This window comes from Helianthus annuus, chromosome 13, assembly GCF_002127325.2.
Source record: "Helianthus annuus cultivar XRQ/B chromosome 13, HanXRQr2.0-SUNRISE, whole genome shotgun sequence".
In the NCBI taxonomy this organism is placed as follows: Eukaryota; Viridiplantae; Streptophyta; class Magnoliopsida; order Asterales; family Asteraceae; genus Helianthus; species Helianthus annuus.
Genome location: NC_035445.2, coordinates 80,489,173 through 80,560,731, shown reverse-complemented (window position 1 = coordinate 80,560,731; position 71,559 = coordinate 80,489,173). Strand labels below are relative to the sequence as shown.

General features: G+C 38.6%; 5 protein-coding genes across 8 annotated transcripts; 4 read left to right on the top strand and 1 right to left on the bottom strand.

Annotated features, from left to right (window-relative positions):
• Positions 1 to 16,311: 16,311 nt before the first annotated feature.
• Positions 16,312 to 20,836, top strand: LOC110898339 (synaptotagmin-3). Of its 2 annotated transcripts, none has more exons than XM_035982005.1 (11): positions 16,312 to 16,710; positions 17,034 to 17,156; positions 17,262 to 17,312; positions 17,405 to 17,528; positions 17,935 to 18,155; positions 18,237 to 18,311; positions 18,834 to 18,910; positions 19,008 to 19,260; positions 19,806 to 20,174; positions 20,261 to 20,395; positions 20,475 to 20,836. In XM_035982005.1, the coding sequence occupies exons 1-11, from the start codon at positions 16,600 to 16,602 to the stop codon at positions 20,601 to 20,603; spliced, it is 1,668 nt and encodes a 555-aa protein (XP_035837898.1). In that variant the 5' UTR covers positions 16,312 to 16,599; the 3' UTR covers positions 20,604 to 20,836. The 2 variants fall into 2 exon arrangements, with proteins under 2 accessions (XP_035837898.1, XP_022000804.1); XM_022145112.2 differs by having other exon boundaries at positions 17,058 to 17,156; positions 20,475 to 20,760.
• A 2,618-nt stretch (positions 20,837 to 23,454) lies between these two features.
• On the top strand, positions 23,455 to 26,843 carry LOC110898338 (pentatricopeptide repeat-containing protein At2g37230-like). Of its 2 annotated transcripts, none has more exons than XM_022145110.2 (2): positions 23,455 to 25,849; positions 26,648 to 26,843. In XM_022145110.2, the coding sequence occupies exon 1, from the start codon at positions 23,567 to 23,569 to the stop codon at positions 25,841 to 25,843; it is 2,277 nt and encodes a 758-aa protein (XP_022000802.1). In that variant the 5' UTR covers positions 23,455 to 23,566; the 3' UTR covers positions 25,844 to 25,849; positions 26,648 to 26,843. The 2 variants fall into 2 exon arrangements, with proteins under 2 accessions (XP_022000802.1, XP_022000803.1); XM_022145111.2 differs by lacking the exon at positions 26,648 to 26,843 and adding an exon at positions 26,371 to 26,599.
• Positions 26,844 to 32,098: 5,255 nt separating this feature from the next.
• Positions 32,099 to 34,466, top strand: LOC110898337 (29 kDa ribonucleoprotein A, chloroplastic). Of its 2 annotated transcripts, none has more exons than XM_022145108.2 (5): positions 32,099 to 32,602; positions 33,433 to 33,534; positions 33,636 to 33,950; positions 34,036 to 34,109; positions 34,202 to 34,466. In XM_022145108.2, exons 1-4 carry the CDS (start codon positions 32,237 to 32,239, stop codon positions 34,096 to 34,098), a joined length of 846 nt encoding a protein of 281 aa, XP_022000800.1. In that variant the 5' UTR covers positions 32,099 to 32,236; the 3' UTR covers positions 34,099 to 34,109; positions 34,202 to 34,466. The 2 variants fall into 2 exon arrangements, with proteins under 2 accessions (XP_022000800.1, XP_022000801.1); XM_022145109.2 differs by having other exon boundaries at positions 32,169 to 32,602; positions 34,036 to 34,114.
• A 132-nt stretch (positions 34,467 to 34,598) lies between these two features.
• On the top strand, positions 34,599 to 37,585 carry LOC110901126 (protein CNGC15b). Its single transcript, XM_022147975.2, has 5 exons — positions 34,599 to 35,171; positions 35,267 to 36,229; positions 36,310 to 36,421; positions 36,488 to 36,724; positions 36,812 to 37,585. Exons 1-5 carry the CDS (start codon positions 35,146 to 35,148, stop codon positions 37,472 to 37,474), a joined length of 2,001 nt encoding a protein of 666 aa, XP_022003667.1. The 5' UTR covers positions 34,599 to 35,145; the 3' UTR covers positions 37,475 to 37,585.
• Positions 37,586 to 42,078: 4,493 nt separating this feature from the next.
• LOC110901125 lies at positions 42,079 to 43,469 on the bottom strand. The gene is made up of 2 exons (XM_022147974.2): positions 42,789 to 43,469; positions 42,079 to 42,678 (listed from the first exon to the last, which is right to left on the bottom strand). The coding sequence occupies exons 1-2, from the start codon at positions 43,467 to 43,469 to the stop codon at positions 42,079 to 42,081; spliced, it is 1,281 nt and encodes a 426-aa protein (XP_022003666.1).
• Between the last annotated feature and the right edge of the window lie 28,090 nt (positions 43,470 to 71,559).

Sequence of the window (71,559 nt, the reverse complement as noted above, 5' to 3'; positions counted from 1 at the left end):
AGTTTGTTCATGAATATATCAAAAGATAGATATATACACAACTGCAAAATGGTGTAAGAGTGTAAGCATATTGTTTAACATGGTAGGACGACTACCCTGGTTGGTTAGGTAAAAAAAGGGTCAAAATGGGTTATGGTCAAAACAGGAGGGCTGCCCGGGCCGGGTTGTGTTATAACATGACATTTTTGACAGATCTCTAAGATTTGATTGTAATAATTAAATTATTTGATTAATGAATGCTTTTTAATATAGTATCATAAAAAACACTTTTTAGTTTATATGACCCTTTTGATCTGTTACACATAAACATAGCCCAAACTGACTTGTTTATAAGAACACATGACAAAAATGGCACCCATACTATACTTTCATATTTGGATAACTATTTTTAAATAAATTTTAAAACATGTAGATAAATGATATCTTAGTTTCAGTAAACATTTTTTTTTTGCATATATGGCATCTTCAGATGACTTTCTACCCATTTGACCCGTATCGTTTTTAGCAGAATTATGTTTTCTTAACCCCTTTTGAGATAAAAACATAACCTAAATCAACCCATTAAGAAATAAACAGGCTGTAATTGTCAAATCAGCATTTGAATAACTGCAAACCTTTCCAGAGCAAAGCACCAAACACCTAATCCTTTCTTCAAGGTCCGACTGATCGTTTTGGTCCTTAGTGAGTCGTTTAAATTTGGTCCCTTATTTAACAAAGCCAAGTGACCTTGAAGTCTTAAACATCATCAAACTCAGATAAATTCGACTTGCAGTCTTTTTGACGAAGCAAATTTTTAGACATTACGATAAGCAGCTTACGAAATTCCCTATGCAGCTCAAAAACAACAATTAAATGTAAGCTACATTAATCTTGGTAAGGTACCTTCTTTTGACCACAACTTATATTTCCTCAAGAAGTCAGTGTAATCTAGCGATTCAAAATACTTCTGTGTTGATGCCAGTGCGAGTGGTGGACTCGCAGAAGCAATTGAAAAATGAAGGCCACATCTTTGACCCACTTGAAATACAAAAGCAATCTGTGATGCCGCTAGTACGTGCTCCTAGTGTAAATACTGAACGCATTTTAGCAAAATCAGTTGACTTTATAAATAATCGCCTATATTAATAAGCCGATCTAAATTGTGTGCGCTATTAAATAAGCTTTGAGAGACTTTTGGCCCATTTGAACCATTTGAGTTTTCTTTTTAATCTTTAGCTAAATCTTTCTATTTGACCTGTTAGAGAAAAGATGTAACCCGATTATCCATTCAATAAAAAGTGAATCAAAATTAGAGAAAGTAAAGGCTGCATATTAAACCCAATTGCCCATAAATACCAGCAATCAATGCAGCTCCAGCTGCAAACGAACTGTAGGCAGAAGCCCGTGCATCTGCATGAACATACTCCAAATCAGCACCACCTCCTGATGAACCCTTTCGACTTCTAGGCATCTTAGAGTAATCCAACTGCCAACTATTGATCACCATTAACACATTAGATTGTTTGACGAACAACATGAAAAAGTATAAAACAATTTGTTTACGTTGAGAAAGAAAACCAAAGATTATAGGCGAATAAGTTACTTTACATAGATGTTTTCAAATCATCTTTTGGGTTGCCTAAACTCTGCAGATATAACTTCCTTCCTATTTCAATTTCAATTGACCCACTAAAACAGAAGCAACGACCACATACATAACAAAGCAATTCAAACTGACATGAAGGCTGCTTAGAGACAGAGAAACTGTAGAACATGAGGCCCAAATGTAAACGCAGCCGGCTCATAACTGCTATCTAAACCAAAGCACTCGGGTTCAAACCCTTCCATGCATTTTTTTGTTACAGATTTGATTTTAGGTAACTTTCATTCACACCCACTAATTTGTTTTAAGTAGTCCAAAAAACTAATAAAAATTTAATCTGATGAAAATTACCATGATCTTTGGTAATTACTTTATATCTATAAATGAATTCACTACTAACACATGCTAGATAGCCTAACAGCATCAATGCTACATCACTCAAAAAATTAAACAGAGAACTAAAATTAAGCTAAATATGTAGAGTCTATTAAGAAAAAGTTAGAGTTGACAAAGAATTTGTTCACCCCCAAATTTTTACACAACGAACCTCAAATGCATACACTCAAAAGTCAAAGTAAGAAACAAATTTACCAAGACTGAAGCATAACAAAGTAGTTTTAGATTCCCCGTATTACCTGTTACAATGCACAAACTTGGAAGCTTGGTACATGCTCGTGTAAACTACACTGCATTAGTATGTCGGACTTGCCTGAACATAATAAATCTTACTAAATGTCACATGTAAGGAAAAAACAATAATACAGTTTGCAAAGAAAATTAGGGAAGACCAAATGGTACCGGGTACCGGTACCAAATTTACCTAACCGCGTACATTTTCGATACCGACATTTGACGTTTTTGGTACCGCTTTTTATCCTCAATACCGGTACCGAACCGTACCGGGTATATTCGATACCGGTACCCATTTTAGGGGATTTTCGGTACCGGTTGGTTCCAAGCTCATCCTTAAAGAAAATGCAGTCGAACAATGCAAAAAAGAAAAAAGTATATATATACTGACCTCAAGAATCAATATATAAACTTCCTCGGCAAGTACTTTTTGCAAAGTCTTTGTTTAAGCGTTCAGTTTTTAGTATCTTTATAGCCACTTCTTAAGTATGATATATACCTTTGTATCTGCATCAATTAATGAAATTCAGATTATTATGTTACTTTTTACAAACATACTCACTCCTAAACACTCTTATACTACTCATAAGTACACAATTATTAGAAATTAGAAAGCAAGTGCATCATACCAGATATGTGATTCCCAACGACCAGTACGCCGATAAAACGTCACACCGCGATACTGTGAGCTTCGAGACCTCAGTCCACGTCGACTTTTCTTCGCCTGCCGAAGCGGCGACACCAGCAGATTCTGCAACGCTTAAGCAGGCTCCGGAACCGCCATCTTGCGAAATAAGATTACAGGGGTGTGTGTATAGAATCACCCATATTTTATTATTATAACACCAACATAAAACGGTTAACGAACATGCCAGGATTTGCGAACTGACCAAGGGATTAATTGGAAATAATTGAAAAGTTGAAAGTCAGACTTGGCCCATCTCAACCTATACTCATGATGACCCGGTTCATAAAACAAATCTCAGTAAGTCCAATTGTAACATCCCAAAACCCGAATGTTTATAATTGCCATGTGTTCTTATATGACTTAGCATGAAATAAACGACTAGGTTATTTAACCTAGTTAAGTAACGCTCCAAAAACTCGAATTACTAAATTTGCTAATGAGACCCCATGTTTAATAATATAGAATGTAGTAACTAGGTTATTATACCTAGTCAAAAGTTTAGCAAAGCAAACAAGTGAACAAACTTGAGGGACCATATATGAACAAGGGGGAAAGTTATGTTTTATTAAATAAAATCACAACACACAACACACATACATCGTGTGTGTGTGCGTGGAATGCTCTGGAGAAGAACAAAGGGGTGCAAACCCTAGTTCTTAAAGAAGTCCAAATTGAAGGTTGAATCCAAGCTCAAAATCATGAATAAACACGAATTAATGCTCACCATCACAAGAGGATCAAAAGGTATGTCTCAAAAACTAAGATTGGTGATCTTGTACGAAATGGGTTAGGTCTTAATCCACGAATTGGGATGAAATTAAGCATGAACATATGTTAGAATTATCATTGGAATGTGAATTATGCAAGATTTGATGTTAATTGAGATTTGGAGATGAAACCCACTTGGGTTAGTAGAAATGGCGACATGGGTATGTCACCCATGTCCAATCTTTGTTTAATTCTTGATATGATATGTTGCATGTGACCAAATTGTTAGTTATATTGAATATGGTATGAGATTGAATTGTTATTGGTAGTTTGGATGATTGAAAACAAGAATTAGAAAGAAAAGAATGAAGGTTACTTGTACATCATGTTTAGAAACTTGTACGCACGCCAAGTGTTTGATGAAATGTCTAGGTGAAGTTAGGATGTGAGATTGTATGAAATGGCTTGACATATATGAATGAAACATGATAATGATGTAATTAGTAGTATACTAACTTGAGGAATGTGCCTTAGATGGAACTCATACAAGAATTCGGGTTGAATGTATGTGTTGGTCAAGACTATGCATTAGAAGCTTGTACATTGTGCTTGAACGGGCGATGCTCCCCATGTGTTTTTATTAATCACTTAATTTCAATCAAGAAGTGAATGTGTACTAAATATATAATATATGACCATGCTAGTAAAGGATGATGTTATGAATTACGTTAGGTTGTCTAACTGAACAATGTGGTTGACAATTTATGTTGTATGCGTGTTAGTGAAAGTCAATGTAGATAAGAGCTGGAAAATGTGTATTAATATGAATAAGCATGAGTACTAACATTATTATGGCATGACGACATGAAAGGATAGGAACCACACTAGCATGGACCAAGCATGAAAGGCTAACGGGTCGAAATGGGGCAAGGAAGCGGTTACGAACATGGATGCACGAGGTAAGTGATTTCCGTAATCACTTCGTAGTACAAGTAAGTAATAAAGTGTTGTAATGAATTAAATATGATGTTTGAGGTCAAATATGTGTTAAAGTCTTTCGTCGTAAATGATGGGTTTAAGGTTGACCAAAATGCCCATGATGGGTATTTTGGGGTAAACGAACTTAAAAGTGGTTTAGAAGCAAGTTATTCGATTAGAGTAATGTTTTGGACAGGTATGGAAGTGGGGATGATGGTTTGGTCAGTCGTAGACCAATTAATGCGCGAATACCCTTAACGGGTCAAATAGTTAGATAATAGTTAAGTCGAATGTATGTAAGTTAAGGATTTCCGTAATCCGGAGGTAAGATTTTATGTTCATATGATAGAATGTGAATTTACAAGCATGTAGGAAGAAACGGGAGGTCAAACGGGTAAACGGTTCAAAAGTTACGTGCGTTTTAGTGCGTACGGACGACGAAACGAACCTGCAGAAAACTGCAAAAACTAGAGGGCGTCGCCGACGGGTAGGGTACCCAAAGGTGGGATCCTAAAGAATATGTAGTAATATGGTACCCAAAGGTGGGATCCTAAAGAATATGTAGTAATATGGTACCCAAAGGTGGGATCCTAAAGAATATGTAGTAATAGGGTACCCAAAGGTGGGATCCTAAAGAATATGTAGTAATATGGTACCCAAAGGTGGGATCCTAAAGAATATGTAGTAATATGGTACCCAAAGGTGGGATCCTAAAGAATATGTAGTAATATGGTACCCAAAGGTGGGATCCTAAAGAATATGTAGTAATATGGTACCCAAAGGTGGGATCCTAAAGAATATGTAGTAATATGGTACCCAAAGGTGGGATCCTAAAGAATATGTAGTAATATGGTACCCAAAGGTGGGATCCTAAAGAATATGTAGTAATATGGTACCCAAAGGTGGGATCCTAAAGAATATGTAGTAATATGGTACCCTGTAGTAATATGGTACCCAAAGGTGGGATCCTAAATTAAGAATTTCCTTAAGTAGATACGTATGAAGGTATGTATGTATGTATGTATGTATGTGTGAATATAAGTGGTATGTATGAATGAATGTATGTATGTATGTATGTAGGTGTGTATGTAGGAGGTATGTGTATGTGTATATATATATCCAAGTGAGTATGTACGAAAGTGTATGCACGTATGTAGGAACGTACGTATGAATGTAGGTACGTGGGTTTGTAAGTAGTTATGTGTGAACGGATGCACATATGTAAGTATGTATGAAAGTATATACGCATGTATTCAATGAAATTGAGTATTGACGATAATAATAATGTGCCTTGTGAACGAAGTGTAACGCAGGTAAAATGAGAAAGTCTCACCACGGAATGTACGATCAGATGGAAAGCTGGGATGTAAAGAATTAACGGAACAAAAGTAAACGTGAATAAATCTTGTATGTTTATAATGCGTACTAATGTTATGAATTTAATGTGGTGAGCGCAGGTAGTACGAGTCATGAGGATCATCAAGGAACAGAGATCGAGGATCGAGTCACTAGTGAGATTGTACGGGAACGTTGACGTATATAATGTAGTAAACATAAGCTATGTTTTTACTTAGTAAATAAGTCGATTGATGGATTTATGTGAAAGAGTTATGTTAAAGTTAATTTTTAAATAAGTTAAGGTGTTTATAATGAAAGAAAGTTTATGGCTTGAACTTCCGCTGCGACTTTTAGTCAAATACGTATTAGGGTCTTACAAGTTGGTATCAGAGCCCTGGTTTGAGGGAATCAAGTACGAGAAGGTAGGTACTTGAACTCAAACCTATGTGCTCTTGTGATAAGGAACCTGTACAATCCATGACTCGATCAAGATCCAAAGGTAGAAATGGAATGAAAACGTGTATGTATGTATTCATATGAAGAAGCTAACGGTTTGCTATGTGCAAGGTAAGCTTAAAAGTTTGGAGAGGATGATCCGTGAATGCAGTCTAAGGTGGATGCTAAGGCAGGCAAGGATGCGAATGGACAGACGGACCCCAGGTACACAATGTTGACATGTATGGGTACCGTTGTTAAAAGAAAAAGGAAAAAGTCTCCTTGGGAGGGTAAGTACTAAACGGAAGACAACGATATTGTCTTGGTAAAATTGTAAAAATGTAGCACGAACTGAGACCCACTAATGCGGACATAAGGCGATGATTACCTGAAGGCACGGAATTAGTATGTGAATTGCGCACCTGGCCAGTACGCAAGAAGCATATGACGTTCGTGAGACCGTGGTAATTATCGCAGGTATATCTGTAGAATTGGGTAGCAGGTGGGCGTGCGGGTGAAGTGGGTAGTAAGGCTCTCGGGAAATTGAGAGTACTATGTAGGAATGAAATGCAGAAAATGATATGTTTGAATCTGTGAGACGGATTCAGCACATGTAATGAATGAAAGATGTGAATGGGTAATGTAAATGAAATGTTTGAATCCGCGAAAAGGATTCAAAGCACGAAAGGAAGAAAATGTATGAATAGTATGTTTGGAACCACTAGACGGATTCAAAACATGAAAGCAATGAAAGGCATGAATGTGACAATTGAGTTCGCGGGACGGATTTAAAATATAAAAAGGGATGAAATTAATCCACATCACAATGTGTCGACAGTTTGACCATGGTTGTGTCAAACGAGTCATACGGGTAAATGTAAAGTAATAAACAAAAGAATGATCGTAATGGGCATGCAAACCTAAATTTTAAAGCGAAAGAAAGAAGTTCGAACAAGTTATGTGTTAAATATGTTAGTAATGGACTCTTAGGAGTCATAATGAATGACGGGCTACGACCCGGACAATGATTTAAATACGAACAGGTAAGTTTTGTTAAGAATACCGAAATGATGTAATGAATGTCTATGCAAGTAAGCATGAATGGAAAGAAGTACGAAGAGTACCTCAATACATCTATGGTAAGTAAGAAATGACAGCCTGACCTGGAAAGGGTCAAACTGCAAAGGTTGATGAAATGAGGAACCAGAATAAAAAAAAATTGCATGTAAGGAATGAAATGCGGAATGTGTTAAAGTTTGTACGTAGGACGTTGAAAAAGGAAATATAGGTGAGTAATCACCTAGTATAATGAATGCTTGAATGAAATGTGCTAACCGCAAAAATTGTAGATTATAATGTTAGGAACTCTTGATGTGATGAAACCAAACGAATTGGTGGAAGGATGTGCACGGGCGAAAGCGCATTACGCGGATGAATGAAATCTAGCCTGGTATGACTAGTACTCGTGAAGAATGCGGATCGATCTGGGTTGCAGATCGTCGATGGATGATATGAGATGAGGTCAGTAAAAAGTTTAACTTATGTTAGATAAGTATGAATTGGTTAATTGGGTACGACCTACGAAATGAATGATGGAATGGGTATGAATGTTATGATATGGAAAGTTTAATTTTAACAATTGACATAAGAAGAATGTATGTCAATATGGAGTGAATTTCAAATGTTTGTAATGATCTTCGGGTGGTATTGAACTTAAATGATAGTAACTATGGAAATTCTGATAGAATATAAAAGACGGCAAATGTTATTAAGAAATGCTAATTTTGATGCTCGGCTTGTTGGCCATGTTCATTTGAACAAGACATTGTAGAAAAGATACGCATGGCATAAATAACAGCAGTAACCATGGAAATAATGTTTAGTCTTTGTGGATTAAGTATGGATAAATAAGTTAAGAAGGGTGAATCTAGCTGTAATAATAAGTTCTTGAATGATTATAGTATGCGTATGGTAATGTATCGACCCCTTTTATGAGCTTAGAGGTAATCGGGAGTAATGATAGTAATGGAATGTTTAACATGGCTCATAGTGATCAAAATGAAAGGTAGCATATGGTGTATGAGTAGTATGAAATAAATCGATTTATTTCGATTAGCAAATATATGAATGAAAGATGCTTAGATAGGAAGTTAGAAACAAACCACAGACTAAGGTTTATACAGTTAATAATTGTATACAATTGGAATAAACTCGATAAAAGAAACGTTAGTGATGATATGTGTTAAGAGCTAGTATTATGAAGTAAAAGACAAAGTAAAAGACACTAATAAGAGCTCTAGGGCAGAGTCTAACATAAGTATAATTATGAAAGCAATTTACGTAATATGAGGGCATAGGAACGATGTGTTCAATTACGTTCATGCATGAATAACACCTTGTCAAGATCCCGAAAGCGTTTAGGTGGTAGTAAGTATTGTGAATGAACAACCTGAAAGGGGTAAGAGTAAAATTGGTCTAGTTTGAATGAGAAAGGTTTCGGGGACGAAACCTTCTTTAAGGGGGGTAGACTTGTAACATCCCAAAACCCGAATGTTTATAATTGCCATGTGTTCTTATATGACTTAGCATGAAATAAACGACTAGGTTATTTAACCTAGTTAAGTAACGCTCCAAAAACTCGAATTACTAAATTTGCTAATGAGACCCCATGTTTAATAATATAGAATGTAGTAACTAGGTTATTATACCTAGTCAAAAGTTTAGCAAAGCAAACAAGTGAACAAACTTGAGGGACCATATATGAACAAGGGGGAAAGTTATGTTTTATTAAATAAAATCACAACACACAACACACATACATCGTGTGTGTGTGCGTGGAATGCTCTGGAGAAGAACAAAGGGGTGCAAACCCTAGTTCTTAAAGAAGTCCAAATTGAAGGTTGAATCCAAGCTCAAAATCATGAATAAACACGAATTAATGCTCACCATCACAAGAGGATCAAAAGGTATGTCTCAAAAACTAAGATTGGTGATCTTGTACGAAATGGGTTAGGTCTTAATCCACGAATTGGGATGAAATTAAGCATGAACATATGTTAGAATTATCATTGGAATGTGAATTATGCAAGATTTGATGTTAATTGAGATTTGGAGATGAAACCCACTTGGGTTAGTAGAAATGGCGACATGGGTATGTCACCCATGTCCAATCTTTGTTTAATTCTTGATATGATATGTTGCATGTGACCAAATTGTTAGTTATATTGAATATGGTATGAGATTGAATTGTTATTGGTAGTTTGGATGATTGAAAACAAGAATTAGAAAGAAAAGAATGAAGGTTACTTGTACATCATGTTTAGAAACTTGTACGCACGCCAAGTGTTTGATGAAATGTCTAGGTGAAGTTAGGATGTGAGATTGTATGAAATGGCTTGACATATATGAATGAAACATGATAATGATGTAATTAGTAGTATACTAACTTGAGGAATGTGCCTTAGATGGAACTCATACAAGAATTCGGGTTGAATGTATGTGTTGGTCAAGACTATGCATTAGAAGCTTGTACATTGTGCTTGAACGGGCGATGCTCCCCATGTGTTTTTATTAATCACTTAATTTCAATCAAGAAGTGAATGTGTACTAAATATATAATATATGACCATGCTAGTAAAGGATGATGTTATGAATTACGTTAGGTTGTCTAACTGAACAATGTGGTTGACAATTTATGTTGTATGCGTGTTAGTGAAAGTCAATGTAGATAAGAGCTGGAAAATGTGTATTAATATGAATAAGCATGAGTACTAACATTATTATGGCATGACGACATGAAAGGATAGGAACCACACTAGCATGGACCAAGCATGAAAGGCTAACGGGTCGAAATGGGGCAAGGAAGCGGTTACGAACATGGATGCACGAGGTAAGTGATTTCCGTAATCACTTCGTAGTACAAGTAAGTAATAAAGTGTTGTAATGAATTAAATATGATGTTTGAGGTCAAATATGTGTTAAAGTCTTTCGTCGTAAATGATGGGTTTAAGGTTGACCAAAATGCCCATGATGGGTATTTTGGGGTAAACGAACTTAAAAGTGGTTTAGAAGCAAGTTATTCGATTAGAGTAATGTTTTGGACAGGTATGGAAGTGGGGATGATGGTTTGGTCAGTCGTAGACCAATTAATGCGCGAATACCCTTAACGGGTCAAATAGTTAGATAATAGTTAAGTCGAATGTATGTAAGTTAAGGATTTCCGTAATCCGGAGGTAAGATTTTATGTTCATATGATAGAATGTGAATTTACAAGCATGTAGGAAGAAACGGGAGGTCAAACGGGTAAACGGTTCAAAAGTTACGTGCGTTTTAGTGCGTACGGACGACGAAACGAACCTGCAGAAAACTGCAAAAACTAGAGGGCGTCGCCGACGGGTAGGGTACCCAAAGGTGGGATCCTAAAGAATATGTAGTAATATGGTACCCAAAGGTGGGATCCTAAAGAATATGTAGTAATATGGTACCCAAAGGTGGGATCCTAAAGAATATGTAGTAATAGGGTACCCAAAGGTGGGATCCTAAAGAATATGTAGTAATATGGTACCCAAAGGTGGGATCCTAAAGAATATGTAGTAATATGGTACCCAAAGGTGGGATCCTAAAGAATATGTAGTAATATGGTACCCAAAGGTGGGATCCTAAAGAATATGTAGTAATATGGTACCCAAAGGTGGGATCCTAAAGAATATGTAGTAATATGGTACCCAAAGGTGGGATCCTAAAGAATATGTAGTAATATGGTACCCAAAGGTGGGATCCTAAAGAATATGTAGTAATATGGTACCCAAAGGTGGGATCCTAAAGAATATGTAGTAATATGGTACCCAAAGGTGGGATCCTAAATTAAGAATTTCCTTAAGTAGATACGTATGAAGGTATGTATGTATGTATGTATGTGTGAATATAAGTGGTATGTATGAATGAATGTATGTATGTATGTATGTAGGTGTGTATGTAGGAGGTATGTGTATGTGTATATATATATCCAAGTGAGTATGTACGAAAGTGTATGCACGTATGTAGGAACGTACGTATGAATGTAGGTACGTGGGTTTGTAAGTAGTTATGTGTGAACGGATGCACATATGTAAGTATGTATGAAAGTATATACGCATGTATTCAATGAAATTGAGTATTGACGATAATAATAATGTGCCTTGTGAACGAAGTGTAACGCAGGTAAAATGAGAAAGTCTCACCACGGAATGTACGATCAGATGGAAAGCTGGGATGTAAAGAATTAACGGAACAAAAGTAAACGTGAATAAATCTTGTATGTTTATAATGCGTACTAATGTTATGAATTTAATGTGGTGAGCGCAGGTAGTACGAGTCATGAGGATCATCAAGGAACAGAGATCGAGGATCGAGTCACTAGTGAGATTGTACGGGAACGTTGACGTATATAATGTAGTAAACATAAGCTATGTTTTTACTTAGTAAATAAGTCGATTGATGGATTTATGTGAAAGAGTTATGTTAAAGTTAATTTTTAAATAAGTTAAGGTGTTTATAATGAAAGAAAGTTTATGGCTTGAACTTCCGCTGCGACTTTTAGTCAAATACGTATTAGGGTCTTACACCAATAATCAAATCAATATAAAGCACTGCATAAGTGACATCTAATATAAAGTAACAATTGTTCACGTGAGGCAAAAGTGAACCCATTAATGTTGAGCAGAGAGCAATTAAAAGACCTATGGTTATCATATACATGTGAAAAAAAATATTATTCATAGGAAACAAACAAAACATTTGTAGACCTATAAATAAGACGTGAGAAAAATAATTAAATGAACTTATGTACTTACTCGGCCAATTGAATACCATAGCTAGCAAATGCAGAAGACGTAGGGGTGTCGGGATCCATTGCTTTATCAGGTACTAAACCAACAATAACCACCGACCAACTTGTACCTCTGAAGAACCATGATACTTGAGCTGAAAAAAGGAGAGTAAATTAGACCTCATAACCCAATATTTAAAGAATGCCCTAATATATTAAAAAAAAGTGTGAATTTACAGGTGGTGATGGAAGAACCCGGCTAACTTCACATGTAGGTGAAAGGTAAATTACACACAAAAAATCACTTTTAAGTACCACTTAATGAACATAAATCAAACAAAAAATATTATTAGTTTTGTGAATCTATCTCTTTGGCTAGAGAATTGGTTGTTTAAGCGGCAAAATGATTTATATGGAAACTCACTCAATTCTCAATCACAGTTATAAATCTTCTCCAATACGTTTCATTCAATTTTGAAACCACTGATATGATTTTCATATAGAAACTGCAATCAGTCATCAATTACTTGAAAATCTTCTACAAAACTATGAATATGTTTCCAATTTTATCGCGTATAAACAGTTTATTATGTTTAATTGGAGAATTCAAATGTGAATTGTGTATGCATACCTGATGATCTTTCGCAAAATCGGCGGAGAAAATACATATGAACCTGGAACCAATGAACAATGTGTTAACATACGGATCAAATATAATATATATAATACAACCAATAATTACTTGCACAAACATTGTATAAACAGATTCAAAATAAAATTACCGAACATAAAATATTCATTGTATTTCCCATTCTAAAAAAACCCTGCTTTGAATCAAAACTTTAATGCAATGGAACTCCGATTTCACAATTCTAAATTAGAGTCATAAAAAATATTTGTTTCAAATCAAAACATCCTAACCTTTAACATTGTACCGACATTCATCATAATCGTAGCAAGAACCACCACCACCACCGTCATCTCTATTATCATCAGCCATCACCACCAGTTACGGAGGAAACCCTAGCTGACCAGAATCCTTTGAGAGAAGAATCGACAACGTGAAATATATAATCAGATCTAGGGTTTTTGTATATGAGATGAAAGATGAAAACCCCAGCAATAGTTGATCGCCGTTATAGAAGTGAGAAATCCGGTGAGTTACTTTCTGGAATGTAGATGATTCTTAACATTTAGGGTTTTTTGATTTGAAATAGAAACCAATTCATAATTTTGGCAAGATTAATTGATTGGAAAGAGAAAAGCATTTAATATGTATTCAAAAGAAATTGCAAAGAAAGGAGAATGAAGGAAATGAAATTGGCGCACAAAATGAATTATCAGCCTTTAGAGCATGTCCACATCATCAAAATGATTGGCTAAGATTAAACCTTGTGGCCTAAGAGAATTCATTTAGTATAATAGATAGATATGTAGAGAGAATGAGTAGTTAAAAATTAAAATAGCGGTTATGAAGTGATAGTTTTTGGGTTTCTTATTGAGAACAGGGGCGGACCTAGGTTATAGCTTGGGTGGGCGGGCGCACCCCTTGAAAAGAAAATTTTAGTGTATTTTATAAGCAAAAATCCCGACCGCACCCCTTAAAATGTTGGTTAAAACCCACGTTCGACATCCAGTAAATACTTTCTGAGTCCGCCACTGATTGAGAAAGATATTGGTGTTTATAAAAATGAGTATTTTTCTGAAGTGATAGCTAACGAAACATGTATCTAGGTGTTTTTTAGGTTTTCTATGTAAATATTTGCCAGGGGCGGACCTACCCTTTTGCCAGGGTAGGCGGCCGCGCCCGTTGAAAAAAAAATTAGTGTATATTTTCGCAAAAAACCAGACCGCACCCCTTGAAAATATAGTTGAAGACCTCATCCGCACCCACAACAAATAATTTCTGGGTCCGCCACTGATATTTGCATCCATGATAAATATCCGCCACTTATATTTGCATCCATGATAAATATAATCACAATACGACTGTTATTCATATTTTCTATTAACATTTTTCTTAAATTTTAAAGTACTTTATATCCCTATATATTTTATTGATAAAAACGAACAAAAATATGAATAAATCAACAATTAAGATGGTAGACATCATTACATCAATTGATATACGAAGTTAATTCTTTTGAAGATCAGAAAATAAGAACTTGTGACTAAAGTTAAAAGGGTTAGAACTCACTGTGGCTGCAGTGCATTTAATTGGGCTTCAACTAAATCAGTTAAGCTTATTAAAATTGGGGCCCAAAAGAAAAAGCAAAATATATTTTGTTTTCATTTTTTTATAATATATAATAATTCATCCAATCATTTCGGAAATATTGAAGCTTCAAAATATATGTCACAGTTTTCATTTTTATAATATATAATTCATCCAATCATTTCGGAAATATTGAAGCTTCAAAATATATGTCACATTAACTCTATAGTTCATTAGATTTCGTCTAAAAAAACCGCTCATGTGTAACAATATCAGAATACCTACCACTATAAAATTGAATCTTATCCCATAGAGTAAAAAGGAACCTCTTGTTGTAGGTTTTCTCCTTCGGCCTTCTACAGTTCTACCAGCCATCACAAACGAGAGGTTTTTTTTTTTCTCCGGAGCAAATTTTTCAACTTTTTCTTCCTGAAACATACATAACATAAACATCATGGATTATTTACATATGTTATTGTCCGAAAATATATGATGTCACTCGAATGTCAGATACATATAACTTGATAAAAACAATCTTTATTGTCACACTTATCTTACCTATCAAAATCTGCCACCGACTAAGTGTATTAAATATTAAACTAAAGGAATAATTGTGTTGTTGAGATCTCCAAGTAATTAAGGTTTGAAAGTCGATGAAGAAACGTGTTGTGTTGAATGGTCATGAAGAAGAAGTCCTTCACAACTTTGTATTTTTTATTTCCCAAGCTTTAGACACGCCAATATCTATAAATATTTATACAAACCATCCTTATAGTTTTCTATTATTTCACTTACATTCTTTACTTTTGTCTTCTCAATAACCTAAAATTGTGAACCCATGATTTTCTTCAACCATTTTGTTAACACCATGGGAGGATCTAAGTCGGGTTCCGAGGGGACTTTCACCTTTTGTTTTTTCGTTTCGTAGAGTACATTTTACCGAAATTTTCCAAAATTCTAAAAGTATCAACCCCCCCTCCACCACCATTTTTTCTCCGACCTCCCTATTTAAAAGTTCAAGATCCGCCATTGGTTAACATCAAACAACTTAATTGTTTTTCATTTTCAATTTTAGTTTTAGACTATTTGTTTTTTTTTTTATGATAAATTAAAGACTTGGAAACATAAGTTATAAAGATTAAAAACCAATGAGTGTGTTAAGGTCAAACGTTTACGCTCTATACATCCTACCCCTTAGGTTCAAAACAACTTATGAGTGGTGTTGGATCCATAGTTGTCAAAAGTGCAAGGCGTACTCAAGGCCTAAATTAGCTTTAGACCTTGGTACAAGGCACTTAATAAGCAGGGTCCTGAGATAAACAAATCGCTTATCACAAACATACAATTTTTGGCGGTTTTAGATATGTTTTGGAACAGTTCCACTGGAACGTGGTTCCAGGACATTTTTAAATCTTTCAACTAAGAATTTGCAAGAAATTGCCTGAATTTTCAAGAGTTGCCTGGAATCTCCCGGAAACTAGTCGGGAGCTTGCAAGAAGTTGGCCGTAGCACATGGATGGCAATGCCTCGCGTCGCCTGAGAGCCTAAGCGCGCACCCGAAGGGCTTTTGACCACATAGGTTGGATCTAAGATTTACAAATGCCAAAACGGTAAACCACATTATACATTGAGGGCAGGGGCACAACTTAAGAGGGGCCGGGGGACGCCTGACCCCCCGAACTTTTCGCTCAGTAGTGTTATATATGTAGTTTTCGTATAGAAATTTTTGGGTATATACGTTTTCGACCCCAGGTTCTATAGAATTTTTTAGGTATATCCGTTTTCGACCCCTGTCTTCGTTGTCAAGATTCGCAACTGATTGAGGGGGTGAAAATAATATTATTGAGGGAAGAAAACACAACTTTCTTAACACATCCACTTTCTTTCTCCCTTTGTATTATTATTATTCACCTTTTTGTTTTCTAACACTTTCGAAAAAGCCCATTTTTGTCCCATTAATCTTGTTTCATGCTGCACTACGTTAACGCTAAGCCATCTCAAAATTCAATCTTGCAAGTCATAAACAAAGATTTAATCATCATCATCATCATCATCATCAACAATCGCTTTTGTTTCCCGTTAACTGATTCCGTCAATCCATTGCCTTTATCTTCCTTTAACACCAATCATTCAAACATTCTGTTTATATTATCATTCAACACCACCATCGACTTCAATTCAATTCAATTCAATCACCCAAATGAAACATCATCATTAAGATGAGCTTTGTGGGTAGCTTGTTGGGAATTACAGGGTTTGCTATTGGAATTCCTGTTGGTGTTTCATTGGGTTTTCTTGTTTTTGGACATACAGAGTCTACAGATGTCAAGGTGACTGATTTGTTCATAAACTGTTGTTTAGTTTTTTGAAATAATAATAAACTTTTATTAGTGTTTATGTATGTATGGTGGGTGAGGTTTAATCATGTCTTGTGTGGCTTTTTGTAATTTGTATGATTAATGAATGTTAGAACATGATCATGATTATATTAACTTGTAGTTTTGTTAAGATGTGTGTTAGGTGTTTGATAAAATGTCTCAGTGAAAATTGCTGTCTAAGCAGAAGATTACTTTTGCTCATTAAAATTCAACATTTTTCATCTTATTATAATATTGTACCATGTTTATAATATTGTATTGACATATTCAATTAGAGGTTTCTTAACTTGCACTTGCAGAGTCCAGTCGTTAGGCCGATCGGAGATTTTGATAAAGATTCGTTGATTGATATTCTACCGGAGCTTCCACTATGGATAAAGCACCCCGACTATGAACGAGTGAGCACTAAATTCAAGCATTTTTAAATCTTACTCATCACATCGTTATTAATTTCATTATTATTTTTTAATAAAAAGCAAAATGATTTCTTTATGATTATGCAGGTCGATTGGTTGAACGATGTAATTCGTGATATGTGGCCTTACCTTGATAAGGTGACACAAATTTTGGACACGTTATGAAACTTTTTTCGCTTTGTTAGGTACATGAACTTAACCTGTCTCACATTCATTTTATTCTTGTATAGGCGATATGTGGTATGATCAAAAGCATGTGTGAACCAATATTTTCTGAATACATTGGTACGTATTTTATACGATCCATTGATTTTGAACGCCTTACATTTGGAAGTCTTCCTCCTATAATTCAAGGTATGTTCACTAATCATTAGTCCCCATAGGTAGAGGATCCTGTACATTAATCCAGAAGTGTGAGAAGTGTGTTATAACACTATATATAACACTATATAACACCATATAAACACCGTATAACACTATGTAACACTATATAACAAATATAACACTATATTTTGTCTGATAGCATGTCTATGATAGATGTATAGTGTTATATATTGTTATATAGTGTTACATAGTGTTATATGGTGTTACATTGTGTTATACGGTGTTTATATGGTGTTATATAGTGTTATATATAGTGTTATAATACACTTCTCACACTTCTGAATTAATGTACACTATCCCTACCCAGTCCCCATATTAAGTTTAATCAGAAACTTTGCATAACGATTATAGGTTGCTATTTTTTTTAACTTTGAAGGTATAAAGGTACATGAAATGAATGAGGACAATCTCGTCTTTGATCTAGCGGCTAAATGGGCTGGAAATCCCAACATAATTCTCGTTCTAAACGTTCTCTATCTACCAATCAAAGTTCAGTTAATAGATATGCAAATAAGTGCATCGGTTCGGGTAACACTGAAACCATTTGTGCCAACATTCCCGTGCTTTTCTAATATTTTCGTCTCTTTATTAGACAAGGTAGGTATTGTTTCATTGGAATAAGTAATGTATTTTTAAATAGTGACATTTGGATGAATTGTTTGTTGTTTATATGTTTAGCCAGACGTAGATTTCGGGTTGAAAGTAATGGGGGGTGATCTAATGGCAATCCCGGGACTCTATCAGTTCATTCAGGTGCTCCATTTTTTTGTTAATTGAATAGTAAAGTTTAGAGTAAACTTTCGTTTGCTCCCTGTCGTTTGGTCACTTTAACGGTTTTGCCCCAAACCTTTAAAAATAGCCATTTTACTCCCTGATCTACGAAGGCCTTCATGATTTTGCTCCCCGCCCCTAAACGTCATCCATTTTAACAGTTAAAGCCTGTTACGTGCAAAACACCTGCATATCATAAAGAAGTCCAAAACAAGGCCAAATCAAACCTGCATAATATAAACAAGACCAAAATAAACTGCATAACATAAAAAAGACATAATTGTTCCTCAGGTGTTTTGCACGTGACAGGCTTTAACTGTTAAAATGGATGACGTTTAGTGGCGGGGAGCAAAATCATGAAAGCCTTCATAGACCAGGGAGTAAAATGGCTATTTTGAAAGGTTTGGGGCAGAACCGTTAAAGTGACCAAACCACAGGGAGCAAAATGGATATTTACTCTAAAGTTTATTGACTAAATCAGCGTAAATATTGGTTTGATGGCAGAACATAATCAAGAAATATGTTGCTAGTCTTTATCTATGGCCTCAGTCTCTAGAAATACCGGTTCTTGATGCTTCCACGTAAGCTCTAATAAGATTTTCATTAATACATCATTAACTTAAACATGGATCAAGAAAATCTATATATAAACATTTGGTAATCATGATCTTGGTATAGTGGAGCAGCGAACAAACCGGTGGGTATACTGCACGTGAAAGTTGTACGCGCAAGTGACCTTTTGAAGATGGATTTACTCGGGTCTTCTGATCCATATGTTAAGCTCAAGCTTAGTGGAGGGAGGATTATTCCTTCTAAGAAAACTTCCGTAAAACCTAAAAATTTGAACCCCGAGTGGAACGAAGAATTCAAACTTACTGTAAACGATCACATGTCTCAAGTTCTTGAATTACATGTATTCGACTGGGAAAAGGTGAGTTTATTATTCCATGATCAAACATAGTACTTTCCGAGATTAAAAGAGTAAAATGCCATTTTCGTCCCTGAGGTTTAGCTAGTTTTGTGACTTTCGTCCAAAGGTTTGTTTTTCTGCATCTGGATCCAAAATGTTTGAAATCTTGTTGTTTTCGTCCGGCTCGTTAACTCCATCCATTTTCTCCGTTAAGTCAGGGGTATTTCTGTTTTTTTTTTAAACTTAAAGGGCAATTCGATCTTTTTCACTTTATGTAAAAAGACTGAATACCTCTGAAAAAGATTAAATTGCCCTTTAAGTTAACAAAAAGATGGAAATACCCCTGACTTAACGGAGAAAAATGGAAGGAGTTAACGAGGCGGATGAAAAGGGCAAGATTTCAAACCTTTTGGATCCAGATGCGGAAAAACAAAGCTTTGGACGAAAGTCGCAAAACTGGCCAAACCTCATAGACGAAAATGGCTTTTTACTCAAGAGTAAAATTTAAAGTTGCATATCAACATTATTTGCATCTAAATGTCTTTTTTGCATGATTTTGCTTCTAGGTTGGGCTTCATGACAAATTAGGAATGCAAGTTATCCCATTGATGGTGCTAAAACCGAACGAAAAGAAGGAGTTGACTATTGGTTTAGTCAAAAATCTAGATTCCAATGATCCCCGGAACAGGAAGCCAAGAGGGAGTATAACGGTGGAATTAACGTTTGTTCCTTTTGTGGACGACACCGCGAGTCTCAACGGGCCTATTGACCTCTATATGAGGAAACAAACGGTTTCTAAAAAACTCAGGAGCTCATTTGTTAACCGAGCAGGATTACTTACAGTGACAATAATCAGTGCAAAAAGCGTCGAAGGGAAACACCACAACAACCCTTTCGCTTTAGTCGTTTTCAAAGGAGATAAACGTAAAACAAAGGTGATTTCACTAGTTTACACTTGTAGATAACTAGATACCATGGAATCAGTAGTTTGACTGTTGACTTGGTTGACTTTTTACGACAGATACTGAAGAAAACTCGGGATCCAAGTTGGAATGAAGAATTTCAGTTTATGTTAGATGAAGCTCCTTTTGAGGACGTTATTCATATCGAAGTAATAAGCAAGCGAAAGCATAAGCTTGGATTTGGATCTTCAAAGGTAAACCATAACTTTCAAGAACAAATGTTGAGATGATTTATTTGTTATTTTTTTTAAGAAATAATGTTATAATATGCAGGAAGCTTTGGGGCATGTTGATATTAATCTAGTGGATGTTGTTTATAATAGTCGTATTAACGAGAAGTACCATCTTATTAACTCGCGAAATGGGATGATACATGTTGATATAAAATGGAATGCTACATGATGTACAGTTGCAGATTTGGTTATACATATGAGTTCATTCTTGAAAGCTTTGTGAAAGGCTGCACAGAGATTTGTTGGCTATATTATGATGTAAAAAAAACATTGTTTTTGAAGTACAGATTATGAATTCAAAAGGTGCTAAAAATCATTTTGTTTTAGATAGTTTTCATAGTTATTTGTTTATGTAATCTTAAAGGATTTATCCCATATAATTAAAAAGGTTCTTTCTATTAAGTTGTTTCTTAAGATGTTCCATTTAGAAATACTTTTTCTTTTTCAAAGGGGAACCTAGATATCAAGCTTTTAGCTTTAAAGACTATCTTAAGTTTAACTAGACTTCTTTTAGATTTTTTAATAATAAGGTTGTAGGGTGTGGGAAGAGGGTCAGGAAGCCTACGTGGCGTCGGTACCAATGGGGAACACCGCCCCCTCCATCGGGGTTCGGTGAAATTGGGAGGATTCCCCCGTCCTCCTCGATTGATCTTTGATGAAATTGATGAAATGTATGGTTGAGATTGGAGGGAAAATGAGGTCGGGGGAAGGGGAACACCATCCCCCTTTACGGGGATGACGACATAGAGGATGGGAGAGCACACCTGATAGCCTAACACAAAAATACTTTTAAAGAAGCAAAATAGTAAAATATAGCAGTAATGTTAGCACACCACGAAAATAACGAAGTTTTAGCACATGTATTCGGGTTGAGTTTAAATAAACAGGTTATCCCGTTAGCTAGTTTAAAATTATATGAAAAAAGAATACAATTTTAAATTCAACGTGTAAACCCTTTGATGACTTGTTTAAGTTGTTTACAACTTTATAACGATCCTTTTAGTCTTTTATACCCTTAAATCTATTCACAACTTGATATCGACCTATTTATAACTAGTTGACCCTTTTATATAAACGGATTATCTTATTGTGTTCGAGTTAAACTGTAACAACTATATTCAGGTTAAGATTATGTTTTTTACAAGAAAAATTAGTAAATCTTATAACACTTTATATACAATGTTAAAGAAAGGAAGATTTAATAGTGTCATCTTGATAAAATGCACCTAACTAATGGATGAATGCCAAAGACTACTAAGGTATGACTTAGGGGAGGAGGGGTGGTCACTAGTGATGGATTTCTATCACTCCCACTATCCAATCAAATCATGCCATGTCATCACCCAATATTCTATCACTAGTGATAGAAATGTAGGGGGTGGTATTACTAGTCATGGGATTTCAATGTACAAGTATTAATACCCAATGTACAAGTAATACACGTTCATTTGATCAAGTTCAACGCGTTATACATTCAACGAGTTATTCCTATAACTCGTGATAAACATGGAGGCGGCGGTGTTCCACGAGTGATACTATTGTATCACGGTAAATAACGTATCCGCCTCGTGTGCCCTTATAGGTAGCCTAGTTTTGGGTTAAGGTTGGAATTAATATACGATTGTGATAACATCTGCATGGGTTGTTTTATAATGCTATAAATGTCTATGTAGTATATGTTCACCCCGTGGCTATTTGGTAGTTTTATTTCACTATGGTACTCGCTTTTTCTGCTTGTATCACGTCTGTTTGTTCGTATGCTTTTGTTTTTGAGTCATGGGTCTTTCTGGAAGCAGTCTTTCTACTCCCATGTATAGAGTTAAAGTTTGCCTACATCTCACATTCCCCTAACCCTTCCACTAGCTCTGCTATTAGTGGGATATATTGGGTACGGTTGTTGTTGTAGTTTTAACTTATATTTTCTATATATTTTTTTTTTAGTTTTTACTTATATTCTCCTAATTTATTTAAATTATTATGTACTTTTTCGTTGTTACGGTTCGATGCTTAAAGCTAGGTGGCATTATTCCATATATAAAGAAGCAACTTTGTAGTGCATCATGAGTTGTACATTGTGCTTTGGGCATTTTCCAAAAAAAAAACCCTGGATTTTTTAGTTTTAACCCAAAGGTTTTTACCTTTTGCAGTTTTAACCCTACATAATTTGTTTTTTAAAATTTAACCCAAAACTTTTCATTATTTGCAATTTAACTTCACAACTTTTGTCACTTATACTTTTCATCTTTCGCAAATTTTCGTTTTACGTATAGTTCTAAATTTTTCGAGTTAATACGACGCAACGTGCATGTGTGGTTCAACGTTTTTACCTCTATTTTCCTATGTTTGAAAGGTTCGTCGCAACACGCATACCCTACGTTGAGTCAGTGTTGGTGGTTGATGACGGTTGTGTGATATTAGTACTATTTGACACCGTTTTACATCCCGCTGCAACGCGGGGTGTGCTTTGGGGGTTTTCAAAGAAAAATGGTTATGCATATGGTTGTCGTAACGTTGGCTTTGGGGGTTTTCCAAAAAAAATTATTTTTTTTACTTCACCCAAAAGTATTTCATAAATTACTTTTAACCCAAAATTATTTGTTTTTTTTTTTTACTTTTAACCCAAAACTTTTTATCTTTTGCAATCTATCTTTGCAACTTTTTTTACTTTCAACTTTGGTCCTTTATGGTTTTCATTTTTCGCAAATTTTTCGCTTTATGCTCCGTTCTAAATTTTGTGACTTAACGCATCGCAACGTGCGTCTTTGGTTTAACGTTTTTTACTTTTCGTTCTAAATTTTGCGAATTGTGGGTGAACGTTTTTACATCGTCTATTTTTTCCCGTTTCACAGGTTTAACATAACGTGCGGGTCCTAGATCGACTTAGTTATAACTAAAGAATCGCAATTCTAGTTTTGACTTATATTTCAACTATAATATTTTGGGTCTCTCGCCGGTTTTAGTGTGTGATACAGACATCAACCCTACGATTCGATTATATGTCATGAAACATTTTATTTTGCTTGCCAACTTTAAAACAAAAACACATTCTTTTGAAATCGTTCTAAAACCCTAGCCCCCCAAACACTCGTCGCCTTCACACCTCCATTCTTTCTCCCCCAAATCACTAACACAATGTCTTCAATAATCTCTTTACCAAAATCCCAAATCTTGAACCACAACTTCTTCTCAAATCTTGCAAGAATCACAGGTTCCCAACAACATGCCTTCAAATCCCTCCACTTTTCCACCTCATCAGACACCCCTTTACCCGAACCCGAAACACCCATTTCACCCCACGACCCGGATCCCCTCCCGACCCAAAACCCACAACCCGACAAGCTCAACAATCTTGGACCAAGAACCCCAAGAGGTAAGCATCGGAACCCTGAAAAAATAGAAGATATTATTTGTAGAATGATGGCTAATAGGGCTTGGACCACTCGATTACAGAACTCAATCAGAAGTTTAGTTCCTGTGTTTGATCATAATCTTGTTTATAATGTGTTACATGGTGCTAGAAACCCTGATCATGCTTTGCAGTTCTTTCGCTGGGTTGAGCGGTCCGGTTTGTTTAAACACGACCGCGAAACGCATTATAAGATTATCGATATATTGGGTAAGGCTGCTAAGTTGAATCATGCTAGGTGCATTTTGTTAGATATGCCGAAAAAAGGGATCAAATGGGATGAGGATTTGTTTATCGTTTTGATCGATAGTTACGGGAAATCGGGTATCGTTCAAGAGAGTGTGAAGATTTTTAGGAGTATGGAGGAATTGGGTGTGGCGAGAACGATAAAGTCGTATGATGTTTTGTTTAAGGTTATTATGAGACGAGGGAGGTATATGATGGCGAAACGGTATTTTAATAAGATGTTGAGTGAAGGGATAAACCCGAGTCGACATACGTACAATGTTTTGATTTGGGGGTTTTTTCTTTCGTCGAGGGTTTCGACTGCGAATAGGTTTTTTGAAGATATGAAAAGTCGAGAGATTTCGCCGGATGTTGTTACGTATAATACGATGATTAACGGGTTTAATCGGGTGAAAAAGATAGACGAGTGTGAGAGGTTGTTTGTTGAAATGAAAGGAAAGAATATCGAACCGACAGTTATCACTTACACGACAATGATTAAAGGGTATGTTAATGTTGGTAGAGTTGATGACGGGTTAAAGTTGTTTCAAGAAATGAAAGGTTTCGGTATGAAACCGAATGATTTCACGTATTCGGCTTTATTACCTGGGCTTTGTGATGCTGATAAAATGGCTGATGCAAATGCGATCGTGAAGGAAATGGTGCACCGTCATATCGCCCCGAAGGACAATTCCGTCTTTTTACAGTTGATTTCTGGTCAATGTAAGGCGGGTAATCTTGAAGCAGCTGCGGATGTGCTTAAGTTCATGATGCGATTAAACGTCACTCCTGAAGCTGGACATTACGGTGTTATAATCGAAAATCTTTGCAAAAACGGCGTTTACGATGAGGCTGTTAAGTTATTAGATCAACTTATAGAAAACGGAGCCGTGTTGAACACTACAGGTAAGTTGGGGCTTGAATCAACTGCATATAACCCAATGATCGAATATCTATGTAACAACGGTATGACTAATAAAGCCGAAACGTTATTCCGCCAGTTGATGAAATTAGGTGTTTTGGATCCGGTTGGATTTAATAGCTTAATACAGGGCCATTCAACCGAAGGCTCACCCGATTCGGGTTTCGAAATTTTAAAAATCATGTTGAGGAAAAACGTCCCGTGCGAAGAAGCTTCTTACAAGTCGCTAATCGAGAGTTACTTGAAGAAAAACGAGCCAGCTGATGCTAAAGCCGCATTCGATTGCATGATCGAAACCGGACATAACCCGGATTCATCTCTTTACGGGTCGGTAATGGGAAGTTTATTCGAAGACGGAAGGGTACAAACCGCGAGTCGGGTGATGAAAATCATGATCGAAAAGGGTTTAAAAGAGCACAAGGATTTGGTTTCGAAAATCTTGGAAGCGCTTTTATTAAGGGGTCATGTTGAGGAAGCGTTAGGAAGAATTGACTTGATGATGAATGTCGGGTTTGACCCTGATTTTGACCATTTGTTATCGGTTGTATGTGAAAAAGGAAAGACGATTGCTGCTGTGAAGCTGTTGGATTATGTTTTGGAGCGAGATTATACCGTAGACTTCTCGAGTTACGATAAGGTTTTGGATGCTTTATTAGCTGCGGGAAAGACGCTTAACGCATACTCGATTTTATATAAAATTAAAGAAAAAGGGGGCGTTACGGATAAAAGCAGCAGTGAGGAGTTGATCAAGATTCTTAACGAACAGGGGAACACAAAACAGGCCGATATTCTATCTAGAATGATCAACGGGACAGCTGGCAAGAAAGGGAAGAAACAAGCATCCGTTGCAGCTTAATGGAACGTGAGTCGATTTATAGTGTCTTTTTTTCTGTTCCCCATAATAATATTTACTTTTAATTCAGGTTTTAGAACTATCTAATAGAACATATTGTTTTTTTATTTGATCTTCGTTAAGACGGAGACTTTTGTGTTTTCGTTATGCACCCGAAAACCAGTTTTGCATTGTTTGTGTTTCTTACGCTTCAAATCAATGTCATTTACTAACAGTTTTTGAATTTCATTGTTGAAAATAGTGCTAGAACATAAATTTACAGAAAATAAGGATTTTGAAGTTTAGTTGAGGAGAACATATAGATTATTTATTCAAGTTGTGTTTTGGAAGTATGTTATGTATTTGGGTTTATCTTAGTGTAGCTATTTGCCTAGTTGAGAAAAACATCTGCTGTGACAGCCTCTCTTTTGGCTCATTTACGAGTTGTTTGGGACCGCGTTTTAAAATTCTAGATCTGGTTATCGCGTATTGATACATGAATAAACGCTAGTGTTTGTGATTGTTTATTTCAACTATTTGATTATTTGTAGACCTGGCAAAGTAAACCCACGCATCTATTTTTGGGCGGATTCTAAAACCTGATGGGTTATATTGGGTTAGCTATTATTCTTAAAGGGGTTAGAATGTGTCTGGAAGTTTGGCTAATTGTAAGCTTAGGTCACGTTGGCGGGCCACAATGGGTATGTGAACACGGTGACAGTGTCGCTGGATGGGTCGTTGTGTGCAAGTGGTGGAAAGGATGTAATATATGTTGTGCGATTTGTCTGAGGGAAAAATGCGAATTCTTATTCATACTTTGTGTTTTAGTCCGAATAGGTGTTGGTTGTGTGCTGCTACTGAGGGGAGTGTTAAGATTTGGGATATGGAGAATGAGATGGTTGTTGAAGCTGCTGCTCGCTCAAACTAAGGTTATGTTTTGTTTAGGTTGTTTGTGGTTTTATTTGGTTTTGTTTGTATTTGAATGTGTTAAATGCTGGTTCTTATGATGATAGTGAGTTGGAAATACTTGAATTTAGATTATTATGATTTATAGTACCAGTTTAGATGTTTTTATTTTTATATTTTTTAATTTTTAATTTTTAAATTTTTTCCATTTTTTTATATTTTTTTAGAAGGTTTTATGAAATAGAATACACTTTGGAGATGTGTTTGCTCCGTTAATATTTAAGTTTGTTTATATAACTCATTTGACCTGCTAGAGATAAACCATAACCCAACCCACCCGTATTTAATTAGGTAAATGTTACATATTTTGACTGGCAATCCATGCCCTGTTTTGTTTGCATGGCGCTATGCAGAGTGGAGTTATTTTTTTGATTTTTTGTTTTTGTTTTTGTTTTTTTTTTTAATTTTTGATTTTTTTTTAATTTTTTTCTGATTTTTTTGATTTATATTTTTAGCCTATCATACCTATATTGCATAAGACAAGATAAAGCATGTTTAAGAAAGCATACACTATGCAATCTTACACATTTAAAAAAATAACTAAAATTAGGCGGCTAGGCTCCATTTCCTCCTCTTGGTATATAAAATATACAACTATGTTATAGATATGAGGTATAAAATATACAACAATATTATAGACATGAGGTATAAAGTAATTAAAACGAGTCGTATACATGTTTCATACTTGTGTTAATCACGTCGTCTTTGACCTATTAAACACAATAAGACATGTTTTTTGCGAGCCATGTGTATTTCAATAAGCAACAGATACACACTTTTAATGAACAAATAGCCCCCTTGTACCCTTTTAGTGCATATGCAAATTGGATCGAGGCCATCCATTGGGTCAACATCCTAAGTTACATTGTCGTTTTGGCGTTTGACATGATCATGTTTATAAAATTCGCGGCTTGTCATCTATGATAAGGGTATTTTGGATATTTCACCGTTTGGCATGATCATATTTTTAAAATTCACAGCTTGTCATCTTGGATAAGGGTATTTTCGATATTTCACACGAGAAATTGCATTAGTGAAGGGGGTATTAAGGGAAGAAGTTATGAAGAGCTTGAGAAATCTACATCTCTATCAGCCCTGTTGGCCATTTGATTGTTTTTTGACAGTTGTGGGATTGATTGCATACTCCCCTTTTTTTGTCTCCATTTAGTGATTTACAAACAATGCGATGTGGCTTTAACACAGCCCATCATTTGCTTCTTAGATATTTTGTAGAGCATAAAAATCTTTAACCTGATTTATTTTGTTATAGAAAGCATATATTGCAATATCTGGATAACTAAGAATAACTAATAAATTTTGATTTTTTCAAAAAACTTAACAAGTAAAATAATTCAATGAGACATTTTAGTGAAAAAGATTAATTGTACTTCAAGGGTAAGGTTATTGTACAAATTGGTTTTAACGTGCTAAACGTGAAGTGAATAATTTTTTTCTAGTTCAAGTCAGATATGTATTTTTAGTTCTAAAACCTCAAAAAAAATTATATAATTACTCTACTAGAGAAACTATACACAAAAATATCTTTTTCGTTTTTTTCAAACTAAAAAACATGTTTACGTAGAGGGGAAAAAATTAAAAGAATAAAAATTAAAAGAATCTTTCATCACTTCTCACCTTTTACATATTAAGATTCATTTGTATTTGATCTTTACCCTAATATTCAACCATCATTATGTTGCAGGTAAAATATTTAATTACTATTTATTTACTGTTTTTATTGATGATAGCTCTGATAATAAAAATGACAATACTGTCATTATTAAAAGTAAATAAAGGCAGGTAAAACACAATTTCATCGATCTACAGCCAACGCAAACACATCCTATAGACCATTCAATGCCTTACCCTACTAACCTCCCCTCACTCCTCTCCATCAATTTAAGGTTTCCTTTAGAAATTTGAATTTTAATTCCACATTAATTGTGTGATTGTGTAATGTAAGACTATTGATTTGAACAGGCTTAGACCGTGGGGTGTGGGGCGGTGGTTGCCAAGCAACGCTGGCTAGACCACACCGGGTTAGCGTTGGCCATGGCGTTGCCCCGCTGGCCCGGGGGGGGGGGGGACATGGCTGGCTTTGGTTGGCTGGTCCAATATAGCCGTTGGGACTAGCCGTTGCCAAACGGCTACTTTAATTGAAAAAAAATTACATATTAAACCAATATAAATACCCACCAATTTTTAACATTTTTTACCAGTTCTCTACTTCTTCTACCGTATCTCTTTATTTTTTATAAAATCAACCTACAACATCCTACAATTTGACGTGTGTGTTGATTTGAACATGCTTAACTAGGATTTAAGATTCATGCTTTAGTTCCGTCGGTGAGAATTCAAATACATAACAATGTGACGTGTGTGTTGGTTAGTGGTGTTAAAGAAACCCGGCTTGGGGGCCATTCTGTTTTATAAATCGACCCATTTCACACAAAAAAGGTTTGGACCTGATCTAACCCAATAGTTCATAGGCTCATTCCCTGAAAGCGGTTTGGACCTGACCGATTTGAAAAACATCTAAAAACCGGTTTTTATGTCCCTAACCGGTTTGAAGCCCACCCCAATCGATTAAATAGGCTCACACATTTTCTCACCTAAACCAGTGTATAACTCGAACCGGTTTTTTACATACCTATTTTTTGTTCACCAATCCAGTTTAGTTTATAACCTGATCCGGCTTTTTTTAACTGGATTTGTAGACCTTTAGGGTTGGTATAGGTTTGTGTTCGTTCTAATTGTTTGTGGTTTTGTCTTGTTTTTATTTATTTATTTAAAGATCTAAGTTAAATCAGGATATAGGATTTAGATTGTTAAATTAGGTGGCTATAGTGTTTGATATGTATGTGTATGTTTCATTTTCATGTATGTGAAGATAACGAATATTGAAATTTTATCAGCTAACTATTATAGAAGATACGCTGTTGATATCCGATTGTTGGTCACATATGCCATGAGTTTTAGCCCCAATTGATAGGAATGATGTCTAATACGTGGAAAGAGTTAGACATGCAACTATTGAGTTGCTCAAGTCTATACATTTAACAGTTTTTCTATGTAACTTGAAACATATAATTGAAATACTTATCTTTGTGATTTCTCTTGTATTAAACTCCTCCGCTTTATTTTATATGAATGTGTAATGAGTAAATGACAAATAATTTATACTTGTTCGTATATTAAACGATATCGGTTGTTTTTGTCACAAGCCCATTGCGACTAGGGATGGGTTTTTTTTTCTCAAATACCTGTATCCGTACCAATTTTAGGTCTTCGATACATGTATCGGTACCTAGTTTTATTGATTTCGGTATTGGTATGGGTACTGGTACCGAATTTTATATAGATCTTTAAAAGTTTTTTATATTATGTTTTATTTCGTATTATGGTATTTATGGTACCCGCATCGGTTTTACGTATTTGGTACTCGTATCGTATTCGTACCAATTTTACCTATTTAGTACTCGTATTGTATTGTATTGGTACTTGTGCCGATTTTATCTGTTTAGTACTTGTACGAGTGCTCAAAAAATAAAATAAAAACAAAGTGGTACCAAAGCGGGTACCGTACTGAAATGCATGTACCCGTACCGTACCAATAAATTCGGTACGGTATTTGGTACCCACTTTTGTTCAAATTCGATACCAGTATTTTTGGTACCGGTACGGGTACGGATACTGGCCAATCCCATCCCTAATTGCAACTACCCCGTTGCTGCCCGATCGCCCCTTTCAATCACCCACCAGCCATCCCCAACCCACTAGGTGTAAAGACTGGCTCAACCTAACGATCGTCATTGGAACCATCTCATCGTTGATGTCGGCCCTACCACCACCGACAGTGGCAGTAGTAAAGACAGAGGTGGCAACAATAGTGGTGACGATGACCGTGAGGTGGTATCGACGAAAATGGTGGTGGGAGGTGGCCAATGGCCAATGGAGGGGGTGGAGGCAACGGGTGGCAGAAAAGACAATGGTGATCGAAGTGTAAGTGGTGTGGGAAGCGACATGGTGGGGGCAATGACAAGGGTGGACAATGTGATGACGATGAGTGATTGGAGATTGTAATTCTTTGATTAGATTTGTTTAGAGTTTGAAAGAAATATTAAACTTTTTTATACTGAATTAGTTGTAATTACTATTCATATGTCAACCAACACATATTATTAATAATAACATTTAGATTTTAATTCTAAGTAAACCAATCACATTTTCAAGATCATGACGTCACTGGGGAACAGTTTTGGTAAGTGGTTGGCCACTTTGGCTGCAACTTTTGACTTTTTTTTTTTTTTTGATTTAATAGTTATTTGTAGGTGATGCCAAATTACAATTTTATCACAGGTGTAAAATTACGATTTCGCCCTCGATTTAAAATAAAATTTTGCTTTTGCCCCTTGATTAAATTTACGATTTTGTCCTCAATTCAAAATAAAAATATGCTTTTCCCCTCAGCTAGAGTCCTGCCAAATTAAGATTTGGTTCCTAGTTTAAAATTACGATTTTGCCCCCAGCTAAAAATTACGAATTTGCCCGCAGCTAAAATTTTACGATTTTGCCCTCATTTCAAAATAAAAAAAAATGGTTTTGCCCTCAGTTCAAAATATTATTTTACCTCCATTTTAAAATTACGATTTTACCTCCACTAAAATTTGCAATCTTGCCATCGTTTTTTTTCCTTTGGCAAAACCATGGTAGTGTTTTATTTTACTTTTTTGTCTTAATTTTGTTTTTATTCATGCCAAACAGCTGCATAGCACTCGCTAATTGGTCCTGACAAATTATTGTTTTGCCCCCAACTCTAAGTTACACACTTGTCATCGTTTTAGTTAATTTTTTTTATCATAACTATGGTACTGTTTTTCTTTAATTGGTTAACTTGATGTGTCTTTTTTGATATCGTATTACAGGTCGCATGTATAACTAACCGACATAAAGGCGTACATGTTATTAACCTAAGAAATACTCGGTTTAGTGCCCCGCAAAGCGGGCGGCGCATAACTCTAGCTGCCTAACACTGGCTCATTAGTCTTGAAAAATTACAGTTTTGCACTGAGCTCAAAATTACGGTCTTATCATCGTTTTTTTTTTCATAACAAAATTATAGTAGTCTTTTTTTAATTGATTGAGGATTATTCGGTCATTGCCCCGTAACGCAAACAGAGCATCTACTACTAGTTATAAAATAAAACTCAAAATTTCAACTTCTTTGATGAACAATTCAAGTAACTAGACACAACATGCACAAACCCTAACCCCTAAATATCACAACAAACAAACTCATCCCATTGAGATAAGATACAACCGGGTCGGGTCACACTCACACTCACACCCACACCCCAAACCTCCCCTACATAAACCCCTATACACAATCCACCCCAAACCCTCATATCCCCTTGCCAAAAACCTTATCCTCTTTCAAACCCACAACCCAAAATGGCTTCTTCAACAACATCATCTCTTCAATTCCTAACCCTAGCTTCCTCTAAAACCCTATCTTCCATCTCTAACACCCCAACGCCCACTTCTCTGTTCTTCTCCCCTGCTTCCCTGAAGCCATTCCCAAAGCTTTTATCTTCAAACAAGCTCTTTGAACCCACCCCATCTTCTAGAATCATCCGTACTGTTGCTGTTTCTACTGGGTTGGAGGTCGATGAAGAGTTGTCTAGCGATGGTGATGATGAACAGGAACAGAGCTTCTCCCCTGATCTCAAGATTTTTGTGGGGAATTTGCCGTTTAGTGTTGATAGTGCTGCGCTTGCTGGCTTGTTTGAGAGTGCTGGAAATGTTGAGATGGTTGAGGTATTGTTAATCTTTCATACCTGAATTTGATTTGTTTTTGTTGATTTGACCTAATTTGGTGTGTTTTTATTGCATGTTTTGTGTTAATTTGACCAAATTTGTTGAATTTTCATTATATTTTTGTGTTAACTTTACCTAATTTGTGTTTTAATTGCATATTTTTGTGATAATATGACTTAATTTGATGTATTTTCATTGTAATTTTGTTAATTTGACTTAATTTGATGTATTTTCATTTCAATCTTGTGTTAATTTTATCTATCTTGATGCATTATCATTGCAGCTTTGTTAATTTGACTTAATTTGATGCATTTTTATTGCAAATTTTGTGTTAATTTGACCAAATATGATGTATTCTTATTGCAATTTTGTGATAATTTGATGATGTATTTCATTGCAGTTTTGTGCTAATTTGACCAAATTTGATGTATTTTCGTTGCAATTTTGTGTTAACTTGACCAAATTTGATGTATTTTCATTGCAATTTTGTGTTAATTTGACCAAATTTGATGTATTTTCATTGCAATTTTGTGTTAACTTGACCAAATTTGATGTATTTTCATTGCAATTTTGTGTTAATTTGACCAAATTTGATGTATTTATATTGCAATTTTGATCCTTTGATATATTTTCATTGCAATACTGTGTTAAATTAACCAAATTTGATGTGTTTTCATTGCAAATTTTGTGCTAATTTGACCTAATTTGATATATTTTCATTGCAATTTAGTGCTAATTTGACCAAATTTGGGTTTACTTCATGAATTAACATGAAGTAACAGAGAACATATTTCAATTAGCATGTGTACTGAAACAATTACTTTATACAGGTTATATACGACAAAGTTAGTGGAAGAAGCCGAGGTTTTGGCTTTGTCACAATGTCATCCGTCGAAGAAGTCGAGGAAGCTGTTCGTAAATTCAACGGCTACGTAAGTTTGCATCAAGCTCAAATAGTATACATAAAGTCGTAATATCACTTTCAAGATTGTTTAGGTTTCACATTTAAGTTTCGAACTTCGGAAACTTGCAGGAGCTTGACGGGAGAGCACTGCGGGTGAATTCAGGTCCTCCACCGCCACGTAGGGAGGAATCGTCGTTCGGTGGGCAGCGAGAAGGTCGTGGTGGCGGTGGGAGAAGTTTCGACAACACGAACCGGGTTTACGTCGGAAACCTAGCTTGGAGCGTCGATAATCTCGCTCTTGAAACCTTGTTTAGAGAGCAAGGAAATGTTTTGGACGCTAAGGTGGTTTACGATAGGGAGAGTGGTAGGTCTAGGGGATTCGGGTTTGTCACTTACAGTTCTGCCGATGAAGTCAACAGCGCGATCGACTCATTAAACGGCGTTGTAAGTAAATAATTCCCTTTGGTGTGCGCGCGCGTGTGTGTGTGTATATATATAAAACATGTTTTGAATAACGATTGTGGTGCAGGATCTTGATGGTAGAAATATCCGAGTTAGCGTTGCTGAAGCGCCACAAAGGCGTCAGTTTTAAACAGTTAAAAGGTGGGGTACGATCCGACTCATGAACGTATATAATGTTTTAAACGATCATTTTGATTTGGTGTTAATTGATTCTGTGAATATTTGTGACACAGGTGCAGCATGTTACAATTTAAAGAGGAAATGATGCTTATTGTGAAGCTGTGACTATTTTTTTATGTAACTTAAGGATTAGCAGGGCTCATAAGTGTCATTAAGTTTTGTAATGAATGCTTTTAAACTATATACTGATTTGTAATCGATCATTTTGGTGTATGCGAATTGCATCCGGTTGGATCTTTTGTGGGAAGAATGTTATGATGCTTTTAACAATGCATTTGATACCTATGTTTGGCAACAGATCGAATCGAATTGCAATCATATTCTTGTAAAACAATCTATATTAATGTTCTTAAAATTTCAAGAGAGGTGATTGAACTTGTTTTTTTGATGAAATGCCTGAAAGGACTTGTTTTTTTATACGCTCGCGACCTGTTTGATGAAATGCCTGAGAGGACTTGTTTTTTTTATACGCAAACGACCTGTTTGATGAAATGCCTGAGAGGACTTGTTCTTTTTATACCAAAGCGACCTGTTTGATGAAATGCCTGAGAGGACTATTGTTTTTTTTACGCACGCGGCCTGTTTGATGAAATGCCTAAGAGGACTCTTTGTTTGTTATACGCACGCAACCTGTTTGATGAAATGCCTAAGAGGACTCAGGTTTGCACCAAAAGTGAAAATGCACAAAATAACTGTGATTAGTCTCTTTCATGCAATCTTTTTAGAGTGAAATGATTCTTGGTTTGTATCTAATATTCTATAAATTCCTTTTCTTGTACCTTTTCTTGCTCATCTTTTGACAATGAAAAAGAAGAAATTCAACACAAACACATAGAAGACAAATATAAGAACATCAATTTTATTAATATAAATCTTCAGAAGCTGCCAGTTTTAGTAATATTCCCTTATCATGTCTTCATTTTGCCTATAAAAATGCCGGTTTTCGCTGTTTAATCATCGTCAGTTTAGAAAACTGCAGCATATCCAGGCGCGCAAAATGAACAATTCTAAACGATACGTCAGGTTGAGATGTTTACTTCTTCTGTACATGCTTCATGTCAGCATGTTCATATGATTTATATTTTTTTTTGACAAATTATATGTTTTTTTCCTACCAGATTTGATGCTGACGTGGAATCCGCTGAACTCGATACTTCATCATTAAAGAACGACGACTCTAAACTCGTGAAAAAGCTTTCGCGAGTGTTCTCAGAGGATTACGCGAAAACCAACCAAACTGTTCTTGATCCGCGAGGTGCAGCCATAAATCAATGGAACTATTTGTTTCTAATCGCAGCTCTGATCTCACTCGCAGTAGACCCGCTTTTCTTCTACTTGCCTGTGACCAAAGAGGGCATGTGTCTTGATGAGGACGTTAACCTCAAGATCACACTAACTGTCATCCGTACGATCGTCGATATCCTTTATGCGGTCAAGATTTTTGTTCGGTTCCGTACGGCTTATGTCGCACCTTCTTCCCGTTTGTTTGGAAGAGGAGAGTTGATTCTAGATTCTTCTAGTATTTCCGAGCGGTATCTGAGGGGTGAATTCTGGCTCGATTTCTTGGCCACGCTTCCGATTCCGCAAGTGATGTCATGGTTCCACATTGTCGATAAGTCGGAAATGATAAGTACTAAAACGAGCGTGTTATACTTCGTAATATTACAGTTCGTCTTGCGGCTTTATCTCACGTTTAGACTCGGGTCCCGTATATCAAAACAAGCCGGTCTAGTGGCTAATGTCGCGTGGGTCGGAGCTGCTTACAATCTAGTCCTGTTTATGTTGGCTGCTCATGTGATTGGAGCGATGTGGTATCTTTTAGCGATCGAGAGGCAAGGGATATGTTGGGTGGAAATGTGCGACAAAGAAACCGAATGCGATCATTGGTATTTTGCTTGTGTTAATGTAAATCTTCCTAGACGCGAAGCATGGTTTTCGACCAGTAATGTCTCAAGTACATGTGCTGATCCCGATAACTACCCGTACGGGCTTGTTGAAGATGCAGTTCGATACAGTATCGCGTCTGCTAATTTCTTTAAAAAGTACTCTTACTGTCTTTGGTGGGGCCTGAGAGGCTTAAGGTAACCTTAAACACATATATGGTTCATATAGGAAATATAGAAGTAACGCGTCTTGTTTTCGTTGTTTTGTGTTTTCTCAGTTCAGCAGGCCAAGAACTTCAAGCGAGTCCGTTTATAGCGGAAACGCACTTTTGCATACTCATCGGGATTACTGGATTGGTGCTCTTTGCTTTGCTCATTGGCAATATGCAAGTAAGTCGGATTTCGTTAAGAACATTATGGTTTGAGTTATAAACTTTATGTTGTTTTAAAAAACAGCAATATCTCGAGTCAAGAACTAAGCGACTGGAGGAGTATCGAGTGAAACGGATGGATACCGAGCAATGGATGCACCACAGACATCTGCCGCATGAATTGAGGGAACGTGTACGCAAACACGATCTGTACAAATGGATCACAACCCGAGGAGTCGATGAAGAAGAAATTCTTCGAGCGCTTCCACTTGATCTTAGAAGGGACATCAAGCGTTATGTATGCGCCGAGCTCGTTAGAAGGGTGAGTTTTGTTTTTTTTTTTATTACAACAATTTTTTTTATCTTGTTCTATGCTTTTGCCTCAATATGATTATGTAAATTCGTATAGGTTCCATTATTCGATCAAATGGATGAACGCACCGTGGATGCAATATGCGAAAGACTAAGACCCGTGATCTCAACAGCCGGAACTTGTCTAGTACGAGAAGGTGACCCCACTAATGAAATGTTGTTTATCATGCGCGGACACCTAGATTCCTACACTACTGGTGGGGGCCGATCTGGGTTCTTGAACCAGTGTGAGATCGGCCCAGGAGACTTTTGTGGTGAGGAGTTGTTGACGTGGGCACTGGACCCACGGCCAAGTGTCATTATTCCATCATCCACACGTACAGTCACTGCCATTTCTGAGGTGGAAGCTTTTGCTCTCACCTCAGAAGATTTAAGATTTGTAGCCACACAATTTCGTAAGCTTCACAACAAGAAACTTAGACACACGTTCAGGGTGCACTCGCACCAATGGCGAACGTGGGCTGCTTGTTTCATACAAGCAGCGTGGAAGCGGTACAAAAGGCGAAAAGAGGCCGGACTTATTAGGGCTAACACTCATACCACCAAGAACAAGTCAACTAGAAAGGAACTCGGTTTATCAATATTGGCAACGAGTTTAAGAAGAGGGCAAGGATATGATGATGGTGACGATATCATTCGGAGCCCCATACCTCCAAAACCGAAGGATCCCGAGTTCCTTGATGATGATGATAATACCTAAAAGGATGGATTAAGTTTCATAAGTTTGATTGAATAATACATTTGTTGAACTTATTTTCTTATAAAAAAGTATTACTCACATATATTTATATATTATTATTTGATATGCAAACACAATTGCACTAACCAAACATAGAAAAAGGCAAAAAGAAAGTTAAAAAGCAAGCATCCAACTCATCGTATCCAGATAACTTCGATCGAAAATCACTCTAGCAGTCTGCACTCTTAAATGAAGCTGGGATTTTCGAACATACAAAGCAGAATGTCGTTAGCCTTGCCGCATGATCGGAATTGTTCCTGTAATCTGATGTTGGAATAAGTAACTATACTTGACCGGAAAACTAGTATGTGAGATAGAGAATAACAAGGGATTTGCATAATCTCATTTGTGTGACGTCACGAGCATATATAGTCCATGTTGATACATGTCATTATCAAAGCTGGGATGGGTCCCTTTTCGGCATAACTGTTTCCTGGTAGATCTTCCCGCAGTCCGATTGGTGGTCACGTAACATGCATTCCATAGGGCTTGTCACATAGGTAGAGAATGAGTGGCCTGACAAAATCCGAATTATCAAAAGTAAAATAAGTTATTATGACTAGTCTAACTTGTGTGTTTATATCTAAAATATTATAGAAAAAAGTTTATAAATAATCCAAAAGGGAAAAAAGTTAAATTTGTATCTATTTTGACTTGTATATAATCTATACTATATAATAAAAGAAACCTGTTTTGAGATACTTATCATTCTCTCATTTAATTGATTAAAATTATTAATAATACTAAAAATAATAATATTTAATCCAAATTAATACAAATTCTTATTATTAATAATTAATAATATTTAATCAAATCTAAAATCTAATATAATAATATAAAATGCCGACATTTTAATTTAAAGAATCTTAACCCACTATAGAATTTTTCTTCTTAATTTTCTACTTCAAATTCGGTTTTTGTTGAGAAGGTATGTTTTTTTCTCTCAATGTTTTTCATCGCAAATGAGATTATTAATTCTTTCAATGAATTTTTTTAACATTGTTTATTTATTACATGTAATATAAATCGTAGAACACGAATATCTATTATTTAAAGAGTTTGCAGATAGAAATTGGTGATTTTCTATCCAATAGTGTGTTTAAATCAAATAGTGTGTTTAAATCAACTGGTGATGTTTAGGAGATAATAGAAGTAAATATATATTTTTTTAATTTAGTTGGTTATATGTTGATTAAATAATCTATATCTATATACTATATAATAAAAGAAACCTGTTTTGAGACACTTGTCATTCTTTCATTTAATTGATTAAAATTATTAATAATACTAAAAATAATAATATTTAATCTAAATTAATACAAACTAGTTTTTTTATATCGCGCGTTGCGGCGAAACCGAGCAAATGATAATGTAAAACAAACGTGATTTGAAAATAAAGCATGTTGTTTAGAAAGTCAAACCATTAGGACGATTTAGTTTATCATCGTACCGTTTTATGATACCAAATAAATACTTTATTTTGAGTATAACCTCGTTTTAACAAAGCTTATAACAAAATGTCAGGGAAAGAAATCGAGCACAACTACGTACTTAAGTTTTTAGAAAAAAGTTATAAACGTAACTTGTTAAAGAAGTATCAAATTAATTGATAAATTAATATATGTTAAAAAAGAAACAAAACAATTATTAAAAAGGTAAGGGAAATAGATGTTTAAAAAAAGAAAAATATGTTATTAAAAGTAAATATAATAAATAAACTATTATAATATATTAAATAATAAAAAAACTATATATTATTATAAAAATAAAATTACTATTCATCGTCTCTCGAAATCAATATATATATATATATATATATAATTCTTATTATTAATAATATTTAATCAAATCTAAAATCTAATCTAATACAAATTTTTATTATCAATAATATTTAATCAAATCTAATAAGAATTCATACGAATTCCAAAGTTGATATTAACTTTCAAATAATAAAAAAATCCGCCTAACATCACAAATGTTTCTGTTAAATTCGATTAATTAATTTGTTCAACAATCACTATTATCTTTATCATTCAGTACGGTTAACCGATTTATCATAATACAACCTCCCACTTATTCAATCATATGATTTTTCAATCTTATATTAACTAAATAAATAAAGATTAATATTCAATCTTATCCTACTTTAAATATAAAAAAATCCGTTAGTTCAGATTAATATTCAATCTTATCCTACTTTAAATATAAAAAAATCCGTTAGTTTTTTTAAATATATTTACACGGGGTTTTTTAAAAAAGATAACTTTTTTTATTATTTGGTAAACAATGCTACATTTATTCAACCCGTGTAATACAATGGTTTTAAAGATATAATTTTTTTATTATTTGATATATAATATTACATTTATTCAACCCGTACAATACATATGGTTCTCATAGATATAACTTATTTTATTATTTAATATATAAAATTACATTTCTTTAACCCATACAATAAAGAAGTCTTTTAAAAAGATAATGTTCTATTATTTGGTATATAAAATTCATTTATTCAACCCGTGTAATACACGAGTTATAAGCTAGTGATATTATAAGTTGAATAAATTCTCACGAGCAAGTATTTTGGTGTTTATAATGTTTCAATCCACCAATGAATGTTGGAAATTTCTTGGTTTGACATGACCAATTAAAGTAACCTAGGGGTATATTAATCAATTGCTTTAAGAGTGCGAGAAGAAGTTTAGTTACGAATCAAAGAAAACCCCAAAAAATCATGATTGCATATATGGTTTAGTATGATTGCATATATGGTTTAGTTGATATATTGAAAAAGTTACACTGTTGGTTTATGTGGTTTCTGTCAAATTTTAATGTCAAGTACTAATAGTTTTTTGTTGCAAAATTAGACATTAATGTTCTAATTTGTCATAATGTTAAGCACTAAGATCAGACCTTGTCACAATGTTGAGCACTAAGGCGAGACCTTGTTAACTTTTTTATTAAGTCTTACTAAAATGACTAAAATGAAGGGACGAATGCCCTTTAATAATTAAAGTTTTTAGTCATTTTGTAAAACTTAGAAACGAAGGGACTATATGTGTTAAATAACCAAACTTGTAAAATCAACCAAACAGAAAGCCCGCCTTTCAGGGGGTTTTCTCCGGCAAAGTCTCCAGATTTCCAGCCGTATCGGATCCGTAAAAATTGTCCGTTAACTCGTTTTTTTCGTTAATGTTTATATCCAGTGTAATCAAAACTAACAACTCGTTTGTGTCACATATAAACTGCAAATTATGCTTATCCACTAACCCGTTTAACTCCAAAATCCCATCATCCTCTCGATCCGTTATATCTTCAATTCGAGGATAAATATACGCCTCTTAACCCAATGCGACCTCATTCCCACACAATTTCACAGACAATTTCGTCTCTACAACTGGTCGGAGCCATGTCGACATACCAGACTCTAATGATGCAATTCTTGTACATAACATCGTAGGCTGGTACAAATATTACATGCTATTTGTTTGTTTTATCATACAGAACAGAACCCCCATATTTATTTCAACTTTCAAAACTGTTATATTCCTATATCAGAAATTTGTTTTAGTAATATTTATAAATCTTAACTTGGGTTATTATTTAGATTAAGTTAAATAGTTTATTTTACTAGCATATTATTATATATAAACTCAAATTTTATAAATAATAAACTTCAAATCCATTTAATTTTATAAAAAAATATAAATATAACAGAAAACATTACTTTAAATTATTAGTCAAATATAATTAATTAAAAAAATAGACTCTCTGGTTATTAAAGGGCATTTTAGTCATTTTAGCAAGACTTAACCAAAAAAGTTAACAAGGTTTGGCCTTAGTACTCAACATTGTGACAAATTAGAAAGTTAATACCTGATTTTGCAATAAAAAACTATTAGTACCCGACATTGAAATTTGACAGAAACCAAAATGACCAACGGTTTAATTTGTTGTACTAAATATATGATTTATGGTTAGAAACAATTTCAAAGCTTAATAGGTAACAAGTGCATGAGAGGTCTTTTTTTCATTATATTCTGTTATTATAACAAGTAAACAGTTAAAATAACGAATATAAATTGAAAATTTTCTTTATAATAAACATGTAAAAAAAATATATATACTTCATAAAAAGAAATAACCTATAGTTTATATCATAGTTTAAGTCTTTGAGGGGAAAGTGGTGCTTGCCAAAGTTACCTTGGAACCGGTAAATCTGATTGTGACACTTCACTCTCTTCATCCACTACTCTAAAACACCTTAGGGTATAAGGAGTGGTTAAACAGTTTAGAGTGGCAAAACATTGAACCGACCAATCAGAGCGTGCCATGTCAATTTGGCAAAAGTGTTTAAACTTTGCTGAAAAGTGTTGGCATTGGTTTAAACACTTGCTGAGTGGCAAACTTTAATTTTTTTTTTTTTTTATATTTATGATAAAATAGAAAAACATAAACTTTTTAAAAATAAAAATAAACCATTACATTTTAATTAAAAAAAAAGCATTACATCTTAAATAAAAATAAAACATTACATTTCTAATAAAATCTAACTTAAAAAAAAACTAAAAATCACAAGGCCATCCATATTTTTTTGCGATCTCCCGTTTTCTAGCGAGTGCGACTTCCAACATCGCCGGGTTAAGGTCGTCGGTAGGCCGATTATACCACTCGAAGTCCTTCTCGTACATTGATTGTCGCAACGCCTCTCGTTGCTCATCGGCCAAGGTCATATATTTTTCTTCTCGTGCACGTTTAATTTCCATTATCTCTTTTTTCATGGCCTTGTACTCTTCGAATTTGCTTGTTATATCTCTTGGATCTTCGTTTTTTGAAGACGGCCCTTTGTCCTTTTTCTCCTTTCTCGTTTGTCGTCTTGGTGGTGGTGGTGAAGGATCCTCGTTTATGTCGGGAATAGTGAAACCGCTTGAGATTTCGACATTCGGTGATCCTCGGGCATAATTTCCCGAATCCGAAGACTTTCTTTTTTGACCCGAACCGGAGGTTTCTTCATTCAACAAAGGTACCGGCGACCACTTTTCACTAGTTCTAACAACCTCCCAAGCCGCAACATGAGCGAAGTCAATATTTTCTTTGCTTTTGTAATCCTTTAACGCTTGTTTCATTACATATGCGTCGTCACTCCCGCTAGGACGTAAACGATCCTATAAACCGTATAAAAAAATAAAAACGTATAAAAAAATAAACCGTATAAAAAAATAAATCGTGTAAAAAAATAAACCGTATAAAAAAATAAATCGTATAAAAAAATTACCGCTTGATGATATAGACCGTTGAATGTGTTAATTTTTGTTTGCATCGTCACCCATTTTGATCGAACTTGGTGGTGGGTTCGATTACTTCCGCCGACCGTTTCGTTAAAGTGGTTTAGAACTTTCTTCCAAAAGCTATCCTTCTTTTGTTGATTGCCTTTTCTTTTATTCAAAGTGCAATGAACAAAAGCCTTTGCCAACGCCTCTTCTTGTCTAGGCGACCAATTTTCCCGTTTGGCCTTTGCTTTTTTTTCCGGTTCATCCGCAACATCTTCATCATCCGCAACATCTTCATCAATATCATGTAACTCATGTTCTTGTGTTTCCGGCACGAACTCCTCATCGGCATCATCTTCTTCGTCTTCGGTTGGTGTTTGTGACATTGGGTTTTGAAAAGCAAACGGGTCAAAAGCATTTTGCGCGTCTTGGGAGTAATCATAATAACCGGCTTGAGTCATCCTCGGACCGTATTGCATCCAATTTTGGGTGGGTTGGGTATCATAACCGAAAGGTTGATGCATGGGTTGGTTAAAATAAAATGGAGGTTGGGTGTGACTCGCAAACCCAAGTTGCGGATTAAACGGGACACTACTACCACCCGAACCACGTTTATCTTGAGGCTTCGACTTTGAACCGGATCCTACCATTTTCTTCTTGCCTTCACCCTTCTTTGAGCCTTCCATATTTTTCAAAGTGTAGAATAGATTGAGAGAGTGTAGAGAGAAAGATGTATTTTTTTAAGAGTGTATGAGTATTTGGAAAGTAAATGGTGTGTGATATGTATATAGAGTTTAATTTTTAAAAAAAAAAATTATTTTTTTTTATTTTAAACGGTCATATGACCGTTACAGTGGGCCCCCCCCTTTTCCCTTTCTTCTTCTCGCGTCGGCATAGGGTCACCGACTTGCTTGTTTTGCCGCATGCCATCTTGGTTGGCGGCGGTGTTTGCCGCGCGGCAAACTGCTTTACCGCCCCAACCTCTCGACCACTCCGTATCCCCTTATTTGGTGGCTTCTACCTTAAAACATTCTTTTTTATTACTTTTATTTAAACATAAATTAAGTTTTTAAACAAACAATTAAAATTTAAATTACAACATGAGTAAAAGTAAAATTACTACCTAAATAATCAATTAAACATTTAAACAAAAAATTAAATTGATACATGTCTAAAATTAAAATTGACACATAAATAATTAAACATTTAAGCACAGAAAAACCAAATAGGGAATCGGGCGACAAGCAGTCACGATCACTGTCACGCCCGTCCAACCTCTCATATCAATAACCAGAGCTTTCGGATGATGGATAAACCATTTCTTTATCCGGCCTTGGTACGTATTCCGCCCCGACGTCAGTTTCATACCCTTCGAGAGGTACTGGATGATGATGCCCTCCCCAATTCTTGTTCTAGTTAAGTGTATGATGAAACAATGGTTAACCGGGCAGGGTTAACTCACTGGTCTCGTCAAGAAGGGTTAATCCCTTCCTCTCGAGGATCGCTAGCTGGATCACCGGTGGGTTGATCTCCTGCACAAGGAAACAAACCGTGACTCGTAACAAGGAGGATGTGGGTGGGGGGTGCTCCTTGTTACCACTCTCCGGCGTGAGAATCAGTAGTTTGCTTGGGAAGCAAAGTAAGATAGTAGTGGTAGTGAGAGAGTTGTGAAGAGATACCTCAAACCTGGTTTGGGGTTGGTATTTATAGCCGAGGAGTGAAGGAGGCGGTGGATGGATGGACTGACGGCATGCTGCACCTTTGCAGGTGTGTCAGACATGTCGGCCGGGGAGACGACGCCACGTCAGTCTGTCGCTTACGTAGACCTGACAGGTGACTGCCATTGGTTCCACTTGCACTGTGGTGTCAGTCCCACTTGTTGAGCGTATAGGATGCGGTGCTAGCCGCATCGCTGCCTGCGGTAACATCTGATGTTATCGCATCTCTTGCTTGTGATCAAGAAATACGCGAGATGCGGTGCTGGCCGCATCGTCGCCTGTGGTGACTGTTGCTGTTATCCAGCTTCCTTGTATTGATAGAAGTGTTCACTGGACGCGGTGCGAGGCCGCATCGCTGTGAATACTTCCGTTTTCATACATCAGATGTGATGCTATGTCGCATCACTCTACCGCTCTCATGTTCCATGTAAGTCCTCCTTCATCACTAGATAGATTGGATTCAACCCTTGTGTCGACGCGTTCTCGCATGGGCACAAGTAGGTTGTTAGCTGGTGGGGGTTTTGATAAGGGTAATGGTCACTCGCGGTCGATGCTAACGCGAGATCTGGGACCATACCCCTTCAAGTCCCCCCAGTCTAGTGTTGCTGCCACATACAAGTTGTATGTGGGAGGAGTACTGGACTATGGTGTTTAGAAGGTAGTTTGGAGTCTGGAGAAGATCCTAGACCATGTGGATGGTCTTTTCTGTTTGTAAATCACGCTGGAGGTCTGGAAGGGTCATTTGACGCCTCTTCCGTACCGGTGAAAATGTTTCGTCTGATGCGAAATTCTCAGCCTTTGGCCGGTTGCCACCTGTTGGTGTGCCGAACCAACTGTAGGAATTAGTTGGAGGAAGTGTACAAACTTCGAACCAATCTTTGAGATGGTGGTTGAAGGTGTGCACAAACTTCGAACCAACCTTTGAAGTGGTGAATGAAGCAGAGAGCATGCTGTTCCCATGATTGGATATCTAATGATGATTCCTTTCGTGGGGTGTTAATGTTCTTCCCATTAGCTCTCAAGTAACCGCACGTCCTTTGCGGTTACCTCGTTGCTTGACATTGTTGGCCACGGTTGTGGGAACAACGTTGGGCACTTGCGTCATTGTTGGCCATGTTTGGTCGAACAATGTGATTCTGGATAACGGTCAAATAAACATGATCATAGGCATGGTAATGCCTATCATTGTTTATTCTATCCAACATACAAGTAGGGTAACAAAGTCATAAGCAGACTTGTTACCGCTTGTTCGATCGCTTGTTGTTCGACAAGGGCTCGTATGATCATTGGGGATCTTGTCCGCATCTCTTCCTTAGGCACCTTCCTTCACGCTCCAATACCGAGGAGTTTTTCCTTGAAGTAGTTTCGTTCCTCGATGTGGAGTTAGTTGTGGCTCTTCCGTAACAACCATTTGCGGAAGCTATGGTTATGTCCGCAGCGACTCATGAGTGTCTGCGGTTTTGCATTCCCATATGCGCTCGAAACGGGTGTGTTGTTCGGATGTGGCTTTTGAAGGTTCAGGAGTCAGGGTTGCTGATGTGCGCGCGCGTACATTCCCTTCCTTCTTCTTGTTAAAGAAGGGGTTCATGCACCCTCTGTGGTTGTGAACCGGACAGGAGGGATTTGAAGCTTGAAGAGAATGAAGGCAATGCGGTTCACCTGTATCTGAGATGCGGTTCAGTCCAAAGAACAACGCTGGTTCTGAGTATCTGACACACCTGAACGGGCTCGTGTGTGTCATTTCCGCATATTCCACGTGTGCTCGTGGGTAGTGCGGTCAGGTATTATACCCCCTTATAGTGTGGAGATATATATTTTTGCCTATTTTTAGGGGTATGTAAAAAAACGACATGCGGTATGGGTTATGGTGTGGTATACCAGAGAAACCGCATGCCGCTTGTAATTGGATAAGGTAGTCGCTTTTTGTTGCATACGTGGCTGATCTCATGTGTGAGTTGGTGGAAGTTGGTGAGATCTTTCTGGCATGTGCTGAAATGAAAGGACGTTTGCACTGTCCTAGGCATTAAATGCACTGTAGCAAGGAGTGTAAACGTCTCTTATGTCAGGCGCGTGGGCGGCCACGCGTGCGTGATAACCGTCAGCGAAAACGACGCTTGACACGTGGTGTCGCGCAATTCGTTCTTTTTGAACGTGATGATTCGTTTTCTCCCTCCGCATTAATTGCGATGGGTATATAAGGGGAAACCGTTCGTGGTTTCCCCTCACTTGTTTGAAATTTCAAAAATTTGCCGGTGAGAGAACATTTCTTTGTCTTCTCCGACGATACTTCTTGAACTTCCGGTGAGGTTGAGTTTAGTGTTTCTACTCACGTTCTTTCGTTTCTTCGACATTTCTGATGGCTGAACCATCAAGTCCACATAATGTGGAAGGTGACAACCCGGAGCCTTCATCGCCGGTGGTGGCGGAGGAAGAAGAGGGGGGAGCCGCCGGTGGTGGTTTACCGGTGTTAAAGTGGACCAAGAAGTCCTTTGATCGTCTGATTCTTGATGTCCAAATGCCCCCTAAATATGGGGCCGTTTACCCATCGGAAGGTGACACCGGTGCCGATGCTCCGGCCGGTTATGTGACCATGTGGGCAGACTTTTTTGGTGACTGTAATCTCCGGTTACCTTTGACTGTTTTTGTTGTTGAGGTTTTGGAGTGGTACAAGGTCCACATTTCTCAACTGAGTCCGTTTGGTATGATCCGGATTCGAAATTTTGAATCAACCTTTCGTGCTCTTAGCATAGAGCCTACTGTTGGAGATTTCCGACAGTTTTATCAAATGACGGTGTCCTTTGGGTTCTTTTCTTTCCGTCAACGAGATGGTAGTCCCAAACTGATGACTCCTCCCAAGGGGATGACGAAGTGGAAAATGAAGTTCTTTTACATCAAGGCTGCTGCGATTGTTGCAAATATGACGTTTCGGAATGTGACCGAGACGATCATATCAGAGACCATTGCAGTCCCTAGCATGAAGTCGGTGGAGTGGTTTCCGCAGTTGCAGACCATTGAGTCGGTGAAGCTGATCAACACACAGTTGTGGGTGTTGCGCATGATGCTGACAAGGAGGAACAAGAAGTCAAAGCCCGTGGTGCGGGAGAAAAGTGGTGGTACGTACTTTTCATTTGTTTAACTTTCTTATCCCTGTATGCGTTACTGACTTGTGCGTTTGCTATCAGAGGATGCTCCCTTATGGAGGATGTTTGCCCCGGATTTCCAGGGTCAGGTTGAAACAGTTGTTTGTGCGGATGGCGAGGAGGAGTTTAATGTTGTCATTCGAGATAACTTCCGGGTGCCTACTGAGGCCGCATTGGCAGTTGAGTTGCCGCGGGGCAAAGGTATATTTAGGAATCCTTTTTTCTTGTGATAACAATAATGGTTGCACTCAGTGGCGGACCCAGGATTTTTTTCCAATGGGGTCCAGTTTTTTCGATACTTGGATTTTTTACGCCCAAACAATAGAATTTTCAGGTCGGTCGTCGTTTGGGTCGGGTCGGGGTGATTTATTGAGCTTGGAACCTTTAAAAAAAGATAAATAAATAACAAAACAACACATGTCTAAGCACAAAGGCATAAATTGAGTAAATTTTCATTCATTTTAACATTTTAAAAGTGTATTTTAACAAAAAATCGGCTGGTATTAGACTTGAACCCATGACCTCTTTGTTAGCAAACAAGGGATTAACCACCACAACAACTTTGCTTTTGATACTATGGGGTCCAACTAAATATTTTTATGGGGTCCTTACAAAAATTAATATACCGAATCTACTAATTTTTTAAAAAAGATTGAGGTCCGTGGACCCCGACCGACTCAACGTGGGTCCGCCCCTGGTTGCACTGACTCACCTCTTGGATGGTTTTCATGCAGGTGATCTTGGGGCCTTAGGGGACCCTGACGCGAAGGGTGTGCCTAAGAGGAAAACGGTGAAAGGCGTGCGCTTTCGCCAGAAGAAAATACCGGAGGTCACTGTTGTGCCTCATCTGGTGCCGCAGGCGGCATGTATCTCTCACTCTTCTTTCCGTAGATACTTGGATTATGTGATAGTATCTGATACCCTTGAGGGTTCGCAGTCTGGTGTTGGGAAGAGGCAAGTAGAAGAGATGGCCGCTGGTGCCGGCGGGCCGAAACGTCGGAGGTTGCAGTCTAAGAGGACTGGTCCGACACCAAAGAAACCTGCGGGTACTGTTGGTAAGTGTTGTATAGCCTGTCTCAAGTGTTATGTACAACTTGTGTTTTGATAGCTATTTGACTTTGTTTTGCAGAGCTTCAAGATAAAGATTTTTCTATCTTTGATGCTCCGGCGTCACCCCCGCATGCCACGGGTGCGGGTGTAACTGAGGAACCTTCGACACCTCCTGTCGAGGTGGTGCCTGAGTCAACCGTGCGAACGGAGGGTACCACGGAGAAGGTTGCGACCCAGATTTTCGATACCGTTGATTCCTCCAACAATCTAATCTTTCCCAATGAAGGTGATAACTTGGATCTACGGTTTTCAGATTCTGTGAGACAAAAGTCTGATGTGGAGGCGCAGAAGACTGATGATGAGCCGCAGAAGTCTTCTGCTGGTGTGAAGGTTACCGGTTCGGGTACCGGTGGTGCGGGTTATGATGGGCCTCCAATTCAGCCTAGGGAGTCTGAATTGGAGTATTATTACCGCACGTATACCCAGGGTCGAAGTACTGTGTATCACCGACCCCCTGGACTGTTATGCAGGGGGATGATATTTCCAATGACCCTTCTGCGTGTATGGAGATTCTGGGTGGTCTGGGCACCCCCTTTGAAGTTGAACGTGCCCGTGCCGCCCCCCGTGAGCTGCGCATCAATCAACTTTCCACCATGCTAGTAGGAAGTTCCATAGTGGCTAACGCCATTTTGGAAGACTACAAGGTGTTAGGCCGCAGAGAGAAGGAAGCTGCTCGCATGCGGGCCGAAGCGGAAGAGTTGGTCAAGGCTGCTCGTGCGGGTGCGGAGCAGCTTGAGAAGGATAGAGCTGCGTTTGAGAAGCAGAAACAGACCTCGGAGTGGGCTGCCACTGCTCAGCTGAAATAGGTTCGTACTCTTGCCAAACTCCTTTCTGATGAACGCAAGAGTTGGAACGAAAAGTTGTCCAATGAGCGCAAGAAGTGGGAATGAATCTTGAGCTTAGCAGAATGACAATCTGTTTCGTGCTCGGCAGGAGTTGACGAACGCCAAGGCAGCGAACGTTGCCTTGGGCAAAGAGAAAGCTGCAGCTGAGTCGATTGCGGTTAAAGCGCAGCAGGCGGAGGCCGGGGCCATAAAGGCGTTTGAAAAGGCCAAGGAAGCCGGGGCGCGTGCTGCGAAGGCCTTGGAGGAGGCCGAAGAGAGGGAGAGCCGTTCTTCCAAGGCTCTTGAAGAGGCGAATGCTGAGCGCATTCGTTTGGATAAAGTTGTTGCCAGCCTTCAGGTATGACTTGTTACCTTTGTTTTATATTTCCCTGCTTTTTGAGAATATTTACTGAGTAAACTGTTTTCTGCTCTTTGACAGGCTGAGGTTCAGACCCGGGAGGTCGCGGTCACTGACCTCACAGCCCGTTTGACTGCAGCAGAAGAGCGGGCCAATGTTGCCGGTGAGGCCAGAGATGCTCTGACCTCTTCGTTTAACCAACTGGAGGCTGACCGTGAGTGGATGCGGAGTCACGGTATCGCGCGTGTAAGTATCCCTTGCCTTTATATTTGCTTGGATTAGTATCCGAGACTTATCATCCTTTTACTGCAGATTGTTCAGGCTATCATGGATGCACCTGAGACCGCAGCTGGTTTAGACTTGGTCAAGGAACGTGCCCGCGATGCCGGTTTTAAAGCTGGTTACAGCCGCTGTGTCAGTCATATGAACGTCATGTCTGAAGGCGGTTTTACTGCAGAGCGATCTGGGTTCCGTGACGTGGACACCGAAGGTCGCCTGAACGCGGCTATAGCCTCATTTTATGATACGTCCCTCGCTTGTGTGGAGGAGTTGGACGACTGTTTAGAGGCTGCGGATTATGTAGATTGGCTGCGGATGCTCTATGCCGATCGGAAGAGGAAGATCCCGCTGGTGGTGCTGGAACCAGTGGTACAAAATAGGGTTTAGGTTGGCTAGTGTGCCCCCTTTTTGTCTTCCTCTTGTATATGATAGGAACTTTATGTAAATCCATTAAGCATCGCGTGGGTGCTTGAATTTTTTGAATATAAAGTTTTTTGTTCAATTTGTACAAGTGTTTTTAATTCTTCCATGTTTGAACGTATGTATGCAAATCTCTACCCATTGTGAGTGGGGTCGAGTGTACTCCATACTGTTGTGGTATGAGTACGCGTCAATTCCGTTATTTACCCCGTTAGGGTTTTAGAATTGTGTAAGCTTTGTAAAAACTTATATATCCGGAACTCTACCCATTTGTGAATCGGGTCAAGTATACTCCATACCTTTGTCGTATGAGTACGCGTCAATTCCATTGTTTGCCTTTTTGGGCTCAGGAATTGTGTTAGTGTTAACAAAAACTTGTTTATCCGGCCGGATAAATATGCAAGTCTTTTTGCCTTTTGCTGGCCTATTACAATATTTGTGTGTGGTTACCACTTTGTATGGGTATCGCGAATGAAGATTTTGCCAATCTGTTTTTAGGATACCGCAAAGTGGAACACGCATTTGTAATAGTAGTAACAAACAATAATGTATAAAATTGCTTATTTATTTATTTGCGAATGGCTTGCGGCCCGATATGTTACATAGAAAATGTAGGAACATGGCTTACATATAACAGCGTCGAAGCTGTTGTGCGTTCCATGTTCGTGCGATAGGTTCGCCTTCTAACGTTTGTAATTTGTATGCGCCTTTCCCTAAGACCTCTTTGATGAGGTAGGGTCCTTCCCACTTGGGGGCAAGTTTGCCTGGGCGCTCAGCATTAGATGCTTCGTTGTCGCGTAGGACGTAGTCTCCTGGATTGAAAGTACAAACGCGGACGCGCGTGTTGTAGTACTTTTCAAGTTTGGATTTATATTTGGCCTCGTTGATGGCAGCGTTTTCGCGCCTTTCTTCCAAGAGGTCCAAATCGATCCTGCGTTCCGTGATGTTGTCTAGTTTTTCAATAGCCAACATTCTAGGAGAAGGGAGACCTACTTCCGCGGGGATCACTGCTTCTGAACCGTAGACTAGGCTGAAGGGTGTTTCCCCATTGCTTGTTTTTGGGCTTGTACGGTGAGCCCATAAGATACTTGGGAGTTCATCGACCCAGCCATGCCTGGCCGTTCCCAACCGTGCCTTGATGCCTTCGACTATACTTTTATTGATACTCTCGACTTGGCCATTCCCTTGCGGGTGTGCTACTGATGAGAATATGTGCTCAATATGTAGTTCTTCTAGCCATTTTTGGAATTCGTCGGCAGCGAAGTTGGTGCCGTTATCGGTGACAATGCACATTGGTAAACCGAAACGGCAGATAATGTGTTCCCAAATGATTTTTCTTGTTATCATAGCAGTGGTTGAGGCGAGCGGTTTTGCTTCTACCCATTTTGTGAAGTAATCAACCGCTACTATGATAAATTTGACCGCACCCGGAGCGTCAGGGAAAGGTCCCACAACGTCAATTGCCCATTTCTGAAAGGGCCATGCGGTTGTGACGGGGACTAAGTTGTTCTTTAGCCGCAAAGTTTTTGGAGCATGACGTTGACAGTCGATGCATTTGCGCAACTCTTTGACGGCGTCCAGGTGCATGCCGGGCCAGTAATACCCGGCGTTCATGATTTTGGCCACTACCATGCGTGGTCCAGCATGTATGCCACATATGCCCTCGTGTATCTCTCGGATGAGGTATGTGGCATCCTGGGGGTTGACGCATTGTAGGAGTGGCCCGAGGTATGATTTTCGGTATAAGATTCTGTCTCCCATTTGATAGTGGCACGCTTTGTGTTGTAACTTGCGTGCCTCTGATTTGCTTTCGAGAGTCACACCTGATTGCAGATATGCGATAATAGGTGTCATCCATGATGTTGTACCGTATTGAATGACGTTGACTTGGCGCAGGGGTACCGAAGGATTTTGCAGGATTTCGATGCGTATCTCCTTTGCCAAGTGCTGGAAGCTGGTGGATGCGAGTTTTGATAGTGCATCCGCGGACTTGTTTTCACTTCGATTATTATGTCGGATATTGAACGAAGCGAATTTGGATGTTAGTTGCAGGGCTTGCTCGAGGTAGAGGATCATGATGTCCCCTTTTGCGGCATAGTCGCCGCGTATTTGTCCTGCAACCAACAAAGAGTCGACGTGTGCTTCCAGGTGTTGCACGCCGAGTTTGACTGCTAAACGTAGTCCCGCTAACAGGGCCTCATATTCTGCCTCGTTGTTTGTGCTTTTGAAATCGAGGCGGATTGCATATGTAAGCTCTTGGCCGTCAGGGCTGACGAGTCGCAGACCTGCGCCCGCGCCTTCCTCATTGGAGGCACCGTCGGTAAATAGTGCCCATGTTTCTGAGGAAGATGGTGGTGGTGCAGGATTTTGTGCTTCTTCGCATTCTTGGATGCGATTCACCGGTATTTCGGCGGCGAAATCAGCTAAGACTTGGCCTTTAATCGCGGGGCGCGGTTTGTAGTGTAACGTATGTGCGCCCAGCTCGATTGCCCATTTTGCTAATCTCCCAGAGATGTCAGGTTTCGATAGGATCGGGACGATCCTGTAATTGGTTAGCACTGTGATGACGTGATTTGCGAAGTAGCATCGCAACCGTCTTGAAGCGTGTACCAATGCTAGTACCAACTTCTCCATTATTGAGTACCTCGTCTCTGGGTCGTTGAGCATCTTGCTGATGTAATAGATGGGTGTTTGAACCCCCTCCCGTTCCACTATCAATCCCGCCCCCACCGCGTTGTCCGCGGCGGATAGGTATAATATGAGTGGCTCATTCTTGCGTGGTGCGGTTAACGTTGGGAGTTGTATCAAACACTCCTTCATTTCCCGGAAAGCGTTTTCAGCCTCTGCGGTCCACTGGAATTATTCTTTCTTTAAATAGTTCCCCAGGGTTTTGATGAACGGATAAGACTTAGCTGCATGGTTGGCTAAGAATCTGTTGAGTGCCGCTAGCCTGCCGGCTAGTCGTTGCATATCTTTCATCGATGAAGGCGATGGCATGCGCTCGATCGCCTGGACTTTCTCCGGGTTTACCTTGAATCCATCTTTAGTCACGATGAACCCAAGGAATTTGCCTTCTTCCATTCCAAACGAGCATTTCCCTGGATTGAGCTTTATGTTAACGCTTCGCAGAGTCTGGAATGTTCTTTCAATGTCTGTGAGCATGGTATCTTCCTCCATGCTCATGATGACTAGGTCGTCCATGTAGATTTCGACACTTTTGCTTATTTGGCCGCGGAAAGTGTCGTTCATCAGCTTTTGATAAGTTGCGCCCGCGTTGCGCAACCCAAACGACATTTTTGTATAACAGTAATTACCGGTGGGAGTGCGGAATGCCGTTTTGTCTTTATCCTTGACTGCCATTTGTACCTGATGGTACCCTTTGTAGCAATCGAGGAAACACTTCCATCTGAATGGTGCGAGATTATCGACTTTTTCGTCGATTTCTGGAAGCGCGTAACAATCCTTGGGGCAGGCTTTGTTAAGGTCCTTGTAATCGACGCACATGCGCCAGCCCCCGGACGGTTTTTCTACCATGACTGGGTTGGATAACCAAGTCTGGTATTTAACTTCCCGCAGGATCCCTGCGGAGAGTAGTTCTTCGACCTGCTCTTGCATCGCCTGGTTTTTAGGGGATCCAAGGTGGCGTTGGCCTTGGATCACCGGCTTGATACCTGTTAAGGTATTCAAGTGATGTTGCGCAATATCACGCGGGACTCCTGTCATGTCTGCGGGTGTCCATGCGAAAATGTCTTGGTTCCCGAAGAGAAGCTGCTTCAGGTGCGCTTTTGTGGTCGGGGACAAGGCGTGATCCAATGTAACCTTTTGTTCTGGGTATCTCGCGTTGAGAACCCATTTCTCTGGTTGGTTGTTGGGGGTAGGCCTTGCGACCTTGGTCGGACGTACTTCGTCCGTCATCATGACGTCCCTGCGGGCATAGATTATCGCGACCCACGATTCGGTTGGGAAACCGACAGCAGAGTGGGGGACGGATGTAATCATATTGAAATCTCCTTGGGATTCTCTCCCAAGGAGTACGTCATATCTGGAGGTGTGAGGTAAAACCATGAAGTTTATCTCTTCTGTTCTTGTGTGCCTTCCGCTGGTAAGGCGCACAGGAAAAGTGATCTGGCCTAGGGGAAAGACGGTTTCCCCTGCGAACCCGGCCAATGGATAATCTACTGCTTGCAACCGATCTTTGTCCTCCTGGTCGAACTGGTTGAAACATTGTTCGTAGATTATATCAGAAGTACTGCCCGGGTCGATGAATAGACGCTCGGTGCAGTAGTGTGCCAGTTGGCATGAAATAACGACGGCGCGCCTATCGCGCGGTCCGCCTCGGACTTTTGGGAAGACGACTTGCTCGTCTTTCCAGTCATTGTCCGGCCTTCTCGCCGCTTTTCGCGGCCTACCTTTGCCTCCGTTGATCATGTGGGTGGAAGCCACGTACATGGTTCTCTTCCCGGAGGAGGTACCTTCGCCATGAGGGGTGATGCGCTTGGTGAGTTTTTGTCCACCTGGCAAAAGATGTTGCAGTTTCCCCTCTTTTAAGGCCCGCTCAATCTCCAGCCGGAGACTGATGCAGTTGTTGGTGGTGTGGCCCGAGTCCTTGTGATACTCACAGTAGAGTGTGAGGTCCTGATTTTTCTTGGACTTCATTGGTTGGGCCGGTCGCAAGAATTGCGGGTCTGTAAGAAGGACCTCGCTTGGCGACATGGTGATCTCGGTCTAGTTGCGGTCCCGAGAATCTTTTTTTGGTGCCCGGTTGTCCCGTTGAGGACTGCGTTTCCTCGGGTCAAACGGGTTGGTCCACGGGACATATGGTTTGGAAATATCGCTATTCCCTACGTCCCGGTTGCGTTTATTGTTACGCTTGGACCCTTGGTTGGAAGTTTCGGCCTGGTGCTCTGCCTTTGCCATATGCGGCTCGAGGGACCGCTGTGTCTGGGCATATGTCTTGACTGCGGCCATGACATCTTCCCATTTTTTAGGCAGGCCTTCTTTGCCGGAGATGGTCATAACCATCTGCTTATCCTTCACGGCCTTGATGAAATGGTTCCGTGCCATTTGATATGCCACGTCGCCTATTTCTAGGCACTCTTTATTGTATCAGACAACGAATGCTTCTAGGGATTCGTTGTCTCTGCGCCAGATATTCATGACGTCCAACGAGTCACGCGCGTGACGTCGTTGCTGGCTGAAATGAGCGAGGAACTTTGCATGAAAGTCCTCGAATGAGGCCAGTGATGCCACTGGCAAAGAATCAAACCAAGCCCTGGCCAGACCCGTAAGGGTCTGGGGGAAAAAATTACACCAAGTGGGTTCGTCCCACTGGCCATTGCATCCTGCGCCTATGAAAATATTCATGTGGTCGTCCGGGTCAGATGAACCACTGTATTTCCCAACGTTGAATGGGAATTTTGTTGTGGTGACATGGGCGTGGGCTATTCGCGGGGCGAATTTGGAGTTTTCGGCCGCAGCCTTTGGTCTGTAGGGTTTATTCTCAGGGCGCTTTGCAGCCCTGAGGTATGTACTGCGGGGGTGAGTGGGGGGAACATAGTTGCGTCCTCCCGGTCTGCTGCAGGTATCATGCGAATCCCCACAATATGTACGGTCGTCCGGGTCGGTACGACCATACCCTTCGGTGTATGGTTGTGGGCCCAACCGGCTCTGAATTCCAGAGCCATGTCGGGATGCGGATCGTTGCCTGTCCTCAACGTAAGGACCTAGGCGAGTATGCACTGGTCCCCTGGTGTGGGACCCGTATGCGGAATCGTCCTCGTTGATTGTGTGGACCGAACAGTAAGATGATCCGCGGTCTTCACGTCTGCTTCTCGAAGCTGGACGTGAATGTGCCCTGCCTTCGTATTGTAAAACACGATCGGCAGGGGTGTGCGGTGCTGGGGTCGGCCCAGCTTGTATTTGCGCTTCCGCACAAGCGCGGTTGTATGTTGCGGCCAGCAGGGTGGCCTGCTGGTCATACCAGGTGTGGGGGTCCATGTTCGGGGGGATCACAGATGCGTATTGTGATAAGTCATGTCCGAACGTTAGGGATGGACCCCTTTGCGTTGATGTGCCGATATGGGCCGGATTTGGGTCCGGTGGGGCAGTCCCCGCATTTCCTGTGTTGGTGGGGAGTAGATTATCCCCGGTAGTATTGTTTTGGTGATCAGTCATGATTTTGAGAGAGGAAAAAGGATGATCGAAAAAGTGCTAAGGGTAGCGGTGGGCGCCAATGATGAAACAATGGTTAACCGGGCAGGGTTAACTCACTGGTCTCGTCAAGAAGGGTTAATCCCTTCCTCTCGAGGATCGCTGGCTGGATCACCGGTGGGTTGATCTCCTGCACAAGGAAACAAACCGTGACTCGTAACAAGGAGGATGGGGTGGGGGGTGCTCCTTGTTACCACTCTCCGGCGTGAGAATCAGTAGTTTGCTTGGGAAGCAAAGTAAGATAGTAGTGGTAGTGAGAGAGTTGTGAACAGATACCTCAAACCTGGTTTGGGGTTGGTATTTATAGCTGAGGAGTGAAGGAGGTGGTGGATGGATAGACTGACGGCATGCTGCACCTTTGCAGGTGTGTCAGACATGTCGGCCGGGGAGACGACGCCACGTCAGTCTGTCGCTTACGTAGACCTGACAGGTGACTGCCATTGGTTCCACTTGCACTGTGGTGTCAGTCCCACTTGTTGAGCGTATAGGATGCGGTGCTAGCCGCATCGCTGCCTGCGGTAACATCTGATGTTATCGCGTCTCTTGCTTGTGATCAAGAAATACGCGAGATGCGGTGCTGGCCGCATCGTCGCTTGTGGTGACTGTTGCTGTTATCCAGCTTCCTTGTATTGATAGAAGTGTTCACTGGACGCGGTGCGAGGCCGCATCGCTGTGAATACTTCCGTTTTCATACATCAGATGTGATGCTATGTCGCATCACTCTACCGCTCTCATGTTCCATGTAAGTCCTCCTTCATCACTAGATAGATTGGATTCAACCCTTGTGTCGATGCGTTCTCGCATGGGCACAAGTAGGTTGTTAGCTGGTGGGCGTTTTGATAAGGGTAATGGTCACTCGCGGTCGATGCTGACGCGAGATCTGGGACCATACCCCTTCAGTGTAGTTGACTAAAGGTATAATCATTTACCCAACTGGAAACTCTTCTTAAAGACAAGAGTTTCCTCTTGTTTTTACTATATGTGAACGCATATCTTTCGAGTTATACGGAAAACTTTGTTGTTTTGCATCCATTGTGTTGAGAAAAACTTTTTAGTTAGGTAAGAGTTAAAAGATAAAACTTTCCCCTGGACGCGTTTAAGGGGAAACTCGTCTAGGGGAAACTCTTAGCTAGGTATATGATTATTTTATCCTCTCATTTGTTACCCATCCCAAATGTTGCAACAAAGTTTTCCAAAAGACGTCGGTTTTTGCTATATTATAAAAACCGACGTCTTTTAGAAGAGTTGACTAGGTTGCAACATGTGTACACGCGTGGTCAGTTTTAAAAACAAGGGGTACTTGTGCTTATTCAAGTATACGAGATTTTGGTAGCAATATACGCTAGTTAGACACACCATTCTAATGGGCTACACGCACCATTGTAACGTACGAATGGTAGTTGCTTGATCAAAATGCATTACAATAGTAAATCAGACTTGAAAAGTTAATACACCCCTATAAAGGGTTGGATGCGCCATTACAGTCAATAGCATATCAAATTCATCATAAAAATCAAAATTGAAAGTTGGACGCGTTCTTGTATAGTTCGACACACCAACCAGAAACTCTTCTAAAAGACGTCGGTTGATAAGACAGCAACTGGAAATAGGTCATGGACATACATAATAGTTTAAGACATTATTTTGACAAAGATATACAAACTAGTTATTAATTTAAGTTAGATACGCAATTGAATCATATTGGAACTGAAAAACATGTATACGTATGTATAGAAATTAAGAAGAATTGCATATATTTCATGAGTGTGACATTGACTATGTGTGATCATAATTAAGTCATGAAGATAAATCAAGCACCTCAAAGACAAAACCCACCAACATATATATCAACATTCAAAGGGTGGGGCAAGTGACATAAGTGGGGGTTGTAGATGTTACATATGGACATGTATTTCTTCTACATGGGGTCTTTTTTGTTCAAGTGGTTAAGGGAAAACTACAACATACATGCCTTCACATTTAATATGTTTTTAATTAACATGTCCTTCCTCTTATTGTTATTTCTTTATTTATTCACACTACTATTGTATTATAATTACTATTTTCTTATTATTCAAGTGTGTGCGCGAATAGTTTACCGTTTAAAACCTAGTGTATGATGACACATACACAAATATTCAACATGTGTTAAAATTTTGTATTATAATTAACAAGTATCTGTTTTTTCATGATCAAAAGGCTTTTTAAAAGTATAGTTATAAATAAATTTCATTTTCAGAAGTTATAGTCAAAAGAAAATATGAGAGCTCAAATAATTGTCATAATAAAGCTATAGAAATTTTAAAAAGAAAATGTCATATAAACCCACCAACATTAAAATGCCTCATCATGAAAATTAGTAACTGTTTAAAATTTGTTAGCATGTTTTGTCATAAAAAGAAAGCGGTCCCCTTTATAAAAAGCTTATAATAACAATAATGAAAAATACTAGACATCCCCAAATTAATTTTCTTACAAAAACTAATCTCGTATGAATTAATCAAAATTAGTCGCTAAGCAATAGTCATAACTTACTTGTTTCTAAAAGAGTATCGTCATAAAAGTCTTACATGTATAAGGATTTAAGATGGAAATGTTAGAACGTGTGAAGTGGTTAGTGAAAATAATGCCCCTTCTTTGGGTATGATTCATCATGTGTTGGTCTAGTCACCATTGAAGAATTATAGGGCATATGTTTAAAATGAGTGTAGTGGTATAATGCCTAATAATGCTCCATCCAATGATTGCCCAAATATTTTGTCTTGTTTATCTTTAAAAATTAAAACTAATAATATTTTATTAAATAAATAAAAATTACATAAATAATAAAACACACAGAAATAATACTACTCGTCTTAGTTGTCGTCTTCGCTTTCGCCATACTCATCATTTTCGTCTTCCTCGTCATCAACTTCTTCTTTACCCTCGTTTGGAATATACCGAACCGACCATGCGTGTTAGACCAAATCAACCGCTAACGCGGAATGTGCCGCTTCAGACAGCATTTCATCTGTATTGTTCACTCTGTCTTCCATTGTTGCTTGCGGATATTCCTGAACAACTTCCGGTACATAATTTTGGCATATTGCTTTTCCTTCGTCTTCCAATATCATATTATGCATGATTATACAAGCATACATAACATCTCTTATTTTTTCTTTGGTCCATGCACGACAAGGATTTCTCAAATAATGTCACCGTTGTTGAAGAACCCCAAAGCGTCTCTCAATGTCCTTCCGCGAAGACTCTTAAACTTTTTTAAAGTGGGCTCTTTTTTCATCGTACGGACCCCTAAATGTCTTCACGTCAATCGAATACCTAGGATAAATTCCATCGCACAAATAGTATACGTGCGGGTAGTAGTTTCCCTTTGCATAAAAAGATGCTTTTGCAGCTCTACCAGAAATGCAATCCTCTACTAATGGAGAATGTTTGAAAACGTTTATATCATTGCATGACCCCGCGACACCAAAGTAAGCCGACCAAACCCAAAGGTCGTGTGAGGCAACCGCCTGAAGAATAACAGATGGTCTGTCTTGGTCAACTCGTGTGTGTTGACCTCGCCATGCGGTCGGACAATTATACCACCGCCAATGGCGACAATCTAAGCTCCCAATCATGCCCGGTAAACCATGTTGATTAGAATGGACCTTGTAAATTTGTTGAAGATCGTACCATGTAGGCTTTCTCAGATAACGGGCACCGTACAAATTTATTATACCTTTAAAAAACAAACATATATAATTTTAAGCTAACAAAAAAGTATGAATGCATGTAATGTTTATAGTATTGTAGTGTACTGTGACAAAAACATTCCAACGTATCGCGCGTTGTATTCTCGGCCATCTTTAAATACTCGTCGTTGATGTTGGTCGCGTTTCCATACGCAAGGACTCGTAGCGCTGAAGTACACTTTTGAATACCGGTAAATCCAACCGTCCCTCTCGCATCCGCTTTTTGTTTAAAATAATCAAACTTGTTTTCCAAGTCTCCAGCAATGCGTAGAAATAAACGTTTACTCATCTGGAAACGACTCCTAAAAACGTTTGGGTTTGGGTAAGTAGGCGCTTCATCGAAGTAATCTTTCATCAATCGATCGTTTGCCGAACGTCGGTCTCGTTCAATATATTCTCTTGGCAAAATTTCACGTTGAGGCTGACTACAATGTTTCATATACCACGTCGCAAGTTCGCTCACACTTGTAACCGCCTCTTGCTCGACCAAAAATATATTCACAACACCCACCCAATTCAAATTCACCAACATTAAGTGTTTGATTTGTTTAATGACCCAAGAAAACACATTACCCCATTGTTAATACCACAACCTCTCATTCTAGAGGTACGAACACACTTAGGCCGGAAGGTGTGGAGGACGCCACCCCTACCACCTCACCTCTGATAGCGCCGGAGGGACGCCACCACCCATACCCAGCGAATTAAAAGGGGGCGCCATTGTGCATTCGCCAACATGTTAACGGAAACAAATTGGCATGATCGAGGTAGGTTGGTCAAATCCAACCGTTGGCAACGTTCGAATTTAAAAAAAAATATTTCAAATATAAATACAAACCTATCCCAAACTAAAACACACACCAATCACAAACTAAAACACACACCAATCACAAAAAAAAAAAAAAAAAACACACACATAAATTCTACCCAATCATTTTTAAGCTCTTCATCCGACGGTGTTCTTGACGATATGATTATCGCAATTACGCAGGAGACGATTAATTATTTGCGAGAAGAAGCCCAATCCTCTACATCGCGTACCAGACAACCGGCTCTTGAACGAGATCGGTTAGGTGCTCATGAACGTCTAATGCAAGATTATCTTTGTGAAAAATTGGTTGTACGATGATGTTCAGTTTAAGTGTAGGTTTCGTATGAGTCGTCGTCTTTTCCTTAAAATTTCTAATGATCTTGCGGGCGAATTCCCTTTTTTCACATAAAGAGAAAGTGCTAGTCACAAAGTTGGTTTCTCTGGAATACAAAAGTGTACAGCAGTAATTAGGCAACTAGCGTACGACACAGCGAGTGATGCGTATGATGAATACTTAAGGATGTCGTCAAGAATGTGTCGCGATTCTCTTGAAAATTTCTGTGAAGGTAATTTTTATTCTTATTGTTATTATTAATATTTTTTTTTAATTTACAGATTACTATTTTTATTCTTATTGTTATTATTTTTTAAATTTACATTGTTATTATTTTTAACTTACATTGTTATTATGTTTTATTAACGCTATTTAATTAGGTGTTATCTTTCTGTACGGGAGACGATATTTGAGGATGCCAACCGCTGCCAACATTCCACTTTTATACGAGGCCCATTAGCGGATACATGAGTTTCGTGGGATGTTGGGTAGTCTTGATTGCATGCACTTGGATTGGGCGGCATGTCCAACCACTTGGAAAGGGCAACACCATCGTGGTGACCACGATGGTCCTACCCAAATATTACAAGCGGTCGATTCTCAAAATTTATGAATTTGACATGCGTACTTTGGCATGGCCGGTGCGAACAATGACATCGCAGTTTTAATGTCTTCGAATCTTTTCGACGATGTCATAGATGGTGTTGCACCAGATACTTCATTCTATGCAAACGTCGTGGAGTATAAGTATGGGTACTATCTCACAGACGGTATTTATCCCGAGTGGGCGACGCTGGTAAAAACTCTTTCGTGTCCAGATGACGAAAAAAGATTGTATTTCAAGAAAATATATTAAGCGGGCTTTCGGTGTGTCAAAAAAGAGATGGTCTATCATCGCCCAGCCGTCGATGATACTTGAAAAAAGTAAAATGAGAAGCGTTATGTATACGTGCATCATTTTGCATAACATGATATTGGAGGACTCGGGTAGAGCGTTTTGTGGAGAAAGTTATGATGAAAGTAACCAACCGACGAACCCACTACTAACATACGCTGAAAAAGAAGTTATCCGATCAAAGATACGTGACAGGAACACACACCATAAACTTCGAGCTGATATGACCGAGCAACTATAGTTTTATCGTGAACAAGGAGGAGACGACGAGTGACTTTGTATTTTTTTATTTTAATTATGACATTGTATTTTTTTATTTAAATTATGGCATTTAATTTTAATATTTAAATTATGGCATTTTATTTTTATTATTTAAATTATGAGTTATAAATTAATATATCAAAATTAAATAATGTTTAAATTTAAATAAAAAAATAATATGTAATGATGACGGTGACTTTATCCCACACCCTGCAAGTTAAGGAAAGGCGTGATAAAGTCCCCTGGCTGACATGGATCTGACGTGACGCTGACGTGGTGTGATAAAGCCCCTAGGGGCTTTATCCCACACCCTCCAGCCTTAGATTGATATAAACAAATTCCTAATAGAACAAAAAATCAAATATGAAGAAATCACTGGTTGAAGAGATGTGTTGAATGATCCACGCTTGAAAAGGTCACAAATAAATATCCACACACCCCTTTCAAGTATAAATTCATGGCATAGTATTCCTCATTACAAACCTATTACCTCTAAGTTACCAAATAATATTTTGGTATGTAAAAGGAATTTACACAAATATAAAAAAACAGATGTATCAAATGATCCACACTTGAAAAGGTCACAACATATCAACATACCCCTTTCAAGTATAAAATCATAGCATAGTATTCCTTGTTACAAATCAATTACCTCGTAAGTTTCCAAACAAAATTTTGGTATGTAAAAAGAATAAAATTTAGAAAGTTACACGAACATAAAAACTTAAATGACCTATCAGGAAGTTCAATATATGAATTGGAGATACAATAGGAAGTTTATTTGGCTAGAAAGGCTAGGAAGTGATCTTGATCATCCATTAAGTTAATCAATGGCTAAGATTAAATCAGGGAAATTGAAAGGAAGAAAAGAGGCGCGTGAGTTTGTTCAAGGGCATTCTAGTCAATCCAAGCCAATAGTTTCTCTCTCCTCCAATTCCCCCCCCCCCCCCATTTTTTAAACGTTAATAACTCTTTCATACGACATTATTTTTTTTATAAAAATTGCACCAAAAAAACGAGCGTTTTTTTATCTTTAAAACGAGTATACTATTGCTATATTTAAAAAAAAATTTAAAACCCAGATGCGTAAAACGCAATAGAAAAACCACCAGTTACGTAAAACGCAATGAAAAAAAAAACCTAAAAAATGACATTTTTCTAAAACGCAATGCACGAAAAACACAAAGAAATGACTTATTTGTAAAACGCAATGGCCAGAAAACACACAGAAATGTCTTATTTGTAAAACGCAATGGCCAGAAAACACATAAAAATGTGTTTTACCTAAAACGCAATGCACCAAAAACATAAAAAATGTCTTATTTGTAAAACGCAATAGCCAGAAAACACTTAAAATGTCTGTTTTCTAAAACGCAATGGACTGAAAACACATAAAAAAGTGTTTTACCTAAAACGCAATGCACCAAAAACACAAATAAATGTCTTATATGTAAAACGCAATGGCCAGAAAACACTTAAAAATGACTCATTCTAAAACGCAATGGACTGAAAACACCTAAAAAATGTGTCACTGTGAACTGTCTGAATTGTCTACGAATTACTGTCTTCGAAATGAGCCAATTTCTGGAAAATTAATTTTTCTGATGCGTTTTTAGTACAGCAATTTAATCGAAAAAAAATCCCCAGCCAGGGGCTCTGCCCCTTGGACCCCGCCAGGGGCTGCCGCCCCTGGGACCCCGCTACCAGGGGCTGCCGCCCCCGGACCCCCGCAAAGATCGTAAAGCGCAATGACTAAATCAAAAACCCAGATCGTGAAAATGAAATTAAAGAATTTCTTACATGGATCGAAGCCGATTTCTTCATCAATTGACGAAATTTGAATGATAGAAACACTTATCAATGCTCGAATCGAACGAATCAAGTGATTATCTCCAAAATCACCGAAAAAAACGAGATTTTTTTATGAAATTAAACCGGGTTTTCTTCAAAAAAAAGCTGAAGAACACGTTGATCGGGGTTTGAATCATTGATTGGTGATGAAAATCGCCCTATAATGTAGTGATTATTGAGATAGAAAGTGAAGAAATAGTTGAAGATGATGGATTTTGAAAATGGTGGGTTTTGAAAAAGGAAGAATAAGGAGTTGGATTGACTAAAATACCCTTTCTCTTTATTTTAAAATTTGCCACATGTCATAATCCTATGGCTTCCTATCCTTCTAGCGAAAATTAACTTCCTATTTGATCTTTTCCCTGGTTTAATGTAGTAAATTGATCACCTGAGAAAAATACATTGATAAAGTACCTATGAGTTTATCTTACTTTTAATAAACGATTTCAAAGAACATCACATGTCAACATGATATCTGTTTTGGTCAAAAATCACACAAGGATAATGTAACCAAACTTTATGTAAACGGGGTATGATGCTTGGTTAGCTATGAAAGTAAAGGATCACTTCTGTGATTAAGATACAAAGACACAATGATTTATACGAGGAAAAAGCCCTTGATCAATGTATGATCTCCGGCATAAAAAACCTCGGGTGATGGCAACTACCGATCACCAACTTCAATATAATAAAAATGTAGTTACAACTTCGGATAGTAATGAGCTGAGTACAAGGATCACTGAGTGTCTAAGTGTGTGAGAGTTGTGTCGTATGTTGTGTGTGTTCTTCCGAATGAGGAAGATGGGTATTTATACATGTGTAGGTAACTTATTTTTGGTAGATAGACCACTAATCAGCTCATTACCCCTTTAGAAATAAAGATAATCTAGCCTAAATTGCTGCCCTTAGATCAAGCCATGTTTCCATATCCGGCACAACGTTCATCTTCAATTCAGCTCTTGCCATATTTGTAAAAGCGCGTCCCTGGATCATGATATGTAGGGCATATCCTGCTAGATATTCCTGCAAAATAATATTGTAGTAATCGAAAATGACCGTTAGTATAAGGATCACCTCAATGTCCCGTGATCCTGATCCTGAGGTCCGGCTGAGGATCACTGCCTGCCAAAGAAATAAGGATCACTGGTTAGGATCACGTATAAGGATCATTCATAGTAAAAATCCAGCCCTAACAATTGCCCCCAAAATATAAGGAGTTAAATGTAAATAGATGAGTTATATTTTGTTTTGAGCTTATCTCTAACGGACGATTCCGATTTACTAGCCGTTGCACATGGACTAGCCGTTATGATATTTACGTCACTGATGTGACAATCCCTGCGAATCATCATTATAAATAGGAGATAGGGTTAGGATCACTTTGTATTTAAATTCGAAGTATCTCCCTTTATAATCGTCACCGAAGGCTTTGATCAGGTATCATTTTCTTCTTTCTCTTCTTTGCTCTGTTCTTTGTTACTTTTACTCTGTTTTTTGTCTCGAACATGCTTCTTCGGAATTCACCGCACAAAGGCTCTAAGAAGGATAGTCCCTTGAAAAGCCAGGGGATTATCAAGGATTCTCCTATGGAGAGGTGCTGTTTTACCGATATCCAGATAGACAAGATTCGCCATTGCTTCCCGGCGAATGTTGTTTTTAAGCCTTTTGACCCTACTGCTTTGAGTGATTTTGTTTCGGACACTTGGGTGGCCTTTCCTGCTACCCCTTTCCTCATCGGGTACTCATATCCTTTTCCGACATTTACCCAATCCTTCTTTTCTCTTGCCGGCATCTCATATATCCAAGCTATGCCGATGATCTGGAGGGTTCTATATACCTTCGAGAGGATCATCGAGCAAGAAGGGATTGATTTGGGGATGTCAGAGTTAGCTGAACTTTATGATCTCACCACCTTTGGTTCTCACCGGTACTTGTTGAAACGGAAAGCTGGGGAGGATCATCCAATCTTCAAGGTTACCAAGAATGATGCCAACTGGAAACGTCGATTTTTCTTTGTTAAGAGGAATTCCATCCCGGATGGAAAGGATCTGCCCAAGGAATGGGCCACTCATGGTAGGGTAGAGGATCCTTGAAGGATCACTATCAGTCCTGTCTCTTATGATGAGGATCACTGATGTCTTTTCTTTTTTGCAGCTATCTCTGTTGCTCACTTAAAGTTGACCCCTGCTGCCAAAGAAAGAGTGTTAGCTTTCAAGAAGCTTAATCCTGAAGTCAGAAGCTTCCAAATCATTATCCAAGATTCTCAAGAGATATCCTCTGCATCTGCCACAATGTCAAGTAAGTATCCTCATAGAAAATAAGTTTTATGTGAAAGTATTTAATTTAACAAGGGAACTTATCTTGTTTTTGAATTGTGTAGGTGCCGGAAAGTCTGCCAGGTCCGTTAAATCTGCCTCCAAGTTTGGGATTAGTGACCTTGCCAATGTCACCTCCTCAAAGAAGAAAGCTTCTGCTGCCAGCCCTTCAGTCTCAGCTCCTAAAGCGTCCATTCGGGGTAAGGGAAAAAAGAGGAAAGCTTCTGATGAACTCCAAGGATTCCCTCTCCTTCGCCAGCAATTTCTTGATTACGTGAATGAGGTAAGGATCACTGCCCCTGTAGGTTATCCGCCTATCATATTTTATGTATCCTGCTTTTCTTGAGGATCACCTGAGTCTGAGCTTGTCTTTATTCTCTTGTTTGCAGAAACTTGCTGAGATTGAAACTTATCTTGGCAATGTTGAGGACCAGGAGAGCCAGATTGCTGATCTTCAACAAATGGGCGTGCTTAAGGATCTCAAGATAGGAGATCTTGAGAAGGAGCTCCGGGTCATGAAGGCTGAGGCTGCTCAGAGGTTGATTGATATGGATAACGAGAAGCAGGAGATCACCCAAGATGCTAAGGTCTCCGCGGCAATTGCTATGTATAAGATTCAACTTCAGATGGCCGAGGAAGCTCAGGATCCTACCTTTGACAAAGGCTCGTGGGATGTTGAAGGTTGGAAGGCAAGGCTGGCAGACCTGGAGGACGAGGATGAGGCTGAGGAGATCCCCATGCTGGAAGGTGGTGATGCTGGCAAGGATCAGGGTGAAGCGAGTGGAGCTGGTGGTGATGGTGCAGCGAAGGTTTGAGCTGCAAGATTGGGCAATGATGGAAACTTCTAGACATAGCCGGAGCCCAATTTTTTTTGTTTAGTGGTTGTGATGTTTTAAAACAATGATGGTCTGTATTTGAACAATAGTTTAGGGTTGAGGATCCTGGATCCTTTGAACAATAGGTAGGATTACAAAAGGTGGAGGGATCCTCTGTTTGGGGGATGAAGCCTTTGTGATCCTGCCGCTTTTACTTTCCTGCAAAAATGCTAAGACCGCATAGACAATGGACACCCTTTGCCAACCCATGTGGACGGGCCACGTTTTGCTGGTAGAAATGTGGGTTGGCAATTTTGACAACTTTTTTGAAAGGATTAATGATCCTTTGGTTTAATAATATAACTTTAATCTTTCTGGCTTATCTTGTGTTGTTATCCTTCAATAATCCTCTTATTTCTCAATTGCTCTATTTGTTAAAATAATAAGAGTTGAAAAAGTGTTTAATAAACTTAGGATATGATCCTAGATCAAATATCCTCACATTCAAAGAATTTTTAGTTCAAGGATTATAGGTTCGGTTGTCAAAGTGTAAGGGTTGGTTAGGATAAAGAGTATAATCAAAAATAGTCAAGGATCATACCTGAGGACCCACGTTAGGATCCTAACCTTCAATCAAGACAAACATAGATAAGACTTTGATAATTAATGAGGATCTAGGATCCTTATGTGTTTAGATTTCCAAAACCTGAAAAGTGAGATATAACTTGGGACTAAGCCAATGTAAAAGATAAATTAGTAACTGGGGACATGCCCAAAGTATAACTGAGAATGATCCCAGAGGATCACTGGGGACAAGCCCATAGGATAACTGGGGATGATCCCGGAGGATCACTGGGGACAAGCCCATAGGATAACTGGGGATGATCCCGGAGGATCACTGGGGACAAGCCCATAGGATAACTGGGGACAAGCCCAAAGGATCGTATGTAAACTGGAGTATGGCCCTTTCTGGCAACTATCCAAACTTTAGTGACATGAAAATGTCAAAACCTTAGCTAACGTGAAAACGTTAGAAACCTTAGGAACGGATGTATGGTGCGTCCACCATTATACGTAGGATCCTGGGTATAGCCAGTACGATGAGGTCGCCAGCCCCGAAAATGGGTACTGATCCCAAAGACGTGAACTATATCAGGATCATCGTGCGCTGCTGGCGGAAACTGGGGATAATCCCAAGGATAACTGGGGTTGTACCCAAGGATCTGTGGTGCTTTTGGTGATCTTTGACAATTTGCTGAAGATACCTGAACTATCATAACTCAAATGGTTTGTGAGTAGAGGATGAAGGATACATGATCCTTATCCTTAGGCAAAAAGTATTAAAATGCAATAGTTTTAGGACAAGCATATTACCAGGATGAGGATCATCAATGGCATCGGGATCCTTCAAGGATACTCCAATGTAAGGATCACATGCATGAAGGATCCTGTTCACATGAAATATTTCTTTAAGTGAACAGCATTCCATGCTCTTGGCAATAAGTTCCCTTCCATGGTTAGCAGCCTGTATGCCCCCTTTCCTGCTTCGGCTTCAATTAAGTAGGGACCTTCCCATTTTGGTGCTAGCTTCCCGTCAGCAGGATTAATAGTATTTTGAAATGCTTTTCTTAATACCATATCTCCGACTTGGAACTTCCTTATCCTGACATTTTTGTTGTAGGCACCAGCCATTCTTTGTTGGTAGCTTGCCATCCTTATTCTGGCTAGATCCCTGATTTCCTCAATAGTATCCAAATCCTGAGCTAGAGTTGCAGCATTTTCTTCAGGATCACGAGCACTTGTTCTAGCAGTTGGGATCACCATTTCTGTTGGGATCACTGCTTCTGCCCCAAATACTAAAGAGAAAGGTGTTTGACCAGTGGCGTTTTTGGGAGTTGTCCTATCAGCCCATAGCACATAAGGTAACTCTTCTGCCCATTTCCCTTTCTTGGATCCTAGCTTCTTCTTCAGATTGTTGATGATGATCTTGTTGGATGATTCTGCTTGACCATTGGCTTGCGGGTGAACTGGTGTTGATGTGATCATCTTGATTCCCCAACTGTCACAAAAGTTAGTGGTTCTCCTTCCAATGAATTGAGAACCATTATCACATATAATTTCAGAGGGGATGCCAAATCTGGTTATAATGTTTCTTTTGATAAAGGATATAACTTCCTTCTCTCTGACTTGAGCAAAGGCTTCAGCTTCTATCCACTTGGAAAAATAGTCAGTCATGGCAAGCATAAATACTTTTCCACCAGGTGCTTTAGGAAGCTTGCCAACTATATCCATTCCCCATCTCATGAATGGCCAAGAGGATGGTATGGGGTGTAGTAATTCAGCTGGTTGGTGAAGGATATTGCTATGTCTTTGGCAAGGATCACATTTCTTAGCATACTCCGTAGCATCCCTTTTCATGGTTGGCCAGTAGTATCCTGTTCTAAGGATCCTTGAGAACAAAGCTCTGCCCCCAGTATGGTTTCCACAATCTCCTTCATGGAAATCCTTCAACACCTCTTCAATTTCAGGATCCTCGATACATCTCAAATATGGTCCTGCAAGAGATCGCTTATATAATACATTATTCAGAATTGTGAATTGAGATACCTTAATCCTGAAAGCTCTAGGATTTTCTCCCATCGGGATCTCCCCGTGTTGCAAATATCCCATGATCGGTGAGATCCATGATCCTGAATTAGGTTGGGCTTCTTCACTAGGGATCATTGCAGTATCTTCTTCTATTTCCATGGCCACCTGTTTTTCAATAGCAGGAGCCAGGATATGGATGATAGGGATACTTATATCTTCTGGAATCTTCAAGGATGATCCTAGGTTGGCCAATGCATCAGCTTCCGTGTTATCCTCCCTTGGTACCTGTGTTAAGCTAAAAGAAACAAAAGAGAGTGCCAATTCTTTGACTATCTCTAAATATTTGGTTAGTTTTTCACCTTTAACAGCATAGGATCCATTAAAGTGATTGGTGATCAATAATGAATCTACATATACTTCGAGATACTTTACCCCCATATCCTTAGCAATTTGTAAGCCAGCAATTAAGGCTTCATACTCAGCCTCATTGTTAGTTGCCTGGAACTCACAAGCTATAGAGTGGGGTATTATGTCCCCCTGTGGCGATTTTAGTAGGATCCCTAGCCCTGTGCCTTTGATATTTGAGGATCCGTCGGTGTGTAGTATCCAAGGATCCTTGGTCTCATCCAGCTGCTGGACCTCCAATTCTGCTTCCTTTTGTAGATCACTACTGAAATCAGCCACAAAGTCAGCTAGTGCTTGAGATTTAATGGCTGTTCTTGGTTCGTATCTTATATCGTGGGCACTAAGCTTCACTGCCCACTTAGCCATTCTCCCTGACATATCCGGTTTCCTGAGGACATTCTTAATTGGAAAATTAGTTTTAACAACAATAGTATGGATTTCAAAATAATGCCTTAACTTAATGGATGCCATGATTAATGCAAGGATAAGTTTTTCGAGGTGTGAGTACCTGGATTCGGCATCAAGTAGACTTTTACTTACATAGTAGATAGGATATTGTGTACCTTCGTGATCCTTAACAAGGACAGCACTTACAGCGGTTGAGGATACCGCCAGATATAAGGATAACACATCTCCTTTTTCCGGTTTTGCTAATGCTGGTGCTGAGGACATATACTCTTTTAGGGCTTGTAAAGCATTTTCATGCT

Excerpts from the sequence above, each read along its gene's own strand:
- LOC110898338 (XM_022145110.2), top strand. The coding sequence starts at position 23,567 with ATGTCTTCAATAATCTCTTTACCAAAATCCCAAATCTTGAACCACAAC.
- LOC110901125 (XM_022147974.2), bottom strand. The coding sequence starts at position 43,469 with ATGGAAGGCTCAAAGAAGGGTGAAGGCAAGAAGAAAATGGTAGGATCC. Across the intron at positions 42,679-42,788 it reads ACGGTCTATATCATCAAGCG|GATCGTTTACGTCCTAGCGG; the intron begins GTAATTTTTTTA and ends TACGGTTTATAG.
- LOC110898339 (XM_035982005.1), top strand. The coding sequence starts at position 16,600 with ATGAGCTTTGTGGGTAGCTTGTTGGGAATTACAGGGTTTGCTATTGGA. Across the intron at positions 18,312-18,833 it reads GACTCTATCAGTTCATTCAG|AACATAATCAAGAAATATGT; the intron begins GTGCTCCATTTT and ends GTTTGATGGCAG. Across the intron at positions 18,911-19,007 it reads CCGGTTCTTGATGCTTCCAC|TGGAGCAGCGAACAAACCGG; the intron begins GTAAGCTCTAAT and ends ATCTTGGTATAG.
- LOC110901126 (XM_022147975.2), top strand. The coding sequence starts at position 35,146 with ATGAACAATTCTAAACGATACGTCAG. Across the intron at positions 35,172-35,266 it reads AATTCTAAACGATACGTCAG|ATTTGATGCTGACGTGGAAT; the intron begins GTTGAGATGTTT and ends TTTTCCTACCAG. Across the intron at positions 36,422-36,487 it reads TGCTCATTGGCAATATGCAA|CAATATCTCGAGTCAAGAAC; the intron begins GTAAGTCGGATT and ends TTTAAAAAACAG.
- LOC110898337 (XM_022145108.2), top strand. The coding sequence starts at position 32,237 with ATGGCTTCTTCAACAACATCATCTCTTCAATTCCTAACCCTAGCTTCC. Across the intron at positions 32,603-33,432 it reads GAAATGTTGAGATGGTTGAG|GTTATATACGACAAAGTTAG; the intron begins GTATTGTTAATC and ends TACTTTATACAG. Across the intron at positions 33,535-33,635 it reads TTCGTAAATTCAACGGCTAC|GAGCTTGACGGGAGAGCACT; the intron begins GTAAGTTTGCAT and ends GGAAACTTGCAG.